Source organism: Oncorhynchus gorbuscha, linkage group LG17 (genome assembly GCF_021184085.1).
Source record: "Oncorhynchus gorbuscha isolate QuinsamMale2020 ecotype Even-year linkage group LG17, OgorEven_v1.0, whole genome shotgun sequence".
Taxonomy (NCBI): Eukaryota; Metazoa; Chordata; class Actinopteri; order Salmoniformes; family Salmonidae; genus Oncorhynchus; species Oncorhynchus gorbuscha.
In genome coordinates, this window is record NC_060189.1 from 49059046 (window position 1) to 49131134 (window position 72089).

General features: G+C 50.8%; 1 protein-coding gene and 2 pseudogenes across 2 annotated transcripts; 2 read left to right on the plus strand and 1 right to left on the minus strand.

The window, feature by feature from the left end:
• Positions 1 to 12307: 12307 nt before the first annotated feature.
• LOC124001928 lies at positions 12308 to 12808 on the plus strand (annotated as a pseudogene).
• Positions 12809 to 14147: 1339 nt separating this feature from the next.
• LOC124001437 lies at positions 14148 to 40432 on the plus strand (annotated as a pseudogene).
• Positions 40433 to 69354: 28922 nt separating this feature from the next.
• On the minus strand, positions 69355 to 71619 carry LOC124001591. Of its 2 annotated transcripts, none has more exons than XM_046308513.1 (3): positions 71404 to 71615; positions 70459 to 70878; positions 69355 to 69865 (listed from the first exon to the last, which is right to left on the minus strand). In XM_046308513.1, exons 1-2 carry the CDS (start codon positions 71431 to 71433, stop codon positions 70510 to 70512), a joined length of 399 nt encoding a protein of 132 aa, XP_046164469.1. In that variant the 5' UTR covers positions 71434 to 71615; the 3' UTR covers positions 69355 to 69865; positions 70459 to 70509. The 2 variants fall into 2 exon arrangements, with proteins under 2 accessions (XP_046164469.1, XP_046164470.1); XM_046308514.1 differs by lacking the exon at positions 69355 to 69865 and adding an exon at positions 69881 to 70254 and having other exon boundaries at positions 71404 to 71619.
• Between the last annotated feature and the right edge of the window lie 470 nt (positions 71620 to 72089).

The following is a 72089-nucleotide window of genomic DNA, read 5'->3' on the forward strand; positions in this document are numbered from 1 at the left end:
CACTCCAACCACAGCACCCCCCACTACAACCACAGCGGCTCCCACTACAACCACAGTGGCTCCAACTACAACCGCAGCGCCCCCCACTACAACCACTGCGGCTCCCACTACGACCACAGCATCTCCCACTACAACCACAGCGGCTCCCACAACAACCACAGCTGCTCCCACTACAACCACAGCGCCACCCACTACAACCACTGCGGCTCCCACTACAACCACAGCGGCTCCCACTACAACCACAGCTGCACCCTCTACAACCACAGCGCCTCCCACTACAACCACTGCGGCTCCCACTACAACCACAGCGGCTCCCACTACAACCACTGTGGCTCCCACTACAACCACAGTGGCTCCCACTACAACCACAGCAGCTCCCACTACAACCACAGCGCCCCCCACTACAACCACTGCAGCTCCCACTACGACCACAGCATCTCCCACTACAACCACAGCGGCTCCCACAACAACCACAGCGGCTCCCACAACAACCACAGAATCTCCCACTACAACCACTGCGGCCCCCACTACAACCACAGCTGCTCCCACAACAACCACAGCATCTCCCATTACAACCACAGCGGCTCCCACTACAACCACTGCGGCTCCCACTACGACCACAGCATCTCCCACTACAACCATAGCGGCTCCCACAACAACCACAGCTGCTCCCACTACAACCACAGCGCCAACCACTACAACCACAGTGGCTCCCACTACAACCACAGCGGCTCCCACTACAACCACTGCGGATCCCACTACAACCACAGCGGCTCCCACTACAACCACAGCGGCTCCCACAACAACCACAGCTGCTCCCACTACAACCACAGCGCCACCCACTACAACCACAGCGGCTCCCACTACAACCACAGCGGCTCCCACTACAACCACTGCGGATCCCACTACAACCACAGTGGCTCCCACTACAACCACAGCGGCTACCACTACAACCACTGCGGTTCCCACTACAACCACAGAGGCTCCCACTACAACCACAGCGGCGCCCACTACAACCACAGTGGCTCCCACTACAACCACAGCGGCTACCACTACAACCACTGCGGTTCCCACTACAACCACAGAGGCTCCCACTACAACCACAGCGGCGCCCACTACAACCACAGCGGCTCCCACTACAACCACAGCGGCTCCCACTACAACCACAGCTGCTCCCACTACAACCACAGCTGCACCCACTACAACCACAGCTGCACCCACTACAACCACAGCTCCTCCCACTACAACCACAGCGGCTCCCACAAGAACCACAGCTGCTCCCACTACAACCACAGCGCCAACCACTACAACCACAGTGGCTCCCACTACAACCACAGCGGCTCCAACTACAACCACTGCGGATCCCACTACAACCACAGCGGCTCCCACTACAACCATAGCGGCTACCACTACAACCACAGCGGCTACCACTACAACCACTGCGGCTCCCACTACAACCACAGAGGCTCCCACTACAACCACAGCGGCTCCCACTACAACCACAGCGACTCCCACTACAACCACAGCGGCTCCCACTAAAACCACAGCGGCTCCCATGACAACCACAGCGGCTCCCACTACAACCATAGCGGCTGCCACTACAACCACAGCTGCTCCCACTACAACCACAGCTGCACCCACTACAACCACAGCGCCTCCCACTACAACCACTGCGGCTCCCACTACGACCACAGCATCTCCCACTACAACCACAGCGGCTCCCACAACAACCACAGCTGCTCCCACTACAACCACAGCGCCACCCACTACAACCACAGCGGGTCCCACTACAACCACAGCGGCTCCCACTACAACCACTGCGGCTCCCACTACAACCACAGCGGCTCCCACTACAACCACAGCGGCTCCCACTACAACCACTGCGGCTCCCACTACAACCACAGAGGCTCCCACTACAACCACAGCGGCTCCCACTACAACCACAGCGGCTCCCACTACAACCACAGCGGCTCCCACTACAACCACAGCGGCTCCCACTACAACCACAGCGGCTCCCACTACAACCACAGCGGCTCCCACAGCGGCTCCCACAACCACAGCGGCTCCCACTACAACCACAGCGGCTCCCACTACAACCACAGCGGCTCCCACTACAACCACAGCTGCTCCCACTACAACCACAGCTGCTCCCACTACAACCACAGCGGCTCCCACTACAACCACAGCGGCTCCCACTCCACAGCGGCTCCCACTACAACCACAGCGGCTCCCACTACAACAACACAGCGGCTCCCACAGCGGCTCCCACTACAACCACAGCTGCTCCCACTACAACCACAGCTGCACCCACTACAACCACAGCGCCTCCCACTACAAACACAGTGGCTCCCACTACAACCACTGCGGCTCCCACTACAACCACAGCGGCTCCCACTACAACCACAGCTGCTCCCACTACAACCACAGCGGCTCCCACTACAACCACAGCGGCTCCCACTACAACCACTGCGGCTCCCACTACAACCACAGCCGCTCCCACTACAACCACAGCTGCTCCAACTACAACCACAGCGCCCCCCACTACGACCACTGCAGCTCCCACTACGACCACAGCATCTCCCACTACAACCACAGCGGCTCCCACAACAACCACAGCTGCTCCCACTACAACCACAGCGCCACCCACTACAACCACAGCGGCTCCCACTACAACCACAGCGGCTCCCACTACAACCACTGCGGCTCCCACTACAACCACAGCTGCTCCCACTACAACCACAGCGCCCCCCACTACAACCACAGCGCCCCCCACTACAACCACTGCGGCTCCCACTACGACCACAGCATCTCCCACTACAACCACAGCGGCTCCCACAACAACCACAGCCGCTCCCACTACAACCACAGCCCCACCCACTACAACCACAGCGGCTCCCACTACAACCACAGCGGCTCCCACTACAACCACTGCGGATCCCACTACAACCACAGCGGCTCCCACTACAACCACAGTTGCTCCCACTACAACCACAGCGGCTCCCACTACAACCACTGCGGCTCCCACTACAACCACAGTGGCTCCCACTACAACCACAGCGGCTCCCACTACAACCACAGCGGCTCCCACTACAACCACAGCGGCTCCCACTAAAACCACAGCTGCTCCCACTACAACCACAGCGGCTCCCACTACAACCACAGCGGCTCCCACTACAACCACAGCGCTCCCACTACAACCACAGCGGCTCCCACTACAACCACAGCGGCTCCCACTACAACCACAGCTGCTCCCACTACAACCACAGCTGCACCCACTACAACCACAGCTACTACAACCACAGCTCCTCCCACTACAACCACAGCGGCTCCCACTACAACCACAGCGGCTCCCACTACAACCACAGCGGCTCCCACTACAACCACAGCGGCTCCCACTACAACCACAGCGGCTCCCACTACAACCACAGCGGCTCCCACTACAACCACAGCTGCTCCCACTACAACCACAGCTCCCACTACAACCACAGCCCACTACAACCACAGCGGCTCCCACTACAACCACAGCGGCTCCCACTACAACCACAGCTGGCTCCCACTACAACCACAGCTGCTCCCACTACAACCACAGCTCCTCCCACTACAACCACAGCGGCTCCCACTACAACCACAGCGGCTCCCACTACAACCACAGCGGCTCCCACTACAAACACAGCTGCCCCACACAGCTGCACCCACTACAACCACAGCGCAAACACTCCTACAACCACTGCGGCTCCCACTACAACCACAGCGGCTCCCACTACAACCACAGCAACCAACCACAGCGCCTCCCACTACAACCACAGCGGCTCCCACTACAACCACTGCGGCTCCCACTACAACCACAGCCGCTCCCACTACAACCACAGCTGCTCCCACTACAACCACAGCGCCCCCCACTACGACCACTGCAGCTCCCACTACGACCACAGCATCTCCCACTACAACCACAGCGGCTCCCACAACAACCACAGCTGCTCCCACTACAACCACAGCGCCACCCACTACAACCACAGCGGCTCCCACTACAACCACAGCAGCTCCCACTACAACCACTGCGGCTCCCACTACAACCACAGCTGCTCCCACTACAACCACAGCGCCCCCCACTACAACCACAGCGCCCCCCACTACAACCACTGCGGCTCCCACTACGACCACAGCATCTCCCACTACAACCACAGCGGCTCCCACAACAACCACAGCCGCTCCCACTACAACCACAGCCCCACCCACTACAACCACAGCGGCTCCCACTACAACCACAGCGGCTCCCACTACAACCACTGCGGATCCCACTACAACCACAGCGGCTCCCACTACAACCACAGTTGCTCCCACTACAACCACAGCGGCTACCACTACAGCCACTGCGGCTCCCACTACAACCACAGCGGCTCCCACTACAACCACAGCGGCTCCCACTGCAACCACAGCGGCTCCCACTACAACCACAGCGGCTCCCACTAAAACCACAGCGGCTCCCACTACAACCACAGCGGCTCCCACTACAACCACAGCGGCTCCCACTACAACCACAGCGGCTCCCACTACAACCACAGCGGCTCCCACTACAACCACAGCTGCTCCCACTACAACCACAGCTGCACCCACTACAACCACAGCTGCACCCACTACAACCACAGCTCCTCCCACTACAACCACAGCGGCTCCCACTACAACCACAGCGGCTCCCACTACAACCACAGCGGCTCCCACTACAACCACAGCTGCTCCCACTACAACCACAGCTGCACCCACTACAACCACAGCGCTCCCACTACAACCACTGCGGCTCCCACTACAACCACAGCGGCTCCCACTACAACCACAGCGGCTCCCACTACAACCACTGCGGCTCCCACTACAACCACAGCGGCTCCCACTACAACCACAGCTGCTCCCACTACAACCACAGCGCCCCCACTACAACCACAGCGCCCCCACTACAACCACAGCCCCCCACTACAACCACAGCGGCTCCCACTACAACCACAGCGGCTCCCACTACAACCACAGCGGATCCCACTACAACCACAGCGGCTCCCACTACAACCACAGCGGCTCCCACTACAACCACAGCGGATCCCACTACAACCACAGCGGCTCCCACTACAACCACAGCTTGCTCCCACTACAACCACAGCGGCTCCACTACAGCCACTGCGGCTCCCACTACAACCACAGCGGCTCCCACTACAACCACAGCGGCTCCCACTGCAACCACAGCGGCTCCCACTACAACCACAGCGGCTCCCACTAAAACCACAGCGGCTCCCACTACAACCACAGCGGCTCCCACTACAACCACAGCGGCTCCCACTACAACCACAGCGGCTCCCACTATAACCACAGCGGCTCCCACTACAACCACAGCTGCTCCCACTACAACCACAGCTGCACCCACTACAACCACAGCTGCACCCACTACAACCACAGCTCCTCCCACTACAACCACTACAACCACAGCGGCTCCCACTACAACCACAGCGGCTCCCACTACAACCACAGCTGCTCCCACTACAACCACAGCTGCACCCACTACAACCACAGCGCCTCCCACTACAACCACTGCGGCTCCCACTACAACCACAGCGGCTCCCACTACAACCACAGCGGCTCCCACTACAACCACTGCGGCTCCCACTACAACCACAGAGGCTCCCACTACAACCACAGCGGCTCCCACTACAACCACAGCGGCTCCCACTACAACCACAGCGGCTCCCACTACAACCACAGCGGCTCCCACTACAACCACAGCGGCTCCCACTACAACCACAGCGGCTCCCTACAACCACTGCGGCTCCCACTACAACCACAGCGGCTCCCACTACAACCACAGTGGCTCCCACTACAACCACAGCGGCTCCCACTACAACCACAGCGGCTCCCACTACAACCACAGCGGCTCCCACTACAACCACAGCGGCTCCCACTACAACCACAGCGGCTCCCACTACAACCACAGCTGCTCCCACTACAACCACAGCTGCTCCCACTACAACCACAGCGCCCCCACTACAACCACAGCGCCCCCCACTACAACCACTGCGGCTCCCACTACGACCACAGCATCTCCCACTACAACCACAGCGGCTCCCACAACAACCACAGCCGCTCCCACTACAACCACAGCCCCACCCACTACAACCACAGCGGCTCCCACTACAACCACAGCGGCTCCCACTACAACCACTGCGGATCCCACTACAACCACAGCGGCTCCCACTACAACCACAGTTGCTCCCACTACAACCACAGCGGCTACCACTACAGCCACTGCGGCTCCCACTACAACCACAGCGGCTCCCACTACAACCACAGCGGCTCCCACTGCAACCACAGCGGCTCCCACTACAACCACAGCGGCTCCCACTAAAACCACAGCGGCTCCCACTACAACCACAGCGGCTCCCACGACAACCACAGCGGCTCCCACTACAACCACAGCGGCTCCCACTATAACCACAGCGGCTCCCACTACAACCACAGCTGCTCCCACTACAACCACAGCTGCACCCACTACAACCACAGCTGCACCCACTACAACCACAGCTCCTCCCACTACAACAGCGGCTCCTACTACAACCACAGCGGCTCCCACTACAACCACAGCGGCTCCCACTACAACCACAGCTGCTCCCACTACAAGCACAGCTGCACCCACTACAACCACAGCGCCTCCCACTACAACCACTGCGGCTCCCACTACAACCACAGCGGCTCCCACTACAACCACAGCGGCTACCACTACAACCACTGCGGCTCCCACTACAACCACAGAGGCTCCCACTACAACCACAGCTGCTCCCACTACAACCACAGCGCCCCCCACTACAGCCACAGCGCCCCCCACTACAACCACAGCCCCACCCACTACAACCACAGCGGCTCCCACTACAACCACAGCGGCTCCCACTACAACCACAGCGGATCCCACTACAACCACAGCGGCTCCCACTACAACCACAGCGGCTCCCACTACAACCACTGCGGATCCCACTACAACCACAGCGGCTCCCACTACAACCACAGTTGCTCCCACTACAACCACAGCGGCTACCACTACAGCCACTGCGGCTCCCACTACAACCACAGCGGCTCCCACTACAACCACAGCGGCTCCCACTGCAACCACAGCGGCTCCCACTACAACCACAGCGGCTCCCACTAAAACCACAGCGGCTCCCACTACAACCACAGCGGCTCCCACGACAACCACAGCGGCTCCCACTACAACCACAGCGGCTCCCACTACAACCACAGCGGCTCCCACTACAACCACAGCTGCTCCCACTACAACCACAGCTGCACCCACTACAACCACAGCTGCACCCACTACAACCACAGCTCCTCCCACTACAACAGCGGCTCCTACTACAACCACAGCGGCTCCCACTACAACCACAGTGGCTCCCACTACAACCACAGCTGCTCCCACTACAAGCACAGCTGCACCCACTACAACCACAGCGCCTCCCACTACAACCACTGCGGCTCCCACTACAACCACAGCGGCTCCCACTACAACCACAGCGGCTCCCACTACAACCACTGCGGCTCCCACTACAACCACAGAGGCTCCCACTACAACCACAGAGGCTCCCACTACAACCACAGCGGCTCCCACTACAACCACAGCGGCTCCCACTAAAACCACAGCGGCTCCCACTACAACCACAGCGGCTCCCACTACAACCACAGCGGCTCCCACTACAACCACTGCGGCTCCCACTACAACCACAGAGGCTCCCACTACAACCACAGTGGCTCCCACTACAACCACAGCGGCTCCCACTACAACCACAGCGGCTCCCACTACAACCACAGCGGCTCCCACTACAACCACAGCGGCTCCCACTACAACCACAGCGGCTCCCACTACAACCACAGCGGCTCCCACTACAACCACAGCGGCTCCCACTACAACCACAGCTGCTCCCACTACAACCACTGCGGCTCCCACTACAACCACAGCGGCTCCCACTACAACCACAGCTGCACCCACTACAACAACCACAGCGCTCCCACTACAACCACTGCGGCTCTCACTACAACCACAGCGGCTCCCACTACAACCACTGCGGCTTCCACTACAACCACAGTGGCTCCCACTGCAACCACAGCTGCTCCCACTACAACCACAGCGGCTCCCACTACAACCACAGCTGCTCCCACTACAACCACAGCGGCTCCCACAACAACCACTGCGGCTCCCACTACGACCACAGCATCTCCCACTACAACCACAGCGGCTCCCACAACAACCACAGCTGCTCCCACTACAACCACAGCGCCACCCACTACAACCACAGCGGATCCCACTACAACCACAGCGGCTCCCACTACAACCACAGCGGATACCACTACAACCACAGCTGCACCCACTACAACCACAGCGCCTCCCACTACAACCACTGCGGCTCCCACTACAACCACAGCGGCTCCCACTACAACCACTGCGGCTCCCACTACAACCACAGCGGCTCCCACTACAACCACAGCTGCTCCCACTACAACCACAGCGGCTCCCACAACAACCACTGCGGCTCCCACTACGACCACAGCATCTCCCACTACAACCACAGCGGCTCCCACAACAACCACAGCGGCTCCCACTACAACCACAGCGGCTCCCACTACAACCACAGCGGCTCCCACTACAACCACAGCGGCTCCCACTACAACCACAGCGGCTCCCACTACAACCACAGCGGCTCCCACTACAACCACAGCGGCTCCCACTACAACCACAGCGGCTCCCACTACAACCACAGCGGCTCCCACTACAACCACAGCTGCTCCCACTACAACCACAGCGGCTCCCACTACAACCACAGCGGCTCCCACTACAACCACAGCGGCTCCCACTACAACCACAGCTGCTCCCACTACAACCACAGCTGCACCCACTACAACCACAGCTGCACCCACTACAACCACAGCTCCTCCCACTACAACCACAGCTCCTACTACAACCACAGCGGCTCCCACTACAACCACAGCGGCTCCCACTACAACCACAGCTGCTCCCACTACAACCACAGCTGCACCCACTACAACCACAGCTCCCACTACAACCACAGCGCTCCCACTACAACCACAGCGGCTCCCACTACAACCACAGCGGCCCACTCCCACTACAAACCACAGCGGCTCCCACTACAACCACAGCGGCTCCCACTACAACCACAGCGGCTCCCACTACAACCACAGCGGCTCCCACTACAACCACAGCGGCTCCCACTACAACCACAGTGGCTCCCACTACAACCACAGTGGCTCCCACTACAACCACAGCGGCTCCCACTACAACCACAGCGGCTCCCACTACAACCACAGCGCTCCCACTACAACCCACTGCGGCTCCCACTACAACCAACAGCGGCTCCCACTACAACCACAGCGGCTCCCACTACAACCACAGCGGCTCCCACTACAACCACAGCGGCACTACAACCACAGCGGCTCCCACTACAACCACAGCGGCTCCCACTACAACCACAGCTGCTCCCACTACAACCACAGCTGCTCCCACAGCTGCACCCACTACAACCACAGCTGCTCCCACTACAACCACAGCGGCTCCCACTACAACCACAGCGGCTCCCACTACAACCCCACTACAACCACAGCGGCTCCCACTACAACCACAGCTGCACCCACTACAACCACAGCGCCTCCCACTCCCACTACAAACCACTGCGGCTCCCACTACAACCACAGCGGCTCCCACTACAACCACAGCTGCTCCCACTACAACCACAGCGGCTCCCACTACAACCACAGCGGCTCCCACTACAACCACAGCGGCTCCCACTACAACCACAGCGGCTCCCACTACAACCACAGCGGCTCCCACACTACAACCACAGCGGCCCCCACTACAACCACTGCAGCTCCCACTACAACCACAGCATCTCCCACTACAACCACAGCGGCTCCCACTACAACCACAGCTGCTCCCACTACAACCACAGCGGCTCCCACTACAACCACAGCGGCTCCCACTCCCACTACAACCACAGCGGCTCCCACTACAACCACAGCTGCTCCCACTACAACCACAACCACAGCGCCCCACTACAACCACAGCGCCTCCCACTACAACCACAGCGGCTCCCACTACAACCACAGCATCTCCCACTACACCACAGCGGCTCCCACTACAACCACAGCGGCTCCCACTACAACCACAGCCCCACCCACTACAACCACAGCGGCTCCCACTACAACCACAGCGGCTCCCACTACAACCACTGCGGACCCACTACAACCACAGCGGCTCCCACTACAACCACAGCGGCTCCCACTACAACCACAGCGGCTCCCACTACAACCACTGCGGCTCCCACTACAACCACAGCGGCTCCCACTACAACCACAGCGGCTCCCACTACAACCACAGCGGCTCCACTACAACCACAGCGGCTCCCACTACAACCACAGCGGCTCCCACTACAACCACAGCGGCTCCCACTACAACCACAGCGGCTCCCACTACAACCACAGCGGCTCCCACTACAACCACAGCGGCTCCCACTACAACCACAGCTGCTCCCACTACAACCACAGCTGCACCCACTACAACCACAGCTGCACCCACTACAACCACAGCTCCTCCCACTACAACCACAGCGGCTCCCACTACAACCACAGCGGCTCCCACTACAACCACAGCGGCTCCCACTACAACCACAGCTGCTCCCACTACAACCACAGCTGCACCCACTACAACCACAGCGCCTCCCACTACAACCACAGCGGCTCCCACTACAACCACAGCGGCTCCCACTACAACCACAGCGGCTCCCACTACAACCACTGCGGCTCCCACTACAACCACAGCGGCTCCCACTACAACCACAGCGCGTCCCACTACAACCACAGCGGCTCCCACTACAACCACAGCGGCTCCCACTACAACCACAGCGGCTCCCACTACAACCACAGCGGCTCCCACTACAACCACAGCGGCTCCCACTACAACCACAGCGGCTCCCACTACAACCACTGCGGCTCCCACTACAACCACAGCGGCTCCCACTACAACCACAGCGGCTCCCACTACAACCACAGCGGCTCCCACTACAACCACAGCGGCTCCCACTACAACCACAGCGGCTCCCACTACAACCACAGCGGCTCCCACTACAACCACAGCGGCTCCCACTACAACCACAGCGGCTCCCACTACAACCACAGCGGCTCCCACTACAACCACAGCGGCTCCCACTACAACCACAGCGGCTCCCACTACAACCACAGCTGCTCCCACTACAACCACAGCGGCTCCCACTACAACCACAGCGGCTCCCACAACCACAGCGGCTCCCACAACCACAGCGGCTCCCACTACAACCACAGCTGCTCCCACTACAACCACAGCGGCTCCCACTACAACCACAGCGGCTCCCACTACAACCACAGCGGCTCCCACTACAACCACTGCGGCTCCCACTACAACCACAGCGGCTCCCACTACAACCACAGCTGCTCCCACTACAACCACAGCGCCTCCCACTACAACCACTGCGGCTCCCACTACAACCACAGCGGCTCCCACTACAACCACTGCGGCTCCCACTACAACCACAGCGGCTCCCACTACAACCACAGCTGCTCCCACTACAACCACAGCGCCTCCCACTACAACCACAGCTGCTCCCACTACAACCACTACAACCACAGCCACTGCCACTGCGGCTCCCACTACAACCACAGCGGCTCCCACTACAACCACAGCGGCTCCCACTACAACCACAGCTGCTCCCACTACAACCACAGCGGCTCCCACTACAACCACAGCGGCTCCCACTACAACCACAGCGGCTCCCACTACAACCACAGCTGCTCCCACTACAACCACAGCTGCTCCCACTACAACCACAGCGGCTCCCACTACAACCACAGCGGCTCCCACTACAACCACAGCGGCTCCCACCCACCACACAACCCACAGCTGCTCCCACTACAACCACAGCTGCACCCACTACAACCACAGCTGCTCCCACTACAACCACAGCGGCCCCACTACAACCACAGCGGCTCCCACTACAACCACAGCGGCTCCCACTACAACCACAGCGGCTCCCACTACAACCACAGCGGCTCCCACTACAACCACTGCGGCTCCCACTACAACCACAGCGGCTCCCACTACAACCACAGCGCCTCCCACTACAACCACTGCGGCTCCCACTACAACCACAGCGGCTCCCACTACAACCACAGCTGCTCCCACTACAACCACAGCGCTCCCACAAACCACAGCTGCTCCCACTACAACCACAGCTGCTCCCACTACAACCACAGCGGCTCCCACTACAACCACAGCGGCTCCCACTACAACCACAGCGCTCCCACTACAACCACTGCGGCTCCCACTACAACCACAGCGGCTCCCACTACAACCACTGCCCACTACAACCACAGCTCCCACTACAACCACAGCCACTGCGGCTCCCACTACAACCACAGCGGCTCCCACTACAACCACAGCGGCTCCCACTACAACCACAGCGGCTCCCACTACAACCACAGCGGCTCCCACTACAACCACAGCGGCTCCCACTACAACCACAGCGGCTCCCACTACAACCACTGCGGCTCCCACTACAACCACAGCGGCTCCCACTACAACCACAGCGGCTCCCACTACAACCACAGCGGCTCCCACTACAACCACAGCGGCTCCCACTACAACCACAGCGGCTCCCACTACAACCACAGCGGCTCCCACTACAACCACAGCGGCTCCCACTACAACCACAGCGGCTCCCACTACAACCACTGCGGCTCCCACTACAACCACAGCGGCTCCCACTACAACCACAGCGGCTCCCACTACAACCACAGCGGCTCCCACTACAACCACAGCGGCTACAACCACACTACAACAACCACAGCTGCTCCCACTACAACCACAGCTGCACCCACTACAACCACAGCGCTCCCACTACAACCACAGCGGCTCCCACTACAACCACAGCGGCTCCCACTACAACCACAGCGGCTCCCACTACAACCACAGCGCTCCCACTACAACCACAGCTGCTCCACTACAACCACAGCTGCTCCCACTACAACCACAGCGGCTCCCACTACAACCACAGCGGCTCCCACTACAACCACAGCGGCTCCCACTACAACCACAGCGGCTCCCACTACAACCACAGCGGCTCCCACTACAACCACAGCGGCTCCACTACAACCACAGCGGCTCCCACTACAACCACAGCGGCTCCCACTACAACCACAGCGGCTCCCACTACAACCACAGCGGCTCCCACTACAACCACAGCGGCTCCCACTACAACCACAGCGCTCCCACTACAACCACAGCGGCTCCCACTACAACCACAGCGGCTCCCACTACAACCACAGCTGCTCCCACTACAACCACAGCGGCTCCCACTACAACCACTGCGGCTCCCACTACAACCACAGCGGCTCCCACTACAACCACAGCTGCTCCCACTACAACCACAGCGCCCCCACAGCGGCTCCCACAACCACTGCGGCTCCCACTACAACCACAGCATCTCCCACTACAACCACAGCGGCTCCCACTACAACCACAGCTGCTCCCACTACAACCACAGCGCCCCACTACAACCACTACTACAACCACAGCGGCTCCCACTACAACCACAGCGGCTCCCACTACAACCACAGCGGCTCCCACTACAACCACAGCGGCTCCCACTACAACCACAGCTGCTCCCACTACAACCACAGCGGCTCCCACTACAACCACAGCGGCTCCCACTACAACCACAGCGGCTCCCACTACAACCACAGCGGCTCCCACAACCACAGCGGCTCCCACTACAACCACAGCGGCTCCCACTACAACCACAGCGGCTCCCACTACAACCACAGCGGCTCCCACTACAACCACAGCAACCACAGCGGCTCCCACTCACAACCACAGCGGCAACCACAGCGGCTCCCACTACAACCACAGCGGCTCCCACTACAACCACAGCGGCTCCCACTACAACCACAGCGCTCCCACTACAACCACAGCGGCTCCCACTACAACCAACCAACCACAGCGGCTCCCACTACAACCACAGCGGCTCCCACTACAACCACAGCGGCTCCCACTACAACAACCACAGCCACAGCTGCCCCACTACAACCACAGCGGCTCCCACTACAACCACAGCGGCTCCCACTACAACCACAGCGGCTCCCACTACAACCACAGCGGCTCCCACTACAACCACAGCGGCTCCCACTACAACCACAGCGGCTCCCACTACAACCACAGCGGCTCCCACTACAACCACAGCTGCTCCCACTACAACCACAGCGGCTCCCACTACAACCACAGCGGCTCCCACTCCCACAACCACAGCGGCTCCCACTACAACCACAGCGGCTCCCAACCACTACAACCACAACCACTCCACTACCCACAGCGCTCCCACTACAACCACAGCGGCTCCCACTACAACCACAGCGGCTCCCACTACAACCACAGCGGCTCCCACTACAACCACAGCGGCTCCCACTACAACCACAGCGGCTCCCACTACAACCACAGCGGCTCCCACTACAACCACAGCGGCTCCCACTACAACCACAGCGGCTCCCACTACAACCACAGCGGCTCCCACTACAACCACAGCGGCTCCCACTACAACCACAGCGGCTCCCACTACAACCACAGCGGCTCCCACTACAACCACAGCGGCTCCCACTACAACCACAGCGGCTCCCACTACAACCACAGCGGCTCCCACTACAACCACAGCGGCTCCCACTACAACCACAGCTGCTCCCACTACAACCACAGCGGCTCCCACTACAACCACAGCGGCTCCCACTACAACCACAGCGGCTCCCACTACAACCACAGCGGCTCCCACTACAACCACAGCGGCTCCTCCCACTACAACCACTGCGGCTCCCACTACAACCACAGCGGCTCCCACTACAACCACAGCTGCTCCCACTACAACCACAGCGGCTCCCACTACAACCACAGCGGCTCCCACTACAACCACAGCGGCTCCCCACTACAACCACAGCGCTCCCACTACAACCACAGCGGCTCCCACTACAACCACTCCCAGCCTCCCACTACAACCACAGCGGCTCCCACTACAACCACAGCGGCTCCCACTACAACCACAGCGGCTCCCACTACAACCACAGCTGCTCCCACTACAACCACAGCGGCTCCCACTACAACCACAGCGGCTCCCACTACAACCACAGCGGCTCCCACTACAACCACAGCTCTCCCACTACAACCACTAGCCACAGCGCTCCCACTACAACCACAGCGGCTCCCACTACAACCACAGCGGCTCCCACTACAACCACTGCGGCTCCCACTACAACCACAGCGGCTCCCACTACAACCACAGCTGCTCCCCACTACAACCACAGCGGCTCCCACTACAACCACAGCGGCTCCCACTACAACCACAGCGGCTCCCACTACAACCACTGCGGCTCCCACTACAACCACAGCGGCTCCCACTACAACCACAGCGGCTCCCACTACAACCACTACAGCCACAGTCCTCCCACTACAACCACAGCGGCTCCCACTACAACCACAGCGGCTCCCACTACAACCACAGCTGCTCCCACTACAACCACTGCGGCTCCCACTCAACCACTCCCACAACCACAGCGGCTCCCACTACAACCACAGCGGCTCCCACTACAACCACAGCTCTCCCACTACAACCACAGCGGCTCCACTCCCACTACAACCACAGCGGCTCCCACTACAACCACAGCTCTCCCACTACAACCACAGCGGCTCCCACCCCACAGCTGCTACAAACCACAGCGCTCCCACTACAACCACAGCAACCACAGCTGCTCCCACTACAACCACAGCGCTCCCACTACAACCACAGCGGCTCCCACAACCACAGCGGCTCCCACTACAACCACAGCGGCTCCCACTACAACCACAGCGGCTCCCACTACAACCACAGCGGCTCCCACTACAACCACAGCGGCTCCCACTACAACCACAGCTGCTCCCACTACAACCACAGCTCCCACTACAACCACAGCGGCTCCCACTACAACCAGCAGCTGCTCCCACTACAACCACTGCGGCTCCCACTACAACCACAGCGGCTCCCACTACAACCACAGCGGCTCCCACTACAACCACAGCGGCTCCCACTACAACCACAGCGGCTCCCACTACAACCACAGCGGCTCCCACTACAACCACAGCGGCTCCCACACAACCACAGCGGCTCCCACTACAACCACAGCGGCTCCCACTACAACCACAACTACAACCACAGCGGCTCCCACTACAACCACAGCGGCTCCCACTACAACCACAGCGGCTCCCACTACAACCACAGCTGCTCCCACTACAACCACAGCGGCTCCCACTACAACCACAGCGGCTCCCACTACAACCACAGCGGCTCCCACTACAACCACAGCGGCTCCCTACACCACTACAAACCACAGCGGCTCCCACTACAACCACAGCGCCTCCCACTACAACCACTGCGGCTCCCACTACAACCACAGCGGCTCCCACTACAACCACTGCGGCTCCCACTACAACCACTGCTGCACCCACTACAACCACAGCGCCTCCCACTACAACCACAGCGGCTCCCACTACAACCACTGCGGCTCCCACTACAACCACAGCGGCTCCCACTACAACCACTGCGGCTCCCACTACAACCACAGCGGCTCCCACTACAACCACTGCGGCTCCCACTACAACCACAGCGGCTCCCACTACAACCACAGCACAACCACAGCGGCTCCCACTACAACCACAGCGGCTCCCACTACAACCACAGCGGCTCCCACTACAACCACAGCGGCTCCCACTACAACCACAGCGGCTCCCACTACAACCACAGCGGCTCCCACTACAACCACAGCGGCTCCCACTACAACCACAGCGGCTCCCACTACAACCACAGCGGCTCCCACTACACTACACCACAGCGGCTCCCACTACAACCACAGCGGCTCCCACTACAACCACAGCGGCTCCCACTACAACCACAGCGGCTCCCACTACAACCACAGCGCTCCCACTACAACCACTGCGGCTCCCACTACAACCACAGCGGCTCCCACTACAACCACAGCGGCTCCCACTACAACCACAGCGGCTCCCACTACAACCACAGCTGCTCCCACTACAACCACAGCGGCTCCCACTACAACCACAGCGGCTCCCACTACAACCACTGCGGCTCCCACTACAACCACAGCGGCCCCCACTACAACCACAGCGGCTCCCACTACAACCACAGCGGCTCCCACTACAACCACAGCGGCTCCCACTACAACCACAGCGGCTCCCACTACAACCACAGCGGCTCCCACTACAACCACAGCGGCTCCCACTACAACCACAGCGGCTCCCACTACAACCACAGCGGCTCCCCCACTACAACCACAGCTGCTCCCACTACAACCACAGCGGCTCCCACTACAACCACTGCGGCTCCCACTACAACCACAGCGGCTCCCACTACAACCACAGCGGCTCCCACTACAACCACTACAACCACAGCGGCTCCCACTACAACCACAGCACAACCACAGCTCTCCCACTACAACCACAGCGGCTCCCACTACAACCACAGCGGCTCCCACTACAACCACAGCGGCTCCCACTACAACCACAGCGGCTCCCACTACAACCACAGCGGCTCCCACTACAACCACAGCGGCTCCCACTACAACCACAGCTGCTCCCACTACAACCACAGCGGCTCCCACTACAACCACAGCGGCACAGCATCTCCCACTACAACCACTGCGGCTCCCACTACAACCACTGCGCGCTCCCACTACAACCACTGCGCTCCCACTACAACCACAGCGGCTCCCACTACAACCACAGCGGCTCCCACTACAACCACAGCGGCTCCCACCAACCACAGCGGCTCAACCACAGCGGCTCCCACTACAACCACAGCGGCTCCCACTACAACCACAGCGGCTCCCACTACAACCACAGCGGCTCCCACTACAACCACAGCGGCTCCCACTCCCACTACAACCACAGCGCTCCCACTACAACCACAGCGGCTCTCCCACTACAACCACAGCGGCTCCCCACTACAACCACAACAACCACAGCGGCTCCCACTACACAACCACAGCGGCTCCCACTACAACCACAGCTCCCACTACAACCACAGCTCCCACTACAACCACAGCGGCTCCCACTACAACCACAGCGGCTCCCACTACAACCACTGCGGCTCTCCCACTACAACCACAACCACAGCTGCTCCCACTACAACCACAGCGGCTCCCACTACAACCACAGCGGCTCCCACTACAACCACAGCGGCTCCCACTACAACCACTGCGGCTCCCACTACAACCACAGCGGCTCCCACTACAACCACAGCAGCTCCCACTACAACCACTGCGGCTCCCACTACAACCACTGCGGCTCCCACTACAACCACAGCGCGCTCCCACTACAACCACTGCGGCTCCCACTACAACCACAGCGGCTCCCACTACAACCACAGCTGCTCCCACTACAACCACAGCTGCACCCACTACAACCACAGCTGCTCCCACTACAACCACAGCGGCTCCCACTACAACCACAGCGGATCCCACTACAACCACAGCGCCTCCCACTACAACCACTGCGCCTCCCACTACAACCACAGCGGCTCCCACTACAACCACAGCGGCTCCCACTACAACCACTGCGGCTCCCACTACAACCACTGCTGCACCCACTACAACCACAGCGCCTCCCACTACAACCACAGCGGCTCCCACTACAACCACTGCGGCTCCCACTACAACCACAGCGGCTCCCACTACAACAACCACAACCACTGCGGCTCCCACTACAACCACAGCCCCACTACAACCACAGCGCCCACTACAACCACAGCTGCACCCACTACAACCACGATCCCACAACCACTGCGGCTCCCACTACAACCACAGCGCTCCCACTACAACCACAGCGGCTCCCACTACAACCACAGCGGCTCCCACTACAACCACTGCGCCTCCCACTACAACCACAGCGGCTCCCACTACAACCACAGCGGCTCCCACTACAACCACAGCGGCTCCCACTACAACCACAGCACTACAACCACAGCTGCTCCCACTACAACCACAGCCTCCCACTACAAACCACAGCGGCTCCCACTACAACCACAGCGGCTCCCACTACAACCACAGCGGCTCCCACTACAACCACAGCTCCCACTACAACCACAGCTGCTCCCACTACAACCACAGCGGCTCCCACTACAACCACAGCAACCACTGCTCCCACTACAACCACAGCGGCTCCCACTACAACCACAGCGGCTCCCACTACAACCACAGCGGCTCCCACTACAACCACAGCGGCTCCCACTACAACCACAGCGGCTCCCACTACAACCACAGCGGCTCCCACTACAACCACAGCGGCTCCCACTACAACCACAGCGGCTCCCACTACAACCACAGCTGCTCCCACTACAACCACAGCTGCTCCCACTACAACCACAGCGGCTCCCACTACAACCACAGCGGCCCCACTACAACCACAGCTCCCACTACAACCACAGCGGCTCCCACTACAACCACAGCTGCACCCACTACAACCACAGCTCCCACTACAACCACAGCGGCTCCCACTACAACCACAGCGGCTCCCACTACAACCACAGCGGCTCCCACTACAACCACAGCGGCTCCCACTACAACCACAGCGCTCCCACTACAACCACAGCGCTCCCACACAACCACAACCACAGCGGCTCCCACTACAACCACAGCGGCTCCCACTACAACCACTGCGGCTCCCACTACAACCACAGCGGCTCCCACTACAACCACAGCGGCTCCCACTACAACCACAGCGGCTCCCACTACAACCACAGCGGCTCCCACTACAACCACTGCGGCTCCCACTACAACCACAGCGGCTCCCACTACAACCACAGCGCTCCCACTACAACCACTGCGGCTCCCACTACAACCACTGCGCCTCCCACTACAACCACAGCGGCTCCCACTACAACCACAGCGGCTCCCACTACAACCACTGCGGCTCCCACTACAACCACAGCGGCTCCCACTACAACCACAGCGGCTCCCACTACAACCACAGCGGCTCCCACTACAACCACAGCGGCTCCCACTACAACCACAGCTGCTCCCACTACAACCACAGCTGCACCCACTACAACCACAGCTGCTCCCACTACAACCACAGCGGCTCCCACTACAACCACAGCGGCTCCCACTACAACCACAGCGGCTCCCACTACAACCACAGCAACCACAGCTCCCACTACAACCACAGCTGCTCCCACTACAACCACAGCGGCTCCCACTACAACCACAGCGGCTCCCACTACAACCACAGCGGCTCCCACTACAACCACAGCGGCTCCCACTACAACCACTGCGGCTCCCACTACAACCACAGCGGCTCCCACTACAACCACACTACAACCACAGCTCCCACTACAACCACAGCGGCTCCCACTAACCAACCTCCCACTACAACCACAGCGCTCCCACTACAACCACAGCGGCTCCCACTACAACCACAGCGGCTCCCACTACAACCACTGCGGCTCCCACTACAACCACAGCGGCTCCCACTACAACCACAGCTGCTCCCACTACAACCACAGCGCCTCCCACTACAACCACAGCGGCTCCCACTACAACCACAGCGGCTCCCACTACAACCACAGCGGCTCCCACTACAACCACAGCGGCTCCCACTACAACCACAGCGGCTCCCACTACAACCACAGCGGCTCCCACTACAACCACAGCGGCTCCCACTACAACCACTACAACCACTGCGGCTCCCACTACAACCACAGCGGCTCCCACTACAACCACAGCGCCCACTCCCACAAACCACTGCGGCTCCCACTACAACCACAGCGGCTCCCACTACAACCACAGCGGCTCCCACTACAACCACAGCGGCTCCCACTACAACCACAGCGGCACTCCCACTACAACCACAGCTGCTCCCACTACAACCACAGCTGCTCCCACTACAACCACAGCGGCTCCCACTACAACCACAGCGGCTCCCACTACAACCACAGCTGCTCCCACTACAACCACAGCTGCACCCACTACAACCACAGCGGCTCCCACTACAACCACTGCGGCTCCCACTACAACCACAGCGGCTCCCACTACAACCACAGCTGCTCCCACTACAACCACAGCGGCTCCCACTACAACCACTGCGGCTCCCACTACAACCACAGCGGCTCCCACTACAAACCACAGCGGCTCCCACTACAACCACAGCGGCTCCCACTACAACCACAGCGGCTCCCACTACAACCACAGCGGCTCCCACTACAACCACAGCGGCTCCCACTACAACCACAGCGGCTCCCACTACAACCACAGCGCTCCCACTACAACCACAGCGGCTCCCACTACAACCACAGCGGCTCCCACTACAACCACAGCGGCTCCCACTACAACCACAGCTGGCTCCCACTACAACCACAGCGGCTCCCACTACAACCACAGCGGCTCCCACTACAACCACAGCGGCTCCCACTACAACCACAGCGGCTCCCACTACAACCACAGCGGCTCCCACTACAACCACAGCGGCTCCCACTACAACCACAGCTGCACCCACTACAACCACAGTGCTCCCACTACAACCACAGCGGCTCCCACTACAACCACAGCGGCTCCCACTACAACCACAGCGCGCTCCCACTACAACCACAGCGGCTCCCACTACAACCACAGCGGCTCCCACTACAACCACAGCGGCTCCCACTACAACCACAGCGGCTCCCACTACAACCACAGCGGCTCCCACTACAACCACAGCGGCTCCCACTACAACCACAGCGGCTCCCACTACAACCACAGCGGCTCCCACTACAACCACAGCGGCTCCCACTACAACCACAGCGCTCCCACTACAACCACTGCGGCTCCCACTACAACCACTCCACTACAACCACTGCGGCTCCCACTACAACCACAGCGGCTCCCACTACAACCACAGCGGCTCCACTACAACCACAGCGCTCCCACTACAACCACTGCGGCTCCCACTACAACCACAGCGGCTCCCACTACAACCACAGCGGCTCCCACTACAACCACAGCGGCTCCCACTACAACCACAGCGGCTCCCACTACAACCACAGCTGGCTCCCCACTACAACCACAGCGGCTCCCACTACAACCACTGCTGCTCCCACTACAACCACAGCGGCTCCCACTACAACCACAGCTGCTCCACTACAACCACAGCTCCCACTACAACCACAGCGGCTCCCACTACAACCACAGCTGCTCCCACTACAACCACTGCGGCTCCCACTACAACCACAGCGGCTCCCACTACAACCACAGCGGCTCCCACTACAACCACAGCGGCTCCCACTACAACCACAGCGGCTCCCACTACAACCACAGCGGCTCCCACTACAACCACAGCGGCTCCCACTACAACCACAGCGGCTCCCACTACAACCACAGCGCTCCCACTACAACCACTGCGGCTCCCACTACAACCACAGCGGCTCCCACTACAACACACACTGCTCCCACTACAACCACAGCTCCCACTACAACCAGTGCAGCTGCTCCCACTACAACCACAGCGGCTCCCACTACAACCACAGCGGCTCCCACTACAACCACAGCGGCTCCCACTACAACCACAGCTGCTCCCACTACAACCACAGCTGCTCCCACTACAACCACAGCGCTCCCACTACAACCACAGCGGCTCCCACTACAACCACAGCGGCTCCCACTACAACCACAGCGCCTCCCACTACAACCACTGCACTACAACCACAGCGGCTCCCACTACAACCACAGCGGCTCCCACCCACAGCGGCTCCCACTACAACCACAGCGGCTCCCACTACAACCACTGCGGCTCCCACTACAACCACAGCGGCTCCCACTACAACCACAGCGGCTCCCACTACAACCACAGCGGCTCCCCACTACAACCACAGCGGCTCCCACTACAACCACAGCGGCTCCCACTACAACCACAGCGCGCTCCCACTCCCACAACCACAGCGGCTCCCACTACAACCACAGCGGCTCCCACTACAACCACAGCGCTCCCACTACAACCACAGCGGCACAACCACTACAACCACTGCGGCTCCCACTACAACCACAGCGGCTCCCACTACAACCACAGCGCTCCCACTACAACCACAGCGGCTCCCACTACAACCACAGCGGCTCCCACTACAACCACAGCGGCTCCCACTACAACCACAGCTGCTCCCCACTACAACCACAGCTGCCACTACAACCACAGCGCTCCCACTACAACCACAGCGGCTCCCACTACAACCACAGCTCCCACTACAACCACAGCGGCTCCCACTACAACCACAGCTGCTCCCACTACAACCACAGCGGCTCCCACTACAACCACAGCGGCTCCCACTACAACCACAGCAACCACAGCGCCTCCCACTACAACCACTGCGGCTCCCACTACAACCACAGCGGCTCCCACTACAACCACAGCGGCTCCCACTACAACCACAGCGGCTCCCACTACAACCACAGCGGCTCCCACTACAACCACAGCGGCTCCCACTACAACCACTACACTACCACAGCGGCTCCCACTACAACCACAGCGGCTCCCACTACAACCACAGCGGCTCCCACTACAACCACAGCGGCTCCCACTACAACCACAGCGGCTCCCACTACAACCACTACAACGGCTCCCACTACAACCACAGCTGCTCCCACTACAACCACAGCGGCTCCCACTACAACCACTGCTGCTCCAACCACAGCGGCTGGCTCACCACAGCGGCTCCCACTACAACCACAGCGGCTCCCACTACAACCACAGCGGCTCCCACTACAACCACAGCGGCTCCCACTACAACCACAGCGGCTCCCACTACAACCACAGCGGCTCCCACTACAACCACTGCGGCTCCCACTACAACCACAGCGGCTCCCACTACAACCACAGCGGCTCCCACTACAACCACAGCGGCTCCCACTACAACCACAGCGGCTCCCACTACAACCACAGCGGCTCCCACTACAACCACTGCTGCTCCCAACTACAAACCACCACTACAACCACAGCTGCTCCCACTACAACCACTGCGGCTCCCACTACAACCACAGCGGCTCCCACTACAACCACAGCGGCTCCCACTACAACCACAGCGGCTCCCACTACAACCACAGCGGCTCCCACTACAACCACAGCGGCTCCCACTACAACCACAGCGGCTCCCACTACAACCACAGCTGCTCCCACTACAACCACAGCGGCTCCCACTACAACCACAGCGGCTCCCACTACAACCACAGCGGCTCCCACTACAACCACAGCGGCTCCCACTACAACCACAGCGGCTCCCACTACAACCACAGCGGCTCCCACTACAACCACAGCGGCAACCCACTACAACCACAGCGGCTCCCACTACAACCACAGCGGCTCCCACTACAACCACAGCGGCTCCCACTACAACCACAGCGGCTCCCACTACAACCACAGCGGCTCCCACTACAACCACAGCGGCTCCCACTACAACCACAGCGGCTCCCACTACAACCACAGCGGCTCCCACTACAACCACAGCTGCTCCCACTACAACCACAGCGGCTCCCACTACAACCACAGCTGCTCCCACTACAACCACAGTGGCTCCCACTACAACCACAGCGGCTCCCACTACAACCACAGCGGCTCCCACTACAACCACAGCGGCTCCCACTACAACCACAGCGGCTCCCACTACAACCACAGCGGCTCCCACTACAACCACAGCGGCTCCCACTACAACCACAGCGGCTCCCACTACAACCACAGCGGCTCCCACTACAACCACAGCGGCTCCCACTACAACCACAGCGGCTCCCACTACAACCACAGCGGCTCCCACTACAACCACAGCGGCTCCCACTACAACCACAGCTGCTCCCACTACAACCACAGCGGATCCCACTACAACCACAGCGCCTCCCACTACAACCACAGCGGCTCCCACAACCACAGCAACCACAGCGGCTCCCACTACAACCACAGCGGCTCCCACTACAACCACAGCGGCTCCCACTACAACCACTCCCACAAACCACTGCGGCTCCCACTACAACCACAGCGGCTCCCACTACAACCACAGCGGCTCCCACTACAACCACAGCGGCTCCCACTACAACCACTGCGGCTCCCACTACAACCACAGCGGCTCCCACTACAACCACAGCGGCTCCCACTACAACCACCACTGCGGCTCCCACTACAACCACAGCGGCTCCCACTACAACCACAGCGGCTCCCACTACAACCACAGCGGCTCCCACTAACAACCACTGCGGCTCCCACTACAACCACAGCGGCTCCCACTACAACCACAGCGGCTCCCACTACAACCACAGCGGCTCCCACTACAACCACAGCGGCTCCCACTACAACCACAGCGGCTCCCACTACAACCACAGCGGCTCCCACTACAACCACAGCGGCTCCCACTACAACCACAGCGGCTCCCACTACAACCACAGCGGCTCCCACTACAACCACAGCGGCTCCCACTACAACCACAGCGGCTCCCACTACAACCACAGCGGCTCCCACTACAACCACAGCTACAACCACAGCGGCTCCCACTACAACCACAGCCACAGGCTCCCACTACAACCACAGCGGCTCCCACTACAACCACAGCGGCTCCCACTACAACCACAGCGGCTCCCACTACAACCACAGCGGCTCCAACCACTACAACCACAGCGGCTCCCACTACAACCACAGCGGCTCCCACTACAACCACTGCGGCTCCCACTACAACCACAGCGGCTCCCACTACAACCACTGCGGCTCCCACTACAACCACAGCGGCTCCCACTACAACCACAGCGGCTCCCACAACCACAACCCACTACAACCACAGCTCCCACTACAACCACTGCGGCTCCCACTACAACCACAGCGGCTCCCACTACAACCACTGCGGCTCCCACTACAACCACAGCGGCTCCCACTACAACCACAGCGGCTCCCACTACAACCACAGCGGCTCCCACTACAACCACAGCGGCTCCCACTACAACCACAGCGGCTCCCACTACAACCACAGCGGCTCCCACTACAACCACAGCGGCTCCCACTACAACCACAGCGGCCCCCACTACCCACAGCGGCTCCCACAACCACAACCACAGCTCCCACTACAACCACTGCTGCTCCCACTACAACCACACAACCACTGGCTCCCACTACAACCACAGCGGCTCCCACTACAACCACAGCGGCTCCCACTACAACCACAGCTGCTCCCACTACAACCACAGCTGCTCCCACTACAACCACAGCGGCTCCCACTACAACCACACAACCACAGCGGCTCCCACTACAACCACAGCGGCTCCCACTACAACCACAGCGGCTCCCACTACAACCACAGCGGCTCCCACTACAACCACAGCGGCTCCCCACTACAACCACAGCGGCTCCCACTACAACCACAGCTGGCTCCCACTACAACCACAGCGGCTCCCACTACAACCACAGCTCCCACTCCCACTACAACCACAGCGGCTCCCACTACAACCACAGCGGCTCCCACTACAACCACAGCGGCTCCCACTACAACCACAGCGGCTCCCACTACAACCACTGCGGCTCCCACTACAACCACAGCGGCTCCCACTACAACCACAGCGGCTCCCACTACAACCACAGCGGCTCCCACTACAACCACAGCGGCTCCCACTACAACCACAGCTGCTCCCACTACAACCACAGCGGCTCCCACTACAACCACTGCGGCTCCCACTACAACCACAGCGGCTCCCACTACAACCACAGCGGCTCCCACTACAACCACAGCTGCTCCCACAACAACCACAGCGGCTCCCACTACAACCACAGTGGCTCCCACTACAACCACAGCGGCTCCCACTACAACCACAGCGCCCCACTAACTCCCACTACAACCACAGCGGCTCCCACTACAACCACTGCTGCTCCCACTACAACCACAGCTACAACAACCACAGCGGCCTCCCACACAACCACAGCGCTCCCACTACAACCACAGCGGCTCCCACTACAACCACAGCGGCTCCCACTACAACCACAGCGGCTCCCACTACAACCACAACCACAGCGGCTCCCACTACAACCACAGCGGCTCCCACTACAACCACAGCGGCTCCCACTACAACCACTGCGGCTCCCACTACAACCACAGCGGCTCCCACTACAACCACTGCGGCTCCCACTACAACCACAGCGGCTCCCACTACAACCACAGCGGGCTCCCACTACAACCACAGCGGCTCCCACTACAACCACAGCTGCACCCACTACAACCCACTACAACCACAGCGGCTCCCACAACCACAGCGGCTCCCACTACAACCACTGCGGCTCCCACTACAACCACAGCGGCTCCCACTACAACCACAACCACTGCGGCTCCCACTACAACCACAGCGGCTCCCACTACAACCACAGCGGCTCCCACTACAACCACAGCGGCTCCCACTACAACAACTCACAACCACTGCGGCTCCCACTACAACCACAGCGGCTCCCACTACAACCACAGCGGCTCCCACTACAACCACAGCGGCTCCCACTACAACCACAGCGGCTCCCACTACAACCACAGCGGCTCCCACTACAACCACAGCGGCTCCCACTACAACCACTGCGGCTCCCACTACAACCACAGCAACCACAGCGGCTCCCACTACAACCACAGCGGCTCCCACTACAACCACAGCGCTCCCACTACAACCACAGCGGCTCCCACTACAACCACAGCGGCTCCACTACAACCACTACAACCACAGCGGCTCCCACTACAACCACAGCGGCTCCCACTACAACCACAGCGGCTCCCACTACAACCACAGCGGCTCCCACTACAACCACAGCGGCTCCCACTACAACCACAGCTCCCACTACCCACTACAACCACAGCGGCTCCCACTACAACCACAGCGGCTCCCACTACAACCACAGCAACCACAGCTCCCCACTACAACCACAGCGGCTCCCACTACAACCACAGTGGCTCCCACTACAACCACAGCGGCTCCCACTACAACCACAGTAACTCCCACTACAACCACAGCGGCTCCCACTACAACCACAGCGGCTCCCACTACAACCACTCCCACTACAACCACAGCTCCCACTACAACCACAATAGCGGCTCCCACTACAACCACAGCTGGCTCCCACTACAACCACAACGGCTCCCATTACAACCACAGCGGCTCCCACAACAACTACAGCTTATCTCACAACAACTACAGCGGCTCCCGCAACAACCACTGCCTCTCCCACAACAACCACAGCGGCTCCCACTACAACAACAGCGGCTCCCAGTACAGCCACAGCTCCTCCCACTACAACCACAGTGACTCCCACGACAACCAGAGCGGCTCCCACTACAACCACAGCGGCTCCCACTACAACCACAGCGGCTCCCACTACAACCACAGCGGCTCCCACTACAACCACAGCGGCTCCCACTACAACCACAGCTGCTCCACTACAACCACTGCGGCTCCCACTACAACCACTGCGGCTCCCACTACAACCACAGCGGCTCCCACTACAACCACAGCGGCTCCCACTACAACCACAGCGGCTCCCACTACAACCACAGCGGCTCCCACTACAACCACAGCGGCTCCCACTACAACCACAGCGGCTCCCACTACAACCACAGCGGCTCCCACTACACAACCAACCACGGCTCCCACTACAACCACAGCCCACTACAACCACTCCCCCACTACAACCACAGCTGCTCCCACTACAACCACAGCGGCTCCCACTACAACCACAGCCTCCCACTACAACCACAGCGGCTCCCACTACAACCACAGCTAACTCCCACTACAACCACAGCGGCTCCCACTACAACCACAGCGGCTCCCACTACAACCACAGCGGCTCCCACTACAACCACAGCCCCCACTACAACCACAGCGGCTCCCACTACAACCACACAACCACAGCTCCCACTACAACCACAGCGCGCTCCCACTACAACCACTGCGGCTCCCACTACAACCACAGCGGCTCCCACTCCCACAGCGGCTCCCACACAACCACAGCGGCTCCCACTACAACCACAGCGGCTCCCACTACAACCACAGCGGCTCCCACTACAACCAACCACTACAACCACTGCTCCCAACCACAGCGGCTCCCACCAACCACAGCGGCTCCCACTACAACCACAGCAGCTCCCACTCCCACTACAACCACAGCGGCTCCCAACCACAGCAACACCACCAGCGGCTCCCACTACAACCACAGCGGCTCCCACTACAACCACAGCGGCTCCCACTACAACCACAGCGGCTCCCACTACAACCACAGTGGCTCCCACTACAACCACTGCGGCTCCCACTACAACCACAGCGGCTCCCACTACAACCACAGCGGCTCCCACTACAACCACAGCGGCTCCCACTACAACCACAGCGGCTCCCACTACAACCACAGCGGCTCCCACTACAACCACAGCGGCTCCCACTACAACCACAGCGGCTCCCACTACAACCACAGCGCGTCCCACTACAACCACAGCGGCTCCCACTACAACCACTGCGGCTCCCACTACAACCACAGCGGCTCCCACTACAACCACAGCGGCTCCCACTACAACCACAGCGGCTCCCCACTACAACCACAGCGGCTCCCACTACAACCACAGCGGCTCCCACTACAACCACAGCGGCTCCCACTACAACCACTGCGGCTCCCACTACAACCACAGCGGCTCCCACTACAACCACAGCGGCTCCCACTACAACCACAGCGGCTCCCACTACAACCACTGCGGCTCCCACTACAACCACAGCGGCTCCCACTCCCACAACCACAGCGGCTCCCACTACAACTACAACAACCACAGCGGCTCCCACTACAACCACAGCGGCTCCCACTACAACCACAGCGGCTCCCACTACAACCACAGCGGCTCCCACTACAACCACAGCTGGCTCCCACTACAACCACAGCCTCCCACTACAACCACAGCGCTCCCACAACCACAGCGGCTCCCACAACCACAGCGGCTCCCACTACAACCACCTCCCACTAGCCACAGCTCCCACCACTACAACCACAGCGGCTCCCACTACAACCACAGCGGCTCCCACTACAACCACAGCGGCCCCACAGCCACAGCTGCTCCCACTACAACCACAGCGGCTCCCACTACAACCACAGCGGCTCCCACTACAACCACAGCTGCTCCCACTACAACCACAGCTGCTCCCACTACAACCACAGCGGCTCCCACTACAACCACAGCGGCTCCCACTACAACCACAGCGGCTCCCACTACAACCACAGCGCTCCCACTACAACCACTGCGGCTCCCACTACAACCACAGCGGCTCCCACTACAACCACAGCGGCTCCCACTACAACCACAGCGGCTCCCACAACAACCACAGCGGCTCCCACTACAACCACAGCGGCTCCCACTACAACCACAGCGCCTCCCACTACAACCACAGCGGCTCCCACTACAACCACAGCGGCTCCCACTACAACCACAGCGGCTCCCACTACAACCACAGCGGCTCCCACTACAACCACAGCGGCTCCCACTACAACCACAGCGGCTCCCACTACAACCACAGCGGCTCCCACTACAACCACAGCGGCTCCCACTACAACCACAGCGGCTCCCACTACAACCACAGCGCTCCCACTCAACCAGCTCCCACTACAACCACAGCGGCTCCCACTACAACCACAGCGGCTCCCAACTCCCACAAACCACAGCGGCTCCCACTACTCCCCACTACAACCACAGCGGCTCCCACTACAACCACAGTGGCTCCCACTACAACCACAGCTGCTCCCACTACAACCACAGCGCCTCCCACTACAACCACAGCGGCTCCCACTACAACCACAGCGGCTCCCACTACAACCACAGCGGCTCCCACTACAACCACAGCGGCTCCCACTACAACCACAGCTGCACCCACTAACAACCACAGCTGCTCCCACTACAACCACAGCGGCTCCCACTACAACCAAAGCAGCTAATAACAACCACAGTGGCTCCCACTACAACCACAGCGGCTCCCACTACAACCACAGCGGCTCCCACTACAACCACAGCGGCTCCCACTACAACCACAGCGGCTCCCACTACAACCACAGCGGCTCCCACTACAACCACAGCGGCTCCCACAACAACCAAAGCTTACCTCATAACAACCACGGAGGCTCCCACAACAACAACAGCGACTCCCACAACAACCACAGCGGCTCCCACTACAACCACAGCGGCTCCCACTACAACCACAGCGGCTCCCACTACAACCACAGCGGCTCCCACTACAACCACAGCGGCTCCCACTACAACCACAGCTCTCACTACAAACACAGCGCTCCCACTACAACCACAGCGGCTCCCACTACAACCACAGCGCTCCCACTACAACCACAGTGCCTCCCACTACAACCACAGCGGCTCCCACTACAACCACAGCGGCTCCACTACAACCACAGCGGCTCCCACTACAACCACAGCGGCTCCCACTACAACCACAGCGGCTCCCACTACAACCACAGCTCCCACTACAACCACAGCGGCTCCCACAACAACCACAGCGACTCCCACTACAACCACAGCGGCTCCCACTACAACCACAGCGGCTCCCACTACAACCACAGCGGCTCCCACTACAACCACAGCGGCTCCCACTACAACCACAGCTGGCTCCCACTACAACCACAGCGCTCCCACTCCCACAACCACAGCGGCTCCCACTACAACCACAGAGGCTCCCACTACAACCACAGCGGCTCCCACTACAACCACAGCGGCTCCCACTACAACCACAGCTGCCCCACTACAACCACAGCGGCTCCCACTACAACCACAGCGGCTCCCACACAACCAAGTGGCAGCTTCCCACAAACCACAGCGGCTCCCACTACAACCACAGCGGCTCCCACTACAACCACAGCGGCTCCCACTACAACCACAGCGGCTCCCACTACAACCACAGCGGCTCCCACTACAACCACAGCGGCTCCCACTAACAACCACAGCGGCTCCCACAACAACCACAGCGACTCCCACTACAACCACAGCGAGGCTCCCACTACAACCACTGCGGCTCCCACAACAACCACAGCGCTCCCACTACAACCACAGCGGCTCCCACTACAACCACAGCTGCTCCCACTACAACCACAGCGGCTCCCACTACAACCACAGCGGCTCCCACTACAACCACAGCGGCTCCCACTACAACCACAGCACTCCCACTACAACCACAGCGGCTCCCACTACAACCACTGCGGCTCCCACTACAACCACAGCGGCTCCCACTACAACCACAGCGCTCCCACTACAACCACATCCCACACAACCACTGCGGCTCCCAACCACACAACCACAGCGGCTCCCACTACAACCACAGCGCACTACAACCACAGCGCCTCCCACTACAACCACAGCGGCTCCCACTACAACCACAGCGGCTCCCACTACAACCACAGCGGCTCCCACTACAACCACAGCGGCTCCCACTACAACCACAGCTACCCTAACAACCACGGAGGCTCCCACTACAACCACAGCGGCTCCCACTACAACCACAGCGGCTCCCACTACAACCACAGCGGCTCCCACTACAACCACAGCGGCTCCCACTACAACCACAGCGGCTCCCTACAACCAACCACTACAACCACAGCGGCTCCCACTAACAACCACAGCTTACCCACTACAACCACTGAGGCTCCCACAACAACCACAGCGGCTCCCACTACAACCACAGCGCTCCCACTACAACCACAGCGGCTCCCACTACAACCACAGCGGCTCCCACTACAACCACTGCACTCTCCCACTACAACCACAGCGGCTCCCACTACAACCACAGCTTACTCCCACTACAACCACAGCGGCTCCCACTACAACCACAGCGGCTCCCACTACAACCACAGCGGCTCCCACTACAACCACAGCGGCTCCCACTACAACCACAGCGCCTCCCACTACAACCACAGCGGCTCCCACTCCCACAACCACAGCGGCTCCCACTACAACCACAGCGGCTCCCACAACAACCACAGCTGCTCCCACTACAACCACAGCGGCTCCCACTACAACCACAGCTGCTCCCACTACAACCACAGCGGCTCCCACTACAACCACAGCTGCTCCCACTACAACCACAGCGGCTCCCACTACAACCACAGCGGCTCCCACTACAACCACTGCGGCTCCCACTACAACCACAGCGGCTCCCACTACAACCACAGCGGCTCCCACTACAACCACAGCTGCTCCCACTACAACCACAGCGGCTCCCACTACAACCACAGCGGCTCCCACTACAACCACAGCGGCTCCCACTACAACCACAGCGGCTCCCACTACAACCACAGCGGCTCCCACTACAACCACAGCGGCTCCCACTACAACCACAGCGGCTCCCACTACAACCACAGCGGCTCCCACTACAACCACTGCTCCCACTACAACCACAGCTCCCACTACAACCACAGCGGCTCCCACTACAACCACCAGCGGCTCCCACTACAACCACAGCGGCTCCCACTACAACCACAGCGGCTCCCACTACAACCACAGCGGCTCCCACTACAACCACAGCTGCTCCCACTACAACCACAGCGGCTCCCAACCACTACAACCACAGCGGCTCCCACTACAACCACAGCGGCTCCCACTACAACCACTGCGGCTCCCACTACAACCACAGCGGCTCCCACTACAACCACTGCGGCTCCCACTACAACCACAGCGGCTCCCACTACAACCACAGCGGCTCCCACTACAACCACTGCGGCTCCCACCACAGCGGCTCCCACTACAACCACAGCTGCGCCCACTACAACCACAGCGGCTCCCACTACAACCACAGCGGCTCCCACTACAACCACAGCGGCTCCCACTACAACCACAGTGGCTCCCACTACAACCACAGCGGCTCCCACTACAACCACAGCGGCTCCCACTACAACCACAGCGGCTCCCACTACAACCACAGCGGCTCCCACAACCACAGCGGCTCCCACAACAACCACAGCGGCTCCCACTACAACCACAGCTGCTCCCACTACAACCACAGCGCCTCCCACTACAACCACAGCGGCTCCCACTACAACCACACCAACCACAGCGGCTCCCACACAACCACAGCTCCCACTACAACCACAGCGGCTCCCACTACAACCACAACAACCACGGAGCGGCTCCAACAACAGCTACAACCACAGCGGCTCCCACTACAACCACAGCGGCTCCCACTACAACCACAACGGCTCCCATTACAACCACAGCAGCTCCCACAACAACTACAGCTTATCTCACAACAACTACAGCGGCTCCCACTACAACCACTGCGGCTCCCAACCACAACTGTGGCTCAACCACAGCGGCTCCCACTACAACCACAGCGGCTCCCACTACAACCACAGCGGCTCCCACTACAACCACAGCTGCTCCCACTACAACCACAGCGGCTCCCACTACAACCACAGCGGCTCCCACTACAACCACAGCTGCTCCCACTACAACCACAGCTTCCCACTACAACCACAGCTGCTCCCACAACAACCACAGCTCCCACAACCACAGAGGCTCCCACTACAACCACAGCGCTCCCACAACAACCACAGCGGCTCCCACTACAACCACAACAACCACAGCGAATCCCACAACAACCACAGCGGCTCCCACTACAACCACAGCGCTCCCACTACAACCACAGCTCCCACTACAACCACAGCGGCTCCCATTACAACCACAGCAGCTCCCACTACAACCACAGCAGCTCCCACTACAACCACAGTGGCTCCCACAACAACCACAGTGGCTTCCACAACAACCACAGAGGCTCCCACTACAACCAAGCGGCTCCACAACAACCAAAGCGGCTCCCACTACAACCACAGCGGCTCCCACAACAACGACAGCGACTCCCACAACAACCACAGCGGCTCCTACAACAACCAAAGCTTACCTCATAACAACCACGGAGGCTCCCACAACAACGACAGTGACTCCCACAACAACCACAGCGACTCCCACAACAACCACATCGGCTCCCACTACAACCACAGCGGCTCCCACTACAACCACAGCTGCTCCCACTACAACCACAGCGCCTCCCACTACAACCACAGCGCCTCCCACTACAACCACAGCTTCTCACACTACAACTACTGTGGCTCCCACTACAACCACAGCGGCTCCCACAACAACCAAAGCTTACCTCATAACAACCACGGAGGCTCCCACAACAACCACAGCGACTCCCACAACAACCACAGCGGCTCTCACTTCAACCACTGCGGCTCCCACTACAACCACAACGGCTCCCACTACATCCACAGCGGCTCCCACTACAACCACAGCGGCTCCCACTACAACCACAGCTGCTCCCACTACAACCACAGCGCCTCCCACTACAACCACAGCGGCTCCCACTACAACAACTGCGGCTCCCACTACAACCACAGCGGCTCCCACTACAACCACAGAGGCTACCACTACAACCACAGCGGCTCCCATTACAACCACAGCGGCTCCCACTACAACCACAGCGGCTCCCACTACAACCACAGTGGCTCCCATGTCAACTACAGTGGCTTCCACAACAACCACAAAGGCTACCACTACAACCACAGCTGCTCCCACTATAACCACAGCGGCTCCCACTACAACCACTGTGGCTCCCTCTACAACCACAGCGGCTCCCACTACAACCACAGCGGTTCCCACTACAACCACAGCGGCTCCCACAACAACCAAAGCTTACCTCATAACAACCACGGAGGCTCCCACAACAACAACAGCGACTCCCACTACAACCATAGCGGCTCCCACTACAACCACAGTGGCTCCCACCTCAACCACAGCTGCTCCCACTACAACCACAGCACCTCCCACTACAACCACAGCTGCTCCCACGACAACCACGGCGCCTCCCACTACAACCACAGCGGCTCCCATTACAACCACTGTGGCTCCCACTACAACCACAGTGGCTCCCACTACAACCACAGCGGCTCCCACAACAACCAAAGCTTACCTCATAACAACCACGGAGGCTCCCACAACAACAACAGCGACTCCCACTACAACCATAGCGGCTCCCACTACAACCACAGCTGCTCCCACTACAACCACAGCTGCTCCCACTACAACCACAGCGCCTCCCACTATAACCACAGCGGCACCCACTACAACCACAGCGGCTCCCACTACAACAAGTGCGGCTCCCACTACAACCACAGCGGCTCCCACTACAACCAGAGCGGCTACCACTACAACCACAGCGGCTCCCACTACAATCACAGCAGCTCCCACTACAACCACAGTGGCTCCCATGTCAACTACAGCGGCTTCCACAACAACCACAGAGGCTCCCACTACAACCACAGCGGCTCCCACAACAACCAAAGCTTACCTCATAACAACCACGGAGGCTCCCACAACAACCACAGCGACTCCCACAACAACCACAGCGGCTCCCACTACAACAACAGTGGCTCCCACTACAACCACAGAGGCTCCCACTACAACCACTATGGCTCCCACTACAACCACAGCTGCTCCCACAACAACCAAAGCTTACCTCATAACAACCACGGAGGCTCCCACAGCAACCACAGCGACTCTCACAACAACCACAGCGGCTCCCACAACAACCACAGAGTCTCCCACTACAACCAAAGCTGCTCCCACTACAACCACAGCGCTTCCCACTACAACCACTGTGGCTCCCAATTCAACCACAGCGGCTCCCACTACAACCACTGTGGCAACCAAAACGACTACAGTTTCTCCCACTACAACCTTTGCGGCTCCCACAACAACTACAGAGGCTCCCACAGCCACCACAGCGGCACCCACAACAAGCACAGCGGCTCCCATAACAACCACAGCTTACCCCACTACAACCACAGTGGTTCCCACTACAACCACAGCAGCTCCCACTACAACCACAGCTGATGTTACAACAACCACAGTGTCTCCCACAACAACCCCAGCTGCTTCCACATCAACTACAGCTGCTGCTACAATAACAATAGTTTCTCTCACTAATACCACCACAACAACAACAGCAGCTTTTGCTATAAGAACAACAACAGTTGCTCTAACTACCAACGCAGCTGGAGCTACCATAACTACATCTAACTTCACAACAACAACAGCCTCACCTACAGCAACCACAGCTGTACCAACAGCAACAATAACAATATCCCCAGCTGCTGCTATGACAACAACAGCTACCCCCACAACAACTGCAGCTGCCCCATCAACAACCACAGCAGTAACAACGTTAACCACAGTGGCTCCCACAACAAGCACAGCTGCTCCCACAGCAACCACAGCAGCACTGTTGACATCTACAGCTGTTTCTTCAACAGCCACAGTCGTCCCCACAACAACTTCAGCTACTCCCATAACAACCACAGCTGCTGCCACAACAATCACAATTTTACCCATAACAACCACAGCCACCCACACAGAAAACACAGCTTATCCCACCTTAACCACAACAACCACAACTACAACTACAGCTCCATTTACAAAAACAGTAGCTCCCACAACGACAGTGGCTCACTCAAAAGCTACAGCTGCCCCCACAACAACTAAAGCTGCTGCTACAATAACACCAGTTGCTCCCACTACAACTGCCACCACCACAACAACAGCAGCTTTTGCCACAAGAACAACAGCTGCTGTAACTACCAGGACAGCTGGTGCTACCACAACTACATCTAACTCCACAACAACCGCAGCCCCACCTACTGCAACCACAACAACCACAGTTGCCCCTACAACTACCACTGCTGCAGCCACAGCACCAGGTGCTGCTACAACAACCCTGGCTGCTCCCACAATGACCACAGCTTCACCATCAACAACAACAACTCTTGCTCCAACAACTACTGTTTCCCCAACCACCGCATCCACTGACCCTCCAAGAGCAAATGAAGGTCTACTTATTCTACAGTTCCGGATGAATCGACAATTTTTGGAAGCCTACAAAAATCCACAGTCCCAGGATTACTTTACTTTGGCTTTAAATGTCACATTTGAGGTAAAAGTTGATCATTAACATTAATAGAAATATTGAAATGAACACTTAGGAAAAAATCTTGCTTGAGAGTTATTAGTACCTAGTACACATTTTATTTGTCCTTTAAATTCTCATGATGTGCCTTGATGACTTTCTACAGTTGAATCGAGGATACAAAAAGGTATATCCTGGAATCTTCCTCAGATGCATCATCATCAGTTTCTGGTATAATCAGTTATCATTATGTTTCTACAACTTACTTGAAGGCAGAAAAATTATATAATTCACATTTGCCATTCCTTAATAATACTAATTCTACTAGAACCAATAATAATAACTTATCACATTTCACATTTATTCTATTTCTTTGATTTTTAGGTCTGGTTCTGTGGGTGTGACAACCAACTTAATCTTCACAAACCAGTCTGTGGTCCCTAACGTTACAAATGTAGAGGACTCCCTCAAGACATCCATCAACATGTCCAATGTCTTCTTAGATGTTATTACTGACAGTATCAAAGCGGGTAAGAATTAATTTTAACACAATATGTATGTAAATTCATACATTACACATGATTATTTGAAGCAATATTTCCCTCTGTGTCACCATGTTGTTGTTGTTTTTTATGCCCACAGCTTAATTACCAGCTCTGGTTTCATCAGTTGTGACTAAATTATATCATACTTGAAATATTGTACCTCATTTAAAGGTCTTTCTTTTTATTTCAAAACCATTTCAGTCATGGTAGTCTCTTATAAGACTAGCTTTACCCGTAGATATGAGCAAAGACGATTCTGGTGCTCTGGTTTTGTATCACTGATTTTATTGGATCATGGATGGGCAACTTGATGGGTGTGGGGGCCACAAAGAAGTGGAACTCATCATGAGGAGCTGCAGTGGCTCGTGATTCTTCATACCCACATCTCACATTTGCCATGGGACAAAGAGAAAATGTTGCCATTTTAAAGGAAGACCAAATGGACAGATTTCCACTAGTCTAATTTACATTGTTCATGTTTCTTTGCCCGAGCAAGTATCTTCTTCTTATTGGTGTCCTTTAGTAGTGGTTACTTTGCAGCAATTCGACCATGAAGGCCAGATTCACAGGCCAGTCTCCTCTGAACAGTTGATGTTGAGATGTGTCTGGTACTTGAACTCTGTGAAACATTTATTTTGGGCTGCAATTTCTGAGGCTTGTAACTCTAATGAACGTATCCTCTGCGGCAGAGGTAACTCTGGGTCTTCCTTTCCTGTGGCGGTCCTCGTGAGAGACAGTTTCATCATAGCGCTTGATGGTTTTTGCAACTGCACTTGAAGAAACTTGACTGACCTTCATGTCAACTTTCAACAAGGCACACGAGAGAGGGAGAGAGAGAGAGAGAGAGAGAGAGAGAGAGAGAGAGAGAGAGAGAGAGAGAGAGAGAGAGAGAGAGAGAGAGAGAGAGAGAGAGAGAGAGAGAGAGAGAGAGAGAGAATAAAGGGAGGCTATTGGCCGCGAGTTGCCCATCCCTGCCATCCCTGATTTGGATGAATCATGATTTTGCTCATGTGGCCTACATCTGGCGTATTTTATATTTTTGGAAGAGGCTTTTAAATGGTCTAAATCTAATTTATTTTATTTTTTAACAGAATTCCAGAATTCCACGACTACTACTACTGCAACCACCACAACAGCAGCTACACAAACTACAGTGGCGGCACCTACCTATAGCAGCACTATGGCAAGAAACAGACCTCAAGAAGTGGTCACTTTACTACTTGTTTTAATGCTGATCTATTTCTTCTTAACAGAATGACTCTAGGACTGAAATAAACCCATTAAGTATGACATATTCTATAATAAAGGCATATATAACTTCAGCTATTAAGATTAAGATATGTTAAGAATCTACTAATAATCAAATAGTAATATATTAGTTATAGTAATTGCTTGTCTATATGATTATGTATAAAACTGTTTGTCTAATTTATTTTTATAAAATGTACCTCAAGAGAAAATAATTCACAAAATAATGCTGGTCATGTAATGAAGCTGAAAGTAAATGTGTGATGTTTTTCTATTTATATGTCATTTTAGTATATCGCAATAGACTATGAATAATATAATAGAATATAAATACATTTATATATAATGAAGTTAACTAAGGAAATTATAAAATTATTGGAAACCTAATTGTCTATTCTGTAATATATAGTTTCTTCCTAATTGTAACGCAACTCTTGGCAAACATTGCAATCTTTGGAAATTACTTTGAAAACGCTTGAATAAATAATGCCAAAGAAAAACACATAAATAAATACACTTTAGACTGTAGATGTATTGTAATAAAACTTAAATAAACACAAATTGATCTTATCAATGTTGTAGTCGACATATTATTATACAGACGGTACTCATCTGAGATGTTGAGTGCCATTAACTTGAAAATGTAAATCCCTCCCTTGAAAAGACAATTGTACATTTCTGAAATGTCGGAAAAATAAAATGTTGGCTGGAGAAAGTGTCAGTAAGTATCAGTAAGTATCAGTGAGTCAGATCACAGATATCATACAGTGCCTTCAGAAAGTATTCACACACCTTGAGTTTTTCACACTGTCGGTGTGTTACAGCCTGAATTTAAAATGGATTAAATTGAGATTTTGTGTCACTGGCTTCACACAATACCCCATAATGTCAAATAAGAATTATGTTTTTAGATTCTTTTTTTTTTTACAAAAGTGCCAATCTAAGTAAGTTCTCAGTTTTGCCCTATGACCCCCATAAGTCTCACAGGACAAGGCTGAAGTGGATGTATTTGGATGTATTGTGGATGTATTTTAAGGCCTACCTTCAAACTCAGTACCTCTTTGAATGACATCATGGGGAAATCAAAAGAAATCAGCCAAGATCTTGGAAGAATTATTGTAGACCTCCACAAGTCTGGTTCATCTTTGGGAGCAATTTCCAACGCCTGAAGGTACCACGTTCATCTGTACAAACAATAGTACGCAAGTATAAACACCATGGGACCACGCAGCTGTCATCCCACTCAGGAAGGAGATGCGTTCTGTCTCCTAGAGAGGAACATACTTTGGTGCGAAAAGTGCATATCAATCCCAAAACAACAGCAAAGGACCTTGTGAAGATGCTGGAGGAAACAGGTACAACCGTATCTATATGCACAGTAAAAGGAGTCCATAACCTGAAAGGCCGCTCAGCAAGAAAGAAGCCACTTCTCCTTAAACCTTCAATTTAAAAAAAGCCAGACTACGATTTGCAACTGCACATAGGGACAAAGATCGTATTTTGGGAGAAATTTCCTCTGGTCTGATGAAACAAAAATAGAACCGTCTAACCATAATGACCATCGTTATGTTTTGAGGGGAAAGGGGGAGGCTTGCAAACCGAAGAACACCATCCCAACCGTGAAGCACGGGGTGGCAGCATCATGTTGTGAGGGTGCTTTGCTGCAGGAGGGACTGGTGCACTTCACAAAATAGATGGTATCATGAGGAGGAAAATTATGTGGATATATTGAAGCAACATCTTGACATCAGTCAGGAAGTTAAAGCTTGGTCGCAAATGGGTCTTCCAAATGGACAATGACCCCAGTCATACTTCCAAAGTTTTGGCAAAATGGCCTAAGGACATTGGTATTGGAGTGGCCATCACAAAGCCCTGACCTCAATCCCATAGAAAATGTGTGGGCAGAACTGAAAGAGCCTGTGCAAGCAAGGAGGCCTACAAACCTGACTCGGTTACACCAGCTCTGTCAGGAGGAATGGGCCAAAAATCACCCAACTTATTGTGGGAAGTTTGTGGAAGGCTACCCGAAACGTTTGACCCAAGTTAAGCAATTTCAAGGCAACGCTACCAAATACTAATTGAGTGTATGTGAACGTCTGACCCATTGTTTTTTGTTGTTATTTCGTTTAGTTTATTAATTCGACCATTTAAAAAAAAAAAACAGCAAACTTAAAAGCCATACATGCACATTAATAAAATCATAGAGGATAACATACAATAAAGTCTGGGACTTATTTCCAATGTGGTCCTCTTTAGACAAGATGGCTTGACAGGATCAAACACAGTATGGCAGTGAAATAATCAAACAAAAACAGAGAAGAAGAACATCTATCTCATCATTCCAGTTACATCATAGGGGTTATTCATATGGGCACACAAGACATAAAACATATTTTTACTTCATTGTTAAAGCTGCCCAGAGAGGACATTGTTTTTATAGACAGAGGCAACTCATTCCATTCTGAGGCTCCAGTATACAAGAAAGTTCCTTTCCCAGCATTACTCTTGAACCTGTATAAGCACACATTTACACAAATTTCACACATTTCAGCAAATAAAAGCATGTTTTAAATAAACAGCGGGTCTCAATGAATCGTTTACAAGTGAACATCAGAGAGTACCTGTAAAGACCGCAAAATAAGATAAAAGAGAGCAACATCATTGCAATGAATTAGACAGCAGTGTGGTTTGACATGGTCGCCTCTAATCTGTGATGGATTTGTTATTATGTTTTTATACTGGTCATACTGGTCACAACAAACAGTGTGCCATTGACTATAATGCAATATGCACATTTCTAAAGCATATTATAAACCGGGTGGTTCGAGACCTGAATGCTGATTGGCTGAAAGATGTGGTATATCAGACGGGTACAACAAAACATTTTTAATGCTCTAATTACTTTGGGAATCAGTTTATCATAGCAATAAGGCACCTTGGGGGGGGTTGTGGAATATGGCCAATATACCACAGCTAAGGGCTGTATCCAGGCACTCCACGTTGTGTCGTGCGTAAAAGCATCCCTTAGCTGTGGTATATTGGCCATATACCACACCCCCCATGCCTTATTGCTTAATTAGAAACAATGTTTTCTAACGTGCGTTAGACATATTTTCATAATGCATTGTAGTCAATTGCAAGTGATCACTCAGCAAAATGTGTCTACCAATTTGTTCTGTCATGAAACAAGATGAAATGAAACAAAAATACAAAAAACAGTTTGGGGTATCAACTACAATCACAGAAAGAGTAAAAATAAGTCTACATATAAAAGCTGGTGAACTTCCCCTTTAATGTTGATGATGTTTTATTGTGACTACAAGTCATTCATTGAAAGTGTCTTAACATACTGTATCTTCTGCTGGGATGGAAATACTCATGTCTCTCAGAGAAATATGTTAAGCAAGTGCTGGAGGTCAAGCAGACAGGTCTGGACGTTATTAATTATAAAATACCCCTCACTGAAGCCCACAAGACTACTAATGAACCCCAAACGAATGAATGAATAATGAACAGTTGACATTGTAGTTGACAGAGTGTACTGATGTGTACAGTTTATATAGTGTACAGATGAATCGTTGCTTGCTCATGAACTGCACTTTTCTTTTTGCTGTAGATATTGTCTGTACTGTATACTGTATGTCCTAGTCTTTGTTCAGTTTTGTGTTTTGATGTATGCACCAACATTTTCCCACGGGGATAGTAAATAAAGTGTCTTAAATAGGTCTACATCAATGGAAACATGTTCACATTCTGTAGTCTGTGCGTTGCCCCAGGTGATTTTAAAAAAAAACTGAAAACAACACAACTTCAAAAGAATTTCAGTAGGTCTTGTCTAAAACTGTTCTTTCTGGTCCGGCTCCATTGTTTAAGTGAAAGATGGCCAATTTATGGCACTTATGGCAGCTGGGCAAGATGAGCCTGTTCTGTGGTTTCCCCATAAGGCAGGAGATTTTTAAAAACCAAATTCCATTAGTCTGATATTGGTGCTACAGTGGGGCTTTATTTTGACCTGCTATACTAGAAGCTTAACGTTTGGTCAGCGCGAGCAGAATGCTAGCCACTATGTCCTATTGTTCTCAGGCGTGAGCCATTTGTTAAAATCTTGGGAGTAGAACCAGAAATAAATGTTACGCTGGAGCAACGCAAGAAAAAATAATAGTGGTGTTTCACACTCTGCAAAACTTAAGCATCTGATGTAGTACATTTAACATTTACATTTAAGTCATTTAGCAGACGCTCTTATCCAGAGCGACTTACAAATTGGTGCATTCACCTTATGACATCCAGTGGAACAGTCACTTTACAATAGTGCATCTAAATCTTAAAGGGGGGGGTGAGAGGGATTACTTAACCTATCCTAGGTATTCCTTAAAGAGGTGGGGTTGCAGGTGTCTCCGGAAGGTGGTGATTGACTCCGCTGTCCTGGCGTCGTGAGGGAGTTTGTTCCACCATTGGGGGGCCAGAGCAGCGAACAGTTTTGACTGGGCTGAGCGGGAGCTGTACTTCCTCAGTGTAAGGGAATACCCCCCTGTATTGGACAAAAATGAATGGCAAGTCATTGGCATCGGACAAACCATATACACATTGGCCAATACCACCCAATTCGGCGTTGATTCATGCAAAGTGTATTGCAAATGCCATATGGCAATTGCCAGTTGTAACACTTTAAAAATTCAACAGGGGGCGAATGCGCTCCACCGGGGTTTTTCATATTGGAAATGTAACCCAAGTCAACGTCCAAAAGCAAAATTTTGAAAAAATGAAATTTTTGTCAAAAACTTATCACCCCTTAAAAAAGTGCTTTCTGGACCGTTTTTCGAAATTCTTTCGATTTTTTGTCAATTACACATGTGTAAGAACTGTATGAATATACTTTTGTCCAATTTTATTATCATTATTATTATTTTTTTTTTTACATGCGCATAAGGAATATGTTTTGTCCAATTTCAATATGATTTCATAGGAAGTCAAAAGTCAAAAGTCAAAAATGTCAAAATTTTGTAAAAAACTTCACACACCCTTAAAAAAGTGCTTTCTGGACCGTTTTTCGAAATTCTTTCGATTTTTTTTGTCAATTACACATGTGTAAGAACTGTATGAATATACTTTTGTCCAATTTTATTATCATAATTTTTTTTTTTTACATGCGCATAAGGAATATGTTTTGTCCAATTTCAATATGATTTCATAGGAAATCAAAAGTCAAAAGTCAAAAATGTCAAAATTTTGTAAAAAACTTCACACACCCTTAAAAAAGTGCTTTCTGGACTGTTTTTCGAAATTCTTTCATTTTTTTTGTCAATTACACATGTGTAAGAACTGTATGAATATACTATTGTCCAATTTTATTAACATTTTTTTTTTTTTACATGCGCATAAGGAATATGTTTTGTTCAATTTCAATATGATTTCATAGGAAGTCAAAAGTCAAAAGTCAAAAATGTCAAAATTTTGTAAAAAACTTCACACACCGTTAAAAAAGTGCTTTCTGGACCGTTTTTCGAAATTCTTTCGATTTTTTTGTCAATTACACATGTGTAAGAACTGTATGAATATACTTTTGTCCAATTTTATTATCATATTTTTTAAATATTTTTTTTTAAATTGTGCATAAGGAATTTTTTTGTGGGCCAAATGCCATAAGAAATTTGACATGCTCAAAAATCCTGCAGAAATGCAAAATTGACTGGCCTGATGAACTCGGGATAGCCGGGCAGTGATAGTTGTTCCGTTCCATCACTCGTTGTGTTGACTTCATCATGTCCATTTTGTGATGTTTTTTCACTATATAATCATATTGCAAGTGCACGTGCATTTGCAATATGGTTCAATGGACAATTACTATATGAAATTTGACATGCTCAAAAATCCTGCAGAAATGCAAAATTGACTGGCCAGATGAACACAGGATGGCCTGACAGTGATAGTTGCTCCTTTCCATCGCTCGTTATATTGACTTCATCATGTCCATTTTGTGATGTTTTTTCACTATAGAATCATATTGCAAATGCACGTGCATTTGCAATATGTTTCAATGTGCATTTACCATATGAAATTTGACCTTGCTCAAAAATGCAAAATTGACTGGCCTGATGAACACAGGATGGCCGAGCAGTGATAGTTGTACATTTCCATCACTCGTTGTGTTGATTTCATTATCTCCGTTAGGTGATTTTTTTTCACTATAGAATCATATTGTAAGTGCACGTGCATTTGCAATATGTTTCAATGTGCATTTACCATATGAAATTTGACATGCTCAAAAATGCAAAATTTACTGGTCTGATGGACACAGGATGGCTGAGCAGTGATAGTTGTACATTTCCATCACTCGTTGTGTTGATTTCATCATGTCCGTTAGGTGATTTTTTTTCACTATAGAATCATATTGTAAGTGCACGTGCATTTGCAATATGTTTCAATGTGCATTTACCATATGAAATTTGACATGCTCAAAAATGCTAAATTGACTGGTCTGATGAACACAGGATGGCCGAGCAGTGATAGTTGTACATTTCCATCACTCGTTGTGTTGATTTCATCATCTCCGTTAGGTGATGTTTTTTCACTATAGAATCATATTGTAAGTGCACGTGCATTTGCAATATGTTTCAATGTGCATTTACCATATGAAATTTGACATGCTCAAAAATGCTAAATTGACTGGTCTGATGGACACAGGATGGCTGAGCAGTGATATTTGTACATTTCCATCACTCGTTGTGTTGATTTCATCATGTCCGTTAGGTGATGTTTTTTCACTATAGAATCATATTGTAAGTGCACGTGCATTTGCAATATGTTTCAATGTGCATTTACCATATGAAATTTGACATGCTCAAAAATGCAAAATTGACTGGCCTGATGAACACAGGATGGCTGAGCAGTGAGAGTTGTACCTTTCCATCACTCGTTGTGTTGATTTCATCATGTCCATTTGTTTACGTTTTCTCACTTTTGCAAAGTCACTGTGCATTTGCAATATGGTTCAATGGGCAGGTACCATCACGAATTTGTCATGCTATAAAAATCCTGCAGGAATGTGAAATTGACTGGCCTGATGAACACAGGATGGCCTGGCAGTGATAGTTGTTGCTTTCCATCACTCGTTGTGTTGATTTCATCATGTCCATTTGGTGATGTTTTTTCACTATAGAATCATATTGCAAATGCACGTGCATTGTTGTGCAACTGGTAACCCAAAAATAAAAATATGGTTGTAAATGCATTTACCGGGACTCCTATTGTCCATGCCCGCTATGGGAGTACCCTACTACGGCCCTCTATCTATGGGGTCCATCCTGAGTGCTTTATGGACTGTTTAAAATATTCTGATGGATACGCATGTTGTGCAACTGGTGATTGAAAATAGGCACCTGGTAACCCCCCCAAAAATATGCTTGTAAATGCATTTACCGGTCATTCTGATATTAATGCTCGCTATGGGAACACAGGATGGCCGGGCAGTGATAGTTGTTCCTTTCCATCACTCGTTGTGTTGATTTCATCATGTCCATTAGGTGATGTTTTTTCACTATAGAATCATATTGCAAGTGCACGTGCATTTGCAATATGGTTCAATGGACAATTACTATATGAAATTTGACATGCTCAAAAATCCTGCAGAAATGCAAAATTGACTGGCCAGATGAACTCGGGATGGCCTGACAGTGATAGTTGCTCCTTTCCATCGCTCGTTATATTGACTTCATCGTGTACATTTTGTGATGTTTTTTCACTATAGAATCATATTGTAAGTGCACGTGCATTTGCAATATGTTTCAATGTGCATTTACCATATGAAATTTGACATGCTCAAAAATGCTAAATTGACTGGTCTGATGAACACAGGATGGCCGAGCAGTGATAGTTGTACATTTCCATCACTCGTTGTGTTGATTTCATCATGTCCATTAGGTGATGTTTTTTCACTATGGAATCATATTGTAAGTGCACGTGCATTTGCAATATGTTTCAATGTGCATTTACCATATGAAATTTGACATGCTCAAAAATGCTAAATTGACTGGTCTGATGAACACAGGATGGCCGAGCAGTGATAGTTGTACATTTCCATCACTCGTTGTGTTGATTTCATTATCTCCGTTAGGTGATGTTTTTTCACTATAGAATCATATTGTAAGTGCACGTGCATTTGCAATATGTTTCAATGTGCATTTACCATATGAAATTTGACATGCTCAAAAATGCTAAATTGACTGGTCTGATGGACACAGGATGGCTGAGCAGTGATATTTGTACATTTCCATCACTCGTTGTGTTGATTTCATCATGTCCATTAGGTGATGTTTTTTCACTATAGAATCATATTGTAAGTGCACGTGCATTTGCAATATGTTTCAATGTGATTTACCATATGAAATTTGACATGCTCAAAAATGCAAAATTGACTGGCCTGATGAACACAGGATGGCTGAGCAGTGAGAGTTGTACCTTTCCATCACTCGTTGTGTTGATTTCATCATGTCCATTTGTTTACGTTTTCTCACTTTTGCAAAGTCACTGTGCATTTGCAATATGGTTCAATGGGCAGGTACCATCACGAATTTGTCATGCTATAAAAATCCTGCAGGAATGTGAAATTGACTGGCCTGATGAACACAGGATGGCCTGGCAGTGATAGTTGTTGCTTTCCATCACTCGTTGTGTTGATTTCATCATGTCCATTTGGTGATGTTTTTTCACTATAGAATCATATTGCAAATGCACGTGCATTGTTGTGCAACTGGTAACCCAAAAATAAAAATATGGTTGTAAATGCATTTACCGGGACTCCTATTGTCCATGCCCGCTATGGGAGTACCCTACTACGGCCCTCTATCTATGGGGTCCATCCTGAGTGCTTTTATGGACTGTTTAAAATATTCTGATGGATACGCATGTTGTGCAACTGGTGATTGAAAATAGGCACCTGGTAACCCCCCAAAAATATGCTTGTAAATGCATTTACCGGTCATTCTGATATTAATGCTCGCTATGGGAACACAGGATGGCCGGGCAGTGATAGTTGTTCCTTTCCATCACTCGTTGTGTTGATTTCATCATGTCCATTAGGTGATGTTTTTCACTATAGAATCATATTGCAAGTGCACGTGCATTTGCAATATGGTTCAATGGACAATTACTATATGAAATTTGACATGCTCAAAAATCCTGCAGAAATGCAAAATTGACTGGCCAGATGAACTCGGGATGGCCTGACAGTGATAGTTGCTCCTTTCCATCGCTCGTTATATTGACTTCATCGTGTACATTTTGTGATGTTTTTTCACTATAGAATCATATTGTAAGTGCACGTGCATTTGCAATATGTTTCAATGTGCATTTACCATATGAAATTTGACATGCTCAAAAATGCTAAATTGACTGGTCTGATGAACACAGGATGGCCGAGCAGTGATAGTTGTACATTTCCATCACTCGTTGTGTTGATTTCATCATGTCCATTAGGTGATGTTTTTTCACTATGGAATCATATTGTAAGTGCACGTGCATTTGCAATATGTTTCAATGTGCATTTACCATATGAAATTTGACATGCTCAAAAATGCAAAATTGACTGGTCTGATGAACACAGGATGGCCGAGCAGTGAGAGTTGTACCTTTCCATCACTCGTTGTGTTGATTTCATCATGTCCATTTGTTTATGTTTTCTCACTTTTGCAAAGTCACTGTGCATTTGCAATATGGTTCAATGGGCAGGTACCATCACGAATTTGTCATGCTATAAAAATCCTGCAGGAATGTGAAATTGACTGGCCCGATAAACTCGGGATGCCTGGGCAGTGATTCTGGTTCATCTCAATGGCTCGTTAGGGTTGATTTCAGAATGTCACTTTTGGTGATGGTACCTCACTGTTTAAACATATTGCAAATGGACAAGAGTCACCAGCAAGTCACCGTCCATCAATCAATTAGATATCATTCTGACACCAAACTGATACAAACTGACACTAAACCCTCTTTTTCCAACCTGTTTAGTAGCCAACTATCACACACTTCAGAGCTGGCCCAAAATTCACAACGCCTTTGGTTCAAACCATTAAAAAAACATAAAACACGTAGTTACGTTCTAGCTGCGGGTCCATTTCTTATGGTACGTGTAGGCCTAGCTGAGGCGACCCCGAATCCCAAGTTTCGGCTCGATCGGTCATTTGGTGTCCGAGCAAAACCCTAATTGGTGCTGAAAATCCACTTCTTTCCATGACTTGCTACAGGGTCCTTGAATGAGCTATCGGACAGAAACGTTGGGGTCTGTCTATATGGGCCGAGATGGTCGCAATGCACCTAGTCTTGTGTCTCTGAGACATTTCTAAATGTCGCCATTTTCGTAATGGTCAAAATGAATTGAAGTCATTGCAAATGTACGAAGCTGTTTCTCGGTCCGAGAACCGTCTAGAGCCACGTAACTCACCACGCACTATCGACCTGAGGTCTAGAACAGGATTCTAAAGTTTCGGAACTCTAGGTCTGACGGTTCTTTTTTAGCTCGAACAAAGCTAACTATTGGAGGCACTGTCTGTCTCTACAAACCCCAATACGTCCCTCCTTCTAAGTTGTGTGTCTGTGTGATTTAGTTTTCCTTTGAAATTTTATGGGAAAAATGACTGATTTACAGTTCATGGGGGTTGCCTAATCACACATATGAAGTTTTGGACAGATCTGACTTTTTTAACCCCTCGAAACAGCCCCTGAGACACCAATTAAGGCACATCCGGTTGGCACAGGAAGCTATAAGTCAAGACATATCCTCACTGGGCTATGCTTTTACAGAATCCTGAGTTTTAAGTCCTTACGTTAAGAATTGACTGATTTACACAAGGTTGAATGCACTGTCTATCAAACTGCAGGCAGGTAATGGAAAAACACGTTTAGGGTGATTTTAACCACTTCCGGTTGGTCCAGGAAGCTTAGAATCAACACAGGTAGACCTCATACTGGCCTGATGGACTGTTACCAAAGACAGGTTCATACGGCATTCATAACCCATATAGACTTCAGGTTGAATTTAGGGGTAAAGGCAATGTATTCCTATGGGGAGAGAAGTCAATGCAAACTCTTTGAAGTAAACACCTTCTTTTAACTATTAAGGTTTAATGCCACACGGTCAACATTAGGCTTGCACGGATCGGAAGGACCTTAGGAACATACCTGAGGTCGAATTGTGCTTCTCACCCTAACGGTTCTCTCACTGTCACCCAAAAGCAAATGACGTTGTGGGGCAGGCTTCATTTTGGGCCTACTTTTCTAATGGTCGCTGCGCTTAGACCGAGCGAGCTACGGTCAAGCGGGATATCTCGTTGAACTCGGCACGGCCTAGACATTATGTTTATGCCATTGCCTGCTCTCTGTGTCTTTGAGAACCGCACTTTTCACTCCATCCTTGCTGTGTGTGCGTGTGAGAGATTTTCTTTGACATCTGTTGGGAGAAATGACTGATTTACAGTTCATGAGGGTTACCTAGTCACACATATGAAGTTTTGAAAAGATCTGACCTTTTTAACCCATGGAAACTGCCACTGTGACACCATTAAAGGCACTTCCGGTTGGCACAGGAAGCTATAAATAAACTCATATCATGATTGGGGTATGACTTTACAGAATCCTGAGTTTTAATTCTTTACGTTAAGAACTGAGGTATTTACGGAGGGTTTAGTGAGTGTGTGTTATTTCAGAAAATCATAGAAAATCACAGAAATCTCGCAGAGCTCCGCAGCACACTTTAAAAAGATTCGTAAGAACACCCTGCAACTGGATCTGTAACCGTTGAAAAAAAATACACCTATCCATGAACATCACCAAGGTGTCGTTGTACGATTTCTCTTAAATGACGATAGATAAATGGCTGGTTCTTTTTTTATTGACACCGGAGGCTCCTTGACTTTGACGTGAAGTGGAAAAATAATTTCTCTATTTTCATTTTGGACCTTTAATCCCAGATAAATGGCCATAACTCAAAAGCCGTTGAGGCCTAGACGCCATCTTGTTCGGGGCCAACTGCCCATTATGCCGCCCCTACGCTCACCGAGTTTCGGCTTCTAAATATTTTCAGTTTTCGAGATAAGGCCCCGTCGTGAATCGTGATGTTTTGTCCAATAGCAATATGATTGCTTATGCCCTCTTGTGGGAATTTCCGGGACATCGGAAAAATGACCTAAATCTTATTATTTTTGTAAAACGGAAACCGAATGTCCGACAAAGTTCATTTGATGACTTCCTGGTAGGTCCGGCCCTGCCGCTCGGCCCGACGCCGTCCGCGAATTTTACAAACGATTTCGGACGTCTAGTAAGGGACCGTACATTTGCAATATGGACTTTCTCACTAACCATACAGGTACTGCCAAAATCTTCCCTTAAGGTATGGTAGGGAGGCGAGCAGGCCAGAGGTGGATGAACGCAGTGCCCTTGTTTGGGTGTAGGGCCTGATCAGAGCCTGGAGGTACTGAGGTGCCGTTCCCCTCACAGCTCCGTATGCAAGCACCATGGTCTTGTAGCGGATGCGAGCTTCAACTGGAAGCCAGTGGAGAGAACGGAGGAGCGGGGTGACGTGAGAGAACTTGGGAAGGTTGAACACCAGACGGGCTGCGGCGTTCTGGATGAGTTGAAGGGGTTTAATGGCACAGGCAGGGAGCCCAGCCAACAGCGAGTTGCAGTAATCCAGACGGGAGAGCCTTCTTCACGATGCTGTCTGTGTGGGTGGACCAATTCAGTTTGTCTGTGATGTCTACGCCGAGGAACTTAAAACTTACTACCCTCTCCACTACTGTTCCATCGATGTGGATAGGGGGGTGTTCCCTCTGCTGTTTCCTGAAGTCCACAATCATCTCCTTAGTTTTGTTGACATTGAGTGTGAGGTTATTTTCCTGACACCACACTCCGAGGGCCCTCACCTCCTCCCTGTAGGTCGTCTCGTCATTATTGGTAATCAAGCCTACCACTGTTGTGTCGTCCGCAATCTTGATGATTGAGTTGGAGGCGTGCGTGGCCACGCAGTCGTGGGTGAACAGGGAGTACAAGAGAGGGCTCAGAACGCACCCTTGTGGGGCCCCAGTGTTGAGGATCAGCGGGGTGGAGATGTTGTTACCTACCCTCACCACCTGGGGGCGGCCCGTCAGGGAGTCCAGTACCCAGTTGTACAGGGCGGGGTCGAGACCCATGTTTCCGGTCACCTTGCCCTGATTAAAAGCAGTGGTTTGCGCTTTCAGTTTCACGCGAATGCTGCCATCAATCCACGGTTTCTGGTTTGGGAATGTTTTAATCGTTGCTATGGGAACAATATCTTCAACGCACATTCTAATGAACTCGCTCACCGAATCAGCGTATTCATCAATGTTGTTGTCTGACGCAATACAAAACATATCCCAGTCCACGTGATGGAAGCAGTCTTGGAGCGTGGAATCAGATTGGTCGGACCAGCGTTGAACAGACCTCAGCGTGGGAGCTTCTTGTTTTAGCTTCTGTCTGTAGGCAGGGAGCAACAAAATGGAGTCGTGGTCAGCTTTTCCGAAAGGAGGGCGGGGGAGGGCCTTATATGCATCGCGGAAGTTAGAATAGCAATGATCCAAGGTTTTACCAGCCCTGGTTGCGCAATCGATATGCTGATACAATTTAGGAGTCTTGTTTTCAGATTAGCCTTGTTAAAATCCCCAGCTACAATGAATGCAGCCTCAGGATATATGGATTCCAGTTTGCAAAGAGTCAAATAAAGTTTGTTCAGAGCCATCGATGTGTCTGCTTGGGGGGGAATATATACGGCTGTGATTATAATCGAAGAGAATTCCCTTGGTAGATAATGCGGTCGACATTTCATTGTGAGGAATTCTAAATCAGGTGAACAGAAGGACTTGAGTTCCTGTATGTTGGTGTGACCACACCACGTCTCGTTAACCATAAGGCATACGCCCCCGCCCCTCTTCTCACCAGAAAGATGTTTGTTTCTGTCGGCGCGATGCGTGGAGAAACCAGCTGGCTGCACCGACTCCGATAGCGTCTCTCGAGTGAGCCATGTTTCCGTGAAGCAAAGAACGTTACAGTCCCTGATGTCCCTCTGGAATGCTACCCTTGCTTGGATTTCATCAACCTTGTTGTCAAGAGACTGGACATTGGCGAGTAGTATGCTAGGGAGTGGCGTGCGATGTGCCCGTCTCCGGAGCCTGACCAGAAGACTGCTTCGTTTGCCTCTTTTACGACGTCGTTGTTTTGGGTCGTAGGCTGGGATCCATTCCGTTGTCCTGGGTGAAAGGCAGAACACGGGATCCGCTCCGGGAAAGTCATATTCTTGGTCGTACTGGTGAGTTGACGCTGCTCTTATGTTCAGTAGTTCTTCTCGACTGTATGTAATAAAACCTAAGATGACCTGGGGTACCAATGTAAGAAATAACACGTAAAAAAAACTAAAAACTGCAGTTTCCTAGGAACGCAAAGCGAGGCGGCCATCTCTGTCGGCGCCGGAAGTTGAATGTTAAATCATGTACTGTGACATTTTGGAGTCCCTTTTAATTGTAAATAAGAATATAATATGTTTCTAAACACTACATTAATTTGGATGCTACCATGATTATGGATAGTCTTGAATGAATTGTGAATAATGATGAGTGAGAACGTTTCAGACGCACAAATCTCATACACCCTCAGAAATGCTAACCTCCCCTGTTATTGCATGGTGAGAGGTTAGCATGTCTTGGGGTTATGATATGAAATACTGGACTCACTCATCTGGTTAAGAAAAGTGTGAATTGTCCATCTGTGGATGTTAGACGGATGCTCATACTGTCAACAAACTATCTGTTGATAAACTGCATGCTAAGATTACGGTTAGGGTTAGGTTTAGAATAAGGGTTAGGGTAAGGATTATGTTTATGGTTAGGGCAAGGGCTAAGATTAGGGTTAGGGTAAAGGTATGGTTAGGGCTACCAAACCCTTACTTCTCCCGAGTCAGTTGTGAAAACACCCCATGATGGTGTCACCGAGTCTTTTCTTAGGATATGGATGTCAGGTAGTAGGCCTAACCAAATGGATGTCATAAGGTGAATGCACCAATTTGTAAGTCGCTCTGGATAAGAGCGTCTGCTAAATGACTTAAATGTAAATGTAATGTAAATGTAATCCAGACCTGGGACTATACTGGTTTGTGTTGTGTTTTCTGATGTCTTGACAATGGGGAAGCCAACTGAAAAAAAGTGTAATAACAGAGTTGATAATTGAATGAACATATGAATGAGACTGAATGAAATGTTGAGTTTTTTTTGTTGTTGTTGCCAATATAACTTGTTGATTGTTCTACATCTGACTGAGGGTTTATCAGGCTGTAACACGACAGATTAAATCCTGTAATTTCAAAGTGATAGTTAAACCCAAAAATCTAAATGAAGGCCTAGCTGCATTCAAAACTGACCAATAGACCCTACTCCTGGATTTGAAAGGGTCAATTAGGAATGGAATGGAATGAAATGAAAACGTCTGACAAACTTCAGTTTCAGAGTATTTATCATCCCATTGACTGCTAGATTAATTCAACAAACGATTTACTGTCCTATTATTCCTATGTTGAACTAAGATTAAATTATTCAAACTCTCCTTGTTTAGGTTACTCATCTTCGTATCTGGGTTTGTTAACTGTTGCTAAATAAATCGAATGAACTGCATGATTACATCTGCATGCTCCCTTGAGTTTCTGGCTACGGCAAATTTCAGCAATACTCACATCGGATGAATAAACATTTCTCAAAATCATCCTGGCGTGTAAGACTGAAGAGGGCTTGTCAAAAATCCCTGCACATAATGAAATGGAGGGTGACAGTCTGGTAACAATTAGAGAGGTGTTTACAATCACATTGTTGAACGAGAAATCATCTACGACAGTGGGGAAACACTGAAGACAACCTTAACAGTTTTATTTAACCAGGCAAGTCAGTTAAGAACACATTCTGATTTACAATGACGGCCTACCCCAGCACTGGGCCAATTGTGCTCCACCCTATGGGACTCCGAATCATGGTAGTTTGTGATACAGCCTGGAATTGAACCAGGGTCTGTAGTGACACCTCTAGCACTGAGATACAGTGCCTTAAGACCGCTGTGCCACTCGAGAGCCCAAAACTGTTCATGTAAGAGGAATAATTCAAACAAAGCATTCGTTATTGACATCGGCCCAGAGTTAGCTTTGTCTGTGGGAAAAGCAATCATCACTTAATATGTGGCATTCTTAACAATGGAGTGTGTTATAAAATATGTTATATAACATTTCAGCTGTAGCTGGTGAATTTAACTTTTCTCTGGCCAATAAATGACAAGGTCAATATGAATCAAAACGTGAAGTCAATGAGTATTTACCTTTATTTAACTAGGCAAGTCAGCAAAGAACAAATTCTTATTTTCAATGACAGTCTAGGAACAGTGGGTTAACTGCCTTGTTCAGGGGCAGGACAGATGTTACCTCGTCAACTCGGGGATTTGATCTTGCAACATTTCGGGTTACTAATCCGATACGCTAACCACTAGGCAACCCTGCCACCCCAAAAAGTGAATGTATAATGTTTGCTCTCTTCCACCAGGCTTGATGATGTTGCAGGGAAGCCCCTTCTACATCTCCCTCCATTCCACATGCACATGGCCTGCTTATCTTCCCACATCCACCCTGACCCAGCTTCAAACTGGACTCTAACCCGACCACAACTAACTTATTTGTTTTTCACAAGAAATCTAAAGAATAGATCCGTGTAATATAGCAGAAACTCCATCTACTGCAATGGTTAATATATTCAGTTGTCTGATGTTAAGGGGTTGGTTTGAAGCTGAGCCCCTATGCTTTTGTTCCATTCATGTTTGGGCGGCAAGCACAGTGCTGCGGGTGTGGAAATCCAGTCTCCATGTGTGGGGACAACCCATATCAGGGAAACGCATGACGACAAATGTGCCGTTGCCCAATAGTACGTGATGTAAAGGTGGCTCTCCCCAGATCCACACCTGTCTCTCTGAATCAAAGATATACCTGTCATGCCTCGCTGTGATGAGTGGGAGGGCGACGTTCCAAAAATAACAAGGACAAACAAGGATGCTGTGTTTCCTAAAATAGTAATAACAACAAAACACTAGATATTTATGAGCGCCTTTCGCATTCCCAAGTGCAAGGATGCTGTACATTTGTAAAGCTATGCATTTAAAGTCTACGTTTGGGAAACAAAAACTGTCACCCTGCCACTCAAATTGATAGACAAAGATCCATGAGATCAAATTGATACTTTTAAAGGGCAACTCCACCACTTTTAACATTTGGGTTGGTATTCTAAAGCATTTAGTGAGGTCCTATACAGTTTCAGTGTAACTTTATGATTTCATATCTATTGACTGTTTAGTGATGAGCAAAACCGGAAATTGCTTGTCTGTGACGTTTTCAAGTAGGATCCCTAAGATGACTAATAAAATAAATTATGGACAATCATTTTTTGTGATCATATTGAAACCCCCCTGCTTCACGTTGCTCTGATTGTCTTTGACTAATAACAAATACATGTTTTAAATAGACACTCAAAAACGTATAGAATTACCCCCTCTTCGAAGGGGGTGACACTAGACCCAAACTGCTATAGACCATTATCCATCCTGTCCTGCCTTTCTAAAGGCTTCGAAAGCCAAGTTAATAAACGGATCACTGACCATTTCGAATCCCACCGTACCTTCTCCGCTGTGCAATCTGGTTTCCGAGCTGGTCACGGGTGCACCTCAGCCACACTCAACGTACTAAACGACATCATAACCGCCATCGATAAAAGATTGTACTGTGCAGACGTCTTCATCGACCTGGCCAAGACTTTTGACTCTGTCAATCACCATATTCTTATCAGCAGACTCAATAGCCTTGGTTTCTCAAATGACTGCCTCGCCTGGTTCACCAACTACTTCTCTGATAGAGAATCGGAGGGTCTGTTGTCCGGACCTCTGGCAGTCTCTATGGGGGTACCACAGGGTTAAATTCTCGGGCAGACTATTTTCTCTGTATATATCAACGATGTCGCTCTTGCTGCGCCTCTATGCAGACGACACCATTCTGTATACATCTGGCCCTTGTTTGGAGGTTTGTTAACACAGTGACCAAAGAAGCTTCAATGCCATACAACACTCCTTCCGTGGCCTCCAACTGCTCTTAAACGCTAGTAAACTAAATGCATGCTCTTCAACCGTTCGCTGTCCACCCCCCCGCCCGACTAGCATCACTACTCTGGACGGTTCTGGCGTAGAATATGTGGACAACTACAAATACCTAGGTGTCTGGTTAGACTGTAAACTCTCCTTCCAGACTCATATCAAACATCTCCAATCCAAAATTAAATCTAGGATCTGCTTCCTTTTTCGCAAACAAAGCCTCCTTCACGCAGCCAAACACACCCTAGTAAAACTGACCATCCTACCAATCCTCGACTTCGGCAATGTCATTTACAAAATAGCCTCCAACACTCTACTCAGCAAACTGGATGCAGTCTATCACAGTGCCAGTTTTGTCACCAAAGCCCCATATACCACCCACCACTGCGACCTGTTGTACATATTCTTTATCCCCTTACACTGTGTATAAGACAGTAGTTTTGGAATTGTTAGTTAGATTACTTGTTGGTTATTACTGTATTGTCGGAACTAGAAGCACAAGCATTTCGCTACACTCGCATTAACATCTGCTAACCATGTGTATGTGACAAATAAACGTTTATTTGATTTGATTTGATTTGCTCTCGTCGGCTAGAGCCTACTAAATATTCTTCTTCAACTAATTCCAATATTTTGATATTATTTAAGGCTAAAACTACCATGATTCCATTTGGCAAAACCACTCCTACCATCATCGTTGAAGTTCCAGTTCCGCCAGCAATTGAGCCCTTTCCAAATAGAGTATATTTTCGTAGTGAATTACTTGTAAAATTCCTACTTTTGATTAGTTCAAATAGGCCTACAGTGTTGTTGGACGGTTGCTTGGGCAGTCGCTAAGGTGAATCGTGTTCAGCCAATATGACAAGGGTGAGAAAGTGTACTGAGGCAATACCCAGGGCTAGCATCAAGAAAAGTTGCACATTTTTCATTTAAAAAAAAAAACTTTTCGCCATTATATTGAGTTAAGAAGGAAATTGAGCCTTTTCAGCCTGAATGGAGAATGTTGTTGTACAAACCGATTCACGGGGATACAAGTGTATAGCCGGCTGCATACATTCCCTTTGCATGGTAAGAGGACACGACTCAATATCGCCATCTTTCGGCCTTGGGCTAATATAGATGTATACCTCCAGGACGGGTAGACGGAGTGATTAAGAGATCTTATTATTTGAGGATTTTATCTGATAAACACTAACAAGAAATTGGCTACCTGATGTCTCAAATTATTTCCCATCACACTTCTGTCGTGGTGGAAAGAGCAATGGCCAGATCACCAAAACAATCAATACAATTTTAATCAAATGGGTGACACCTTCAGGTAAATTGCAGTAGGCCTACAGAAGCCTTTTGGACAAGGCAAAAACTTGCTTACCAGTGCAGTAGTGTTGCATCATTAATTTCCTTGAAACAAAAAACAATAACATTCTGAAATGCAAATGACCTGGAAGTCCATACATTTTCTGTTTTCTCTGATTGATGGGATTTTCTGGTTATATTTTCTCTGTTGATTATGTTAACTGAAATAGGCTACATTTAAAGACATACATATCTCTAAAGGTCAACTTGTAAACTAGTAGCCTAAGACTTGGCAAACTTTATGTAGGCTTCCACATGTGAAATTGGGTCATCACTAGTTACCATAGCTACAAAGTCAAAGCTGGCAATATCATAAAAATGTGTGGAAACAAACACTTGTTTTTTAAATCTTCATTTAAGGTTATTGTTAGGCATGAGGTAAGCAGCGTGGTTAAGGTTAGATTTAAAATCTAACATTGTGGCTGTGGTAACTAGTGACAACCCTTTAATTAGTGAACTTGCACGACGGTCTGTTAGCCCAGAGCCACATTCAGCAGGACTGTACGGTGTGCAAGGTGTGCAATGTTAATTCAGCATAAACGGTGCTGTTCTGAATGATTGGTTGAAGAATGTTATGTGATTATGGTGTTGTGGTAGTGTGTGTTAATATTTATTCTCAATAGCAACCACGACAGTTTCAAAATCTATGAAAGGCATTGCAGAAATAGGCTTCTCCTGTGCTGCACGGAGCCAAACTGCAGACAATATCATCTCAAATGTTAAACCCCAGCACCTTTAACTTTGGCCATTGGAGTGCATTTGTCATTATTACTGGTGGAGTCCGTATCGGAAAACTAGGGGAACTCCCTTATACTTGTAATCTACAGGGGGAAATCTAAGCCAAAGGGAATCCCCTACATGTCAATTTAAGGAACACCACACTTTCTTTCGGTACTTTTTGCCAAACCATTTCCTGGAGTATAGCCAGCGCCATCTTCTTTGTCATGTGATTTCCAGGAAGACTGTCCTTCTACTGCTACTATAACAGGTGACAACCATATGAGTAAGCATACACAGGTCGTTGTGGCAGGTCGATGTGGCAGCAAGTGTGGTTCATTTATTTTCTGAACCAGTTATTGGCTAATGTTTTCTCGTGAAAATGTCACCAAGCACAGAGGGCATACATTTGAAATATATAAGTGTTTATTTAAGAGTGGATGTCCATATATGCAAATAAAAAATATATATATATATGTTGAAATATAATGCATTATGTTTATCATCCTCCTGATTGGCTAGCCCTATTGGTTGTCATTGAAAACATAATTCTATTGCACAAATATATATATATATATATATATATATATATATATATCTTTTTTTTTGACAATAAAGTAAGAAATCAGTACTAAATCAGTACTAAGCTATTTCAGATAAAGTAGTACTCTTAAACGACCATGGTATATCAAAATTAACCATAAAACCTCACAAATGGTACATTTAACATGGGGAACTAATTGACATTGATTGATGACTGGCTTATAGCTCACTTTGTTAGCTAGTACCAGGCAAGAGCAAAACAAGACAGTTAAATCAGTCAATCAATCAAATGTACTTAGAAAGCCCTTTTACCATCTTCAGTTGAAACAAAGTTTAAGGGAGGCTCCACCTGACCACAAGTCAGAGACCAATATGATGACACACCAAATGTGTTTAATGGATCGCGGGAAAAGAGCAGGAATAGGCTTTTGTAGGCTACAATCCAATATATGTCATCCAATGATTATCCAACTTGAATAAACGCTTGGAGGTAAGGACATTGTCTACGGCAATACGGATCTCAGTTATTATTGATATCTACATAGCGCATTGATGTGAATCACACCACTGCTCTCTCATTTAGCTATTTGCTAAATGTGGTTGTTGTGGATGGCTGTTCACAAATCTAAATGTGTATTTGAACCCAATAATGGTTGAATTCAAGACGTTTAAGCTGCATATCAATCCTTGCTTTTGAAACCAGTGGACAGCCAGTGAAAAATGCACTTTTGCAACACCTGCATAGTGTAGATTCCAGCCTATGGAGTAGAAGTTGGGCTTTTATTGCTCAATCAGCTGATTAAAAAAATACATCCATAGGCCTTATAGATACACATGATCAAAGTCGCACACTTGATAAACTTAAAGGGGCAATCTGTAGTTGCTACATCAGTTTTTGGAGTTATAAATGATATATATTAATGCAAATATATAATTTAATCGTATTAATATATGTAGCAGAAAGCAACGAGTTAGAAGAAGCCTAAATAACCAACCCATAAAGTAAAATGTAACATCCATATATGGCCAGTTATGTAATCTGTCAAATGTATTTATCCTGCAATAGATGTCATTCAATTGGTAGAATACATTTTTGTCTTATTCTAATACCCCTTAAGGGGAAAGTCATCTAAAAGTAACTGAATGTAATCACATCACGTTACTGAGTTTGGGTAATCCAAAAATTACGTTACTGATTACAATTGTGGTAACAGGTACATTTAGAAAGTAATCTACCCAACCCTGGTGGCTGACTTACCATTAGGCAGAAGAGGCAATTATCTTTTTTATATAATTCCTCCACTTGAGCCCCACCCATGCTGATATTCAATCTACACCTCCAAAACAATGCAGAATTGTTGAGAAGGATTATTGGGAGTGATATGCAACAGTTGAATGCATCAGCATGATATTGTGGCACAAATACGTGCAGAGACCTTGACCTGTGTGTGTGTACAATACGTGTGTGTCTGCCTGAGAGAGAAAGTGAAAGAGATGAAGAGGTCATATGACTGTTAGTAACAGTAGCGAATAAAACATCATTGCAACCCACCACATTTCCATCCATAATTTCTTTGAAAACTCAAGTTTAGTTTGAACTATGTTTATACATTACTGTTTTAAAAGTCATTCAAATGATTGGTAACAATAATGTAAATGGTAAGCCTATTTCCTATTCGATCAAAACTGTAATCGACAAGTGTCTGGGGTAACACGGGTTAGGCATAAGGTTAGCAGTGCGGTTAAGTCAGGGTTAAGGTTAGGGTTAGGTTTAAAATCATATTTTAAGAGACATTTTTGAAATGGGTGGGGTTTACGATTTTGTGATTGTAATTAGTGCACTTGTGCGACGGTCGGTTTGGCCAGAGCTCCATTCAGCAGGACTCGACAGTGTAAAACATTCATTCAACGGAAACGGTGCTCTTCTGAACGACCAGTTCAAGAATGTTATGTGATTATGGTGTTGTGGCAGTATGTATGTTTAATATTTCCTCTAAAAGCATATTAATCAATAGTAACCACTATAGATTCAAAATCTATAATGGGCATTGTAGAAGCAGTCTCCTTCTATACTTCTTGGAGCAAACTGCAGACATTATCACCTCAAATATCAAACCTCAGCACCTTTACCTTTTGCCATTGTTGCTGGTGGAGTCAGTATGTGAAATCTACTCTTCTCAACCATATCGTTTCTCTTTCTGTTCCCTTGAATTTAAACACCCCTTATATACCTTTAATCTGCATGGGAAAATCCACGCCATTGTAACGGCCGTTGTTGGTGGAAGAAGGTGAGGACCAAGGTGCAGGGTGGTATGTGTCCATATTTATTAAATGAACACGGAAATAACAAAACTAACAAAGAGAAACGACCGAAAACAGTTCTGGCTGGTGCAGACACACAACAGAAAACAGGAAATAATCACCCATGAAACACAATAGAAAACAGGCTCTCTAAATATGGTTCTCAATCAGGGACAACGATTGATAGCTGCCTCTGATTGAGAACCATACCAGGCCAAACACAGAAATAGCAAATCATAGAAAAACTAACATAGACAACCCACCCAACTCACACCCTGACCATACTAAAACAAAGACATAACAAAAGAACTAAGGTCAGAACGTGACAGCCATGTCCTTTATGGAACACCACACTTTCTTTTTGGTACTTTTGGCCAAACCATTTCCTGGAGTAGCACCATTCTCTTTGTCATGTGATTTCCAGGAAGACTGTCCTTCTACTGCTGCTAGAACAACAGGTGACAACCAAACTTGTGAATATCACTTAGATTCTGCTACGACCTAAAGTGACTTTTTCATAGCCGTTTAGGAGAACTTAAGCAGTAGGTTAGGATAATTAACATAGCAGGTTGGGATAATTAAGGTTAAGAAAGTGGTTAGGGTTAGGGTTAACGAAAATGCTCTCCTAACCTGCTACGAGAAGTCACTTCAGGAAGTAGCTGTATCGAAGTGGCATGTTTTTGGCGTGCTCAGGTCAATGTGGCAATACATGTGGTTAAGGTATTTTTAGAACTAGTTATTGTTTTGTCATGGAAATGTGACCAGACGTAAATGGCATATACTTTACTTAAATGTGATGTTTATTTAACACGCCAATAGGAACTCTCTAGCTTGTGCTTGCCTCTGCCCACCTCCTAGCTTGTTCTGCACACTATGCTTAATTTGCTTCTGTTTACATAGAGACACTTAACTTAAAGTAAGAACAGAGAGGAATATGGAGGTGCATTGGCATTCTTCATTGTGAATCCTCCCTCCGTTGGCTACAGCATCACTTTCGTTGGTATTCTTGTTTGGCCCTGTCCGGGGGTGTCCTCGGATGGGGCCACAGTGTCTCCTGACCCCTCCTGTCTCAGCCTCCAGTATTTATGCTGCAGTAGTGTGTGTCGGGGGGCTAGGGTCAGTTTGTTATATCTGGAGTACTTCTCCTGTCCTATTCGGTGTCCTGTGTGAATCTAAGTGTGCGTTCTCTAATTCTCTCCTTCTTTCTTTCTCTCTCTCGGAGGACCTGAGCCCTAGGACCATGCCCCAGGACTACCTGCCATGATGACTCCTTGCTGTCCCCAGTCCACCTGGCCATGCTGCTGCTCCAGTTTCAACTGTTCTGCCTTACTATTATTCGACCATGCTGGTCATTTATGAACATTTGAACATCTTGGCCATGTTCTGTTATAATCTCCACCCGGCACAGCCAGAAGATGACTGGCCACCCCACATATGCTCTCTCTAATTCTCTCTTTCTTTCTCTCTCTCGGAGGACCTGAGCCCTAGGACCGTGCCCCAGGACTACCTGACATGATGACTCCTTGCTGTCCCCAGTCCACCTGACTGTGCTGCTGCTCCAGTTTCAACTGTTCTGCCTTGTTATTATTCGACCATGCTGGTCATTTATGAACATTTGAACATCTTGGCCATGTTCTGTTATAATCTCCACCCGGCACAGCAAGAAGAGGACTGGCCACCCCACATAGCCTGGTTCCTCTCTAGGTTTCTTCCTAGGTTTTGGCCTTTCTAGGGAGTTTTTCCCAGCCACCGTGCTTCTACACCTGCATTGCTTGCTGTTTGGGGTTTTAGGCTGGGTTTTTCCTCACTCATGTAGCCATCTATTTTGTGAAGTGCACCAGTCCCTCCGACAGCAAAGCAGCCCCACAATATGATGCTGCCACCTCTGTACTTCACGGTTGGGATGGTGTTCTTCGACTTGCAAGCCTCCCCCTTTTTCTTCCAAACATAACGATGGTCATTATGGCCAATTAGACCAGAGGACATTTCTCCAAAAAGTATGATCTTTGTCCCCATGTGCAGTTGCAAACCCTAGTCTGTCTTTTTTTGGCGGTTTTGGAGCAGTGGCTTCTTCCTTGCTGAGCGGACTTTCAGGTTATGTTGATATAGGACTCGTTTTACTATGGAAAAATATACTTTTGTACCTGTTTCTTCCAGCATCTTCACAAGGTCCTTTGCTGTTGTTATGGGATTGATTTGCACTTTTCGCACCAAAGTATGCTCATCTCTAGGAGACAGAACGTGTCTCCTGTCGAAGTGGTATGATGGCTGCATGGTCCCATGGTGTTTATACTTACGTACTATTGTTTGTACAGATGAATGTGGTACCTTCAGGTGTTTGGAAATTTCTTCCAAGGATGAACCACATTTTTTCTAAGGTCTTGGCTGATTTCTTTTGATTTCCCCATGATGTCAAGCAAAGATGCACTGATTTTGAAGGTAGGCCTTGAAATTCATCCACAGGTACACCTCCAATTGACTCAAATGATGTCAATTAGCCTATCAGAAGCTTCTAAAGCCATGACATTATTTTCTGGAATTTTCCAAGCTGTTTAAAGGCACAGTCAACTTAGTGTATGTAATCTTCTGACCCACTGGAATTGTGATACCGTGAATTATAAGTGAAATATTTTGTCTGTAAACAATTGTTGGAAAAATTACTTGTGTCATGCGCAAGGTAGATGTCCTAACCGACTTGCCAAAACTATCGTTTTTTGACAAGAAATTTGTGGAGTTGTTGAAAAACTAGTTTTAATGACTCTAACCTAAGTGTATGTAAACTTCTGACTTCAGCTGTATATCCTTCCTGTCCTGCCTTTCCAAAGTCTTCGAAAGCCAAGTTAACAAACAGATCACCGGCCATTTCGAATCCCACCGTAACTTCTCCGCTATGCAATCTGGTTTCCAAGCTTCTCATGGGGGCACCTCAGCCACGCTCAAGGTACTAAACGATATCATAGCCGCCATCGATAAAATACAGTACTGTGCAGCCGTCTTCATCGACCTGGCCAAGGCTTTCGACTCTGTCAATCACTGCATTCTTATCAGCAGACTCAATAGCCTTGGTTTCTCAAATGACTGCCTGGTTCACCAACTACTTCTCAGATAGAGTTCAGTGTGTCAAATCGGAGGGCCTGTTGTCCGGACCTCTGGCATTCGCTATGGGGGTGCCACAGGGTTCAGTTCTCGGGCCGACTCTTTTCTCTGTATACATAAATGATGTCGCTCTTGCTGCAGGTGATCCTCTGATCCACTGAACAGATCTGATCTATGCAGACGATACCATTCTGTATACATATGTCCCTTCTTTGGACATTTTGTTAACTTCTTATGGCTGCAGGGGCAGTATTGAGTAGCTTGGATGAAAGGTGCCCTTTAATAATATATGCATATTATTATTAGTATTAGTATTCAACCCAAGCCCTATTGAATTCACAGTGGGATATGGATGAAGTTATCCCTCCATAGGTCTTCCACTAGATGTCAACCGGGATCAGAGGGTCTTCTCTGGGACAATCATGGAGTCTAAAAGGGAAGGCCTGGGACAGAAAGAAATAAAGAGAGGGAAAGGAATGAGGAATGGAGAGAGAGCGAGAGAGAGAGAGAGAGAGAGAGAGAGAGAGAGAGAGAGAGAGAGAGAGAGAGAGAGAGAGAGAGAGAGAGAGAGAGAGAGAGAGAGAGAGAGAGAGAGAGAGAGAGAGAGAGTGCGAGGGAGATGCTTTATCAAGTCAGTTAACCCTCATCGTCCCTTTTGGGAAACACTGCATCATTAAACATATCTTTTGCTATGTTAAAAAAAAATGTGTGAGATAAAAAGTGGAATGTGCTGAAGATTTGTTTCTTTCTTCTATGCACTTTAGTTAAATTTTCTGTTGAAGTCAGTAATTTATCAATGGAGTTGATAGCGTACTAAATAACTGTGAATGATAAAAGATACTCCCTCCACACATTTTACTTTAGCAAATGTATTTTAGGCAAAGTAAATAATTGATGACCAAAACACGTCAACAATACCAAGTTACCAACCATGACAGCTTCAAAATCTGTGGTGCATGTAGTACTGGTGCATGTAGAAAACTACAGATAAAAGTGTATAAAAAAATGCTTTACCATTAACGATTGCAGCTGTGCCGTTGCCATTTTGCTGTGGGTTTGTGAAGAGTACTCTTAAACCTTTGAGTGTGTGTGACTGTGCTTGTGTGTGGCTGTTACTTATACTGCGAATCTCTGAGGGAGGTCCAAAAGTTGCTAAAGCCAGGGGAAGACTCTGGGTCCCAATTTTCAATGTTTTTTGCCTGTTTTGCCACCATTCCCCTACCTAGAATGTAGCCAGCATGATCCCATTTGTTAGGTGGTTTCCACAAGGACTGTCCGGAGTCCTGGAATTAGTCCCATCAGATAGGCAACAACCATAAATTAGTAACGGTCTGGCAACAACCTGAACCAGGAACAGATCATCAAGAGAAACATTACTGCCAAGTTGTTGTGAGTTAAGAAATTAAATTAAATCCAAACCTCCAAAACAATGCAGAACCGTTGTGAGGGATTATTGGGAGTGATATGCAACAGTTCAATGCATCAGTATGATAATGTGAAGCACCTACGTGCAAGGACCTTGACTGTGTGCGTGCGTGTGTGTGCGTGTGTGTGTGTGTGCGCGCGTGTGTGTGTGTGCGTGTGTGCGTGTGTCTGTGTGTGTGTGTGTGTGTGCGTGTGCGCGCGTGTGTGTGTGTGTGCGTGTGTGCGTGTGTGTGTGTGTGTGTGTGTGTGTGTGTGTGTGTGTGTGTGTGTGTGTGTGTGTGTGTGTGTGTGTGTGTGTGTGTGTGTGTGTGTGTGTGTGTGTGTGTGTGTGTGTGTGTGTGTGTGTGTGTGTGTGTGTGTGTGTGTGTGTGTGTGTGTGTGTGCGTGCCTGAGAAAGTGAAAGTGATGACGAGGTCACATGACTTCCAGTAACAATAATAAAACAACAGTTGTCATGTTTTGTCATAGATTGTCATGTCTTGTCCCTGTGCTTTCTCTTCTATTCGTTTCCCCCTGCTGGTCTTATTAGGTTCTTTCGCTCTCTCTATCTCTCTCTCTCTCTCTCTCTCTCTCTCTCTCTCTCTCTCTCTCTCTCTCTCTCTCTCTCTCTCTCTCTATCGTTCCGTCCCTGCTCCCAGCTGTTCCTCATTCTCCTAACTACCTTGTTTACTCTTTCACACCTGTCCCCTATTTTGCCCTCTGATTAGAGTCCCTATTTCTCCCTCTGTTTCCGCTTCTGTCCTTGTCGGATCCTAGTTTGATGTTTGCTGTGCTGTGTTCTTGTTCCGTCGTGTTTTTGCCTTCATCAGATGCTGCGAATGAGCAGGTGTCTCTATCAGCTACGGCCTGCGCCTACCCGAAGCGACCTGCAGTCTGTGGCCGCTTCTCCTGTTGTTCCCCTCTACAGACTAGAGGATTTCTGTTATTCCTGTTTGGACATTACCTGTGAAAGTATTCAGGATTAGTCGTTTTCTGTAAAGACTGGAATAAACTCTGTTTCTGTTAAGTCGCTTTTGGGTCCTCATTCACCTGCATAACAACAGTAGAAACAGCTGCATTTCCATCTCTTATTTCTTTGAAAGTTTAGGTTGAACCATGTCTAGACGTTAGTGTTTTAAAAGTCAACACTAATGTAATTGCTAAGCGTCTTCCTATTCGATCAAAACTGTTATCAAGAAGTGTCTGGGGTAACACTAGTCGAAACCGCGACTCAATACTAAGTAGGCTTAAATGTCTCTGTGCTGCATTATTTGTCAAACAATGGTGTGAAAATCCACATTAACGTTCAGTTTCAAAACTGCAGACAGTATCATCTCAAATGTTAAATCCCAGCACGTTTACCTTTGACCATTGGAGTGCATTTGTCATTATTACTGGTGGAGCCAGTATCTGAAAACTACTCTTCTCAAACATATGTTTCTCGTTCTGTTCCTTTTGAAGATAAGGATTTATTGTTTACCTGTAATCTGCAGGGGGAAATCTAAGCCAAAGGGAATCCCCTACATGTCCATTAAGGCACGCCACACTTTCTTTTTGGTACTTTTGGCCAAGCCATTTTCTGGAGTATAGCCAGCACCATCTTCTTTGTCAGGTTATTTCCACGTAGATTGTCCTTCTACTGCTACTGGAACAGGTTACAACCAAATGAGTATCAACAGATCATTAGATTTGTGCAATGCCTATGCTAGCTCAGGTCGATGTGGCAACAAGTGTGGTTAATTTATCTTCTGAAGTAGTTATTAGCCAATGTATTCTCATGAAAATATCATCAAACACAGATGGCATATACTTGAAATATTTAAGTGTTTATTTAATGAAGGATGAATACAATGCCCATATATGCAAATAAATGAAATACAAATATGTTTAAACGTTATTTATTTTGTTCGTCATCCTTCTGATTTGATAGCCTTTTTGGTCGTTGAAAACATCATTAAAGTGCAAAAATATTTTTTGTTACAATAAAGTAAGAAATTTGTACTAAGCTATTTCAGATACAGTAGTACCTACTGTTAAACACCAATGGCATATCAAAATGACTAATAAAACCTCACAAACGGTACATTTAACGGGGTGAACTAACTCATATTGATTGGTCACATTGATTGGCTTATAGTTCACTTCATTAGCTAGTACCAGGCAAGAGCAAAGCAAGACAGTTAAATCAGTCAACCATTCAAATGTAATTATAAAGCCCTTTTTAAATCAGCACAATGTCACAAAGTGCTTATACAGAAACCCAGCCTAAAACCCCAAACAGGAAGCAATGCAGATGTAGAAGCACGGTGGCTAGGAAAAACTCCATAGAGAGACAGGAAGAAACCTAGAACGGAACCAGGTTCTGAGGGGTGGTCCTCTTCTGGCTGTGCCTGCTGGAGTTAAAGCAAATGCCCAGTGAAAATCACACATTTAAAAGTTCATATTCTCTGAATTCATATCCAGATAATGTTTTTGTTTAACCCTTTACTTGTATTTGTGGCCAAAGCAGAAATTGGAGAGAAAACCCCTTTAAAAACCCCACCTCAGGTTTGAGGAGGAGGAGGATGAGCTGGCCAATCAGGGATCTACTCGCATTAACTATTTTAATGATCAGTGTATGCCAACTCCATTCTGTTGTTGGTGTACGCCCACACCATTCCATCACAGAAAAACTGCTTTTTAACATACTTCATTACTATTTTTTGGAAGGAAAACTATTTCACTCATATTGTAAGTAATGATAGGTCATATTTCATAGACGTATGGAAACACTGGACAGTTACTTTAACATAAAGAAAGGACAGAAATGGTTTGACATTATTCACTGTGAATTATCCATCAGTAAGCTACAACATCATTTTGGTTTGTATTCTAATCAATAAAGAATCTACTATGTTGTGCAAAAAGAAGACCTGATATGGCTAATGCCAATATTCTTTACATATCATAAATGCATTAACATATATTTTTGTATATTATTTCATACCAAGGGATAGATGAATGGAAACAGCCCTCCTCCACATCTATTGCTCCGCGTCTACCCTCCATGACACCTCTGAAAGGTGATGAAAGTAGCCCCATCCTTCACCCCCAGCTCTCCCAGGCTTTGGTGCCCCTGTACGGGCTTGCCGTTGTAGGCGAGGTTCAGGCTTCCCGTCAGGTCAGGCCGCTTCTGTAGGAAACTCTTCTGAAGTTTGCCGATGGTGTCTGTGCTCTTGAGGACCAATGGGACTCTTTTGCCATCTGATCCGTTGAGCACGGTGACAGTGAAATGGGAGGCTCGGGTCAATTCAGGGTCTTTGACAGCCAGCAGAGAGGCGTGAGTTGTGTTCAGGAATGTTGGATCGTACAGAACAGGGATCGGAGGGTCTCCACTGAGGCAATGCCAGAGTCTAACAGGTAAGGCCTGGGACAGAGAGAGAGAGATAGAGAGAGGAGGGAGGTAGAGAAAGATAGAGAGTGTGTGCGAGAGGAGAGAGATGTGGCATCAATATAGGCTATATCGTCAAGAAAGTCAAGGTTGTTAATCTTCTTTATTATTTTCTGACACACAACATCAATAAACACTTTTGCAAATGTGTGCCGCAGATTTGTGTATTTCATGCACTGCACTATGCCTGCTTTCAGTTTCTGTTACAGTCAGTCGTGCAGATGAACATAGTGTATACAATGCTAAACAATAATGTCAATGATAAAATATTACTCCCTCACACACATTTTACTTTTGGGCACACAAAAAATGCCCTTCACATTTTCAACATTGATGACCAATACATACAGTATCTCTTTAAAACAAAAAAATCTAATCAATACTAATTTACCAACAACTACAGCTTTAACAGCTTTAACATCTATGATATCATATTGTGGAAGTACTATTGCATGAAGAAAACTACAATATTGTATCGAAAAAAACACCTAAGAGCCTTACCATTGGCCGTTGTACATTTGCTGTTGCCATTTTGCAGAGGTTTTGTGAAGAAAACTCCTCAACCGTGTATTTACCTCCTTCTTGAGCTGTATTTATACAATCTCTGTAGGGGAGGTCCAAAAGCTGCAGAAGCCAGAGGGAAGTACCTAGAGACCCAAATTCAAAGTTGATTCACATTTACCCAATGTTCCCCTGTCTGGATTATAGCCAGCGTGAACGTATTTGTCAGGTGGTTTACGCGAACTGTCATGACTCCTTGTACCAGTGCCATCAGATAGACAACAGTCATAGAGTTAGAGCTCTCCAACAACATCCTACATCAGGAAAAGAGCAGCAATAAAAACCTGGTTATTGGGAGTGATTCACAACAGTTTAATGCATCGGCATGATAATGTGGCACAAGTACGTGCCGAGACCTTGACCTGCGTGAGTGTGTACAGTACGTTGTGTGTTTGCCTGAGAGAGAAAGGGAAAGAGATGAAGAGGTCACATGACTGTTAGTAACAATTGCTAATAAAACAACAGTGGCAACCACCACATGTCCAACCCTAATTTCTTTGAAAACTCAAGTTTAATTTGAACTGTGTTTGTACAATAGTGTTTTAAAAGTCATTCAAATGAATGGTAACACTAATATAATTGGTAAGTTTATTTCCTATTAGATCAAAACTGTCATCAACAAGTGT

Bases quoted from the DNA above. Each gene is read 5' to 3' on its own strand.
- LOC124001591 (XM_046308513.1), bottom strand. From the start codon at position 71,433: ATGGCAACAGCAAATGTACAACGGCCAATG. The intron at 70,879-71,403 runs GTAAGGCTCTTA...TCTCTGTCCCAG, and splicing joins CAAATGTACAACGGCCAATG to GCCTTACCTGTTAGACTCTG.